This window comes from Papaver somniferum, chromosome 11, assembly GCF_003573695.1.
Source record: "Papaver somniferum cultivar HN1 chromosome 11, ASM357369v1, whole genome shotgun sequence".
In the NCBI taxonomy this organism is placed as follows: domain Eukaryota; kingdom Viridiplantae; phylum Streptophyta; class Magnoliopsida; order Ranunculales; family Papaveraceae; genus Papaver; species Papaver somniferum.
Genome location: NC_039368.1, coordinates 123,545,769 through 123,606,716, shown reverse-complemented (window position 1 = coordinate 123,606,716; position 60,948 = coordinate 123,545,769). Strand labels below are relative to the sequence as shown.

The 60,948-nt window shown below is 35.6% G+C and overlaps 3 protein-coding genes across 3 annotated transcripts; 1 reads left to right on the top strand and 2 right to left on the bottom strand.

Annotated features, from left to right (window-relative positions):
* The first annotated feature begins 7,833 nt into the window (after window positions 1–7,833).
* On the top strand, window positions 7,834–8,124 carry LOC113321715 (histone H4-like). Its single transcript, XM_026569618.1, has one exon. The coding sequence runs from the start codon at window positions 7,834–7,836 to the stop codon at window positions 8,122–8,124; it is 291 nt and encodes a 96-aa protein (XP_026425403.1).
* Window positions 8,125–8,475: 351 nt separating this feature from the next.
* LOC113325050 lies at window positions 8,476–9,929 on the bottom strand. The gene is made up of 2 exons (XM_026573290.1): window positions 9,763–9,929; window positions 8,476–9,661 (listed from the first exon to the last, which is right to left on the bottom strand). The coding sequence occupies exons 1-2, from the start codon at window positions 9,927–9,929 to the stop codon at window positions 8,476–8,478; spliced, it is 1,353 nt and encodes a 450-aa protein (XP_026429075.1).
* A 435-nt stretch (window positions 9,930–10,364) lies between these two features.
* On the bottom strand, window positions 10,365–11,090 carry LOC113325049 (zinc finger MYM-type protein 5-like). The gene has a single exon (XM_026573289.1). It carries the CDS (start codon window positions 11,088–11,090, stop codon window positions 10,365–10,367), a length of 726 nt encoding a protein of 241 aa, XP_026429074.1.
* Between the last annotated feature and the right edge of the window lie 49,858 nt (window positions 11,091–60,948).

Genomic DNA, 60,948 nt, shown 5'->3' with positions numbered 1-60,948 from the left:
TAGACTTCTCTGTGTGAGACAAATTTGTTTATTATCAAAGCCTGCGATTTTGGGTCGTAGCAACTCTTAGTTGTGAGTGAGATTAGCTAAGGGAATCAAGTACGCAGTATCCTGCTGGGATCAGAGGAGTAGGGAGTGCAACTGTACCTTGGATCGGTGGGAGACTGATTGGGGTTCAACTATAGTCCAGTCCGAAGTTAGTTTGTAGTAGGCTAGTGTCTGTAGCGGCTTAATACAATGTGTATTCAATCTGGACTAGGTCCCGGGGTTTTTCTGCATTTGCAGTTTCTCGTTAACAAAACTTCTGGTGTCTGTGTTATTTCTTTTCCGCATTATATTTTATATAATTGAAATTATACAGGTTGTGCGTCAAGATCATCAATTGGGAATCCAACCTTTGGTTGTTGATTAATATTGATTGATCCTTGGACATTGGTCTTTGGTACCGTCCAAGTTATTCCTTGTGTTTGATTAAAGACTCGCTATTGTTTTAGCTTGAGTAAATCAAAACAAGTGAGAGATATTAACTCCTTGAGATACTTTAATCTAGATTGAGTCTTATTGTCTAGTTGATTCTCTATCAAAGTATTTAGGAGTTGGTCCATAAAGATTTCTAATCGAATTATTGGGTGGTATTGTTAGACCCCCGCTTTTTCACATTCCTTTCTGATCAGGAACCTGAATCTCGATCAAGTTATTAGTCATAGACTTTTTTCCTTGATTTTCGAAAAGACTTACGAGACCAATTTCCATTGACCTTCTCTGAGATCTTATTCTCATTATCTTTACATACGATAACTGAGTTTTTCATAAGTTTAGCTTTGCTTTTCTTATTTTGACTCATATCTTATAGGTTGGATCGCACCAAACACAGATTGTTAGATCTTTTCGTGTTTGCCTGCTCTGATACCAATTGAAAAGACGAGGGTACCCAAATATACCTCAATCTAAAACTTTTCCACCTATAAGTCCTTTATTCGAAAGTGATTGTCTATGGACTGAGTCGAGGAAATACAACTAATCGGTTCACATTTCGTATGATCGTCTATGGATCGAGATCGAGACAATATGACAACAAGATAACTTGTGTGATTGACTATGGATACAAGATCGAGACAATATAACAATGATAGACACATTTTTGTGTCTAATTTGTCTCGATTCTATACATTGATAGTTCTCATTCTTGTATTTATTTTGGTATTTTATCTCTTTGTAGGTGTTTTTGGAGAAATAAGCTTTTGCGGCGAAATTGGCTCAAAACGTGGCATTTGAACCTCCGTAGCAGACGTACCAGTGACATCCCAGAAATACCCCGGAGGAACCCCGAGAAAAGTGTTGAAAACATCCCAGAAAAATTACTAAACGCACCAAAGGGACAAGTGTTATACGGACTCCAGAAGCGGATAAGGGGCGACCACTGGATAAGGGGTAACCTTTCCCCTTCAGTTCAAATTCTGAATTTGGGCGGGAAAATAGAAACTCTCCTGGAAGTTTTGGAAATCGTGATTTGGAGGAGTTTGAGGTCGATTAAACCTCTGATTTTCATAGGATAGACTCCTTATGGGTCTAGGAATCTAATACGGGTGTTGAAATCGATTATACTGGGCTAAATCAACGGATTTTTATCACAACAACAAAATATGAAAAGTCGCGTGTGTGACCTTTTTTGGGGAATTTTAGAGAGATTAAAGTGCTATAAACCTTCCCAAAGATTTGTATATATCTAAGGAAGAGTTTAGGATCAAAAGGAAAGCTCAGAAACGCGTATAAATTCTAAAACAAGAAATTGCCGCAACTTTGCCGTGAAGAGAAAGGAAGAGATTTTGGAAGATTTTGGAGAGATTTAATCGGCCTTTTTGATATAAATAGATTGGCTGGATCATATAGAAGGGGTGTCGAGAGTTTGGGAACCTGAGGAGAGCCAGAGAAGAAGAAATCAGAGTTCGATCAAACTCTGTTTCTGCTGCTGCTGCTGCTGAAGAACACGAAGAACGGACGTCCGAAGACAGTCGTTCTTCAACAGTGTTTACGACAAAGTTTTGGGGGTCGCAGCTGCAGTCTCAACAGCACTTCGTATATATCGTTCTTCTTGTAACAGTGAACAACGCCTTTGCAACAGTTATTTCTGTTACGATTTTTCTGTTCAATTGTTTTACTCCCTTTTAATCAACTTTTGAGCTTTATACATGTATTTTGAGATCATGATTAATATGAGGAGCTAAACCCCAACACTGGGATGACGGAGGAAACCCTATTTCACGCATCTGGTTTTTTTAATAATTCTTTATGACTTTTTGCACTTATTTTAATTGATTCATGATTTTCACTAATTAGTTGTGATTTCGTTTGATGGTGTATGCTTAGACGTAAGAGCTTTTGATACACCATGCTTGTGATTTACATCTAAAGTTTTAAAAATCTATTTTTGGCAAAGAATAAGTCCATATTTTTAATATTTGAGCTATAATTGATTGGAGTTATTAATTGAGTCACATGAATGGAATTTGGTGGAATCCTGAATCTCAGTACCTCTCGATACTGTGACAGCTTTCCTTGTACATATTATATTAAGTCTAAAATCGAATTTCAACAAGTCCGAGAAACGAACACTTTACTTACCACTACAAATTACATCAAACAACGAAGTATGATTACTTGATAATAGGTTTGAAATTAACCAAACACAATAGGATTGCTATCAAGTAATTATGAATTAACGTTTGTGTATTTTACTTCTAATTATAATTGCGGAAATAGAAAAGTAAAAGGCACAGCAAGATTTTGTTAACGTGGAAACAGAAAATGCAGAAAAACCCCGGGACCTTGTACATAATTGAATACTCTCCGGATTAAGCCGCTATACAAAATATAAATCAACTTTGTTGTTGATGGTGGTTTTTAGCTTAGGACGAAAACTGTAAAAGTATGTCTACCTGACCCGACATCAGAAGTAGTAGACCTTGATATATCTATATTTCACAAGGAATAATTTGGAAAATATATCAGAATCTGATGAGTGCCTATGTCTCTCTTCACATTATATTGAAACTCAAGCTCCTAGATGAATGGTTCACTAGTATAGAGCCTAATGAGTATTTAAGCTCCTAGTTGCATTACTCACTAATGCCGGAGCCTGCAGTATTTTCCTATGTTATGTTCTCAGTTGAACTCTCAATATTTACATGACATGACGAATAATGTTCACTCGCAACGGAGTAGCATAAATCTCCCTGAGTGTCAATATTGAGACCTGCATGAAAACACTCACATAGGCTACATCACCCTCTGACAAAGAGATCAGCGTGTTCACACACCTTTTAATTGAAAGTTAGCGCAATCGAACGCGTTTAGATTCCTTAAGGGAAATCTAGACTGTATATCAGTCTTAAAAAACGATCAAGGCCGCACGATTTGGCCGCACAATTCAATATGCCTAGTCTACTCCTAGCGGAACTAGGGGATCACCAGGATGACCACCTGCGGGCCCATTAATACCCCCAACTGGTCGGAATCTACCTAGCAAACTCTAACGTCATCGAACGCTAACCCCAAACATGGGTAATCGCGTTGTTGAAGAAGAAATCTCAAACGAGCTAAGACCGGCCAAAACGGTCTCAGAAACATCACGACCGTCCACTTAGCTATACTAGTTGGACGGCTTAGATCTTCTTTCGAATGATTAAAAAAGTGCTAACGTGTTCACCGTCGACCCAACTCCACACTTGGTTGATCGACTTTCTCATAGCAAGACCAGAGCGCATCAAATCGCCGGCCCAAAGTAGGGTGAACGTGCTGCTTGAAAACCCTAAAAATGCTTTGCGGAAACACACTACTGTCGTAAATCGATCATGACCACCCATCTTTGCCAGCCGAATCGAGTGGCTTAGATCTAATTTTAGATGGTTCAGGAGATGTCAGCGTGCTCACGAGTGGCCCGTCTTTGCACATGGACGAACGGCTTATTCAAATCAGCGCCCAGCACGTTGATTCGATTAGCCAAAACAGGGTTGGCCAAGAAACACTTTAATCAGTCAACTCCACCAAGAAACACCTAGGACATTTCCAAATGTGCTTTCTATCTTTTTCTGTAGAAGTGTAAAAATGCATAAAAGTCATGCAACCGGGCTTTGATCATCCACTAATTCTCTGTGGTCAATCTTTGAATTTGTAATATCCTTTTCAGTGTAGGTTTAAGTTTGAAGTTTCTGCACAATTTTGCAAACTTTTCTTCTTCTTCTTTAACCTTCATAGCATCATCTGGCATATGTGGTTCCTCGTGGACAGTTGGGATCTTGAAATTGCAAATACCTGAGATTTTCTGGTTGTGATTCAATGACCATTATGATGCATGAACAACCTTCTTATGGACATTTTGAATACATCCAAGGGCACTGCATCAGACTATGGTTATCCATGAAACATAATGGGCAAACCTATTTTACTTCAACACATAATATTTTCTTCCCTTTGCTTTTAGAAAACATGGTGGATGGTGTTGGTAGTGACATATATATATATATATATATAGGTTTGGTTGAGAATGAACGTGGTATCTATAAGAAGAAATAGAGCCGTTGGTGATTATGGGGGAGGTTTAGGATCAACCGCGTGGGTTTCGTTTGACCTCCTACTAATTATATCTAACAGTTCTAATTTCTTACCCTATAAATTCATCTCTTCGAGTCTCCAAATTCACACCTTCAACAACACTTTATACTTCAATCTTAATTTTTTTTCTTTAAAACTCTTAATCTTTCAATCTTTCTGCTAGAATTCGTGGTCCTAAATTTACTCAAGAAGAGGATTTAGTTGTTTGTAAAGCCTACATTAATTTTCATACCATAGAAAATGATATGCATGATCAAGCCATGACCCGCACGTCTATTTGGCATAACATTTTCACAATGTTTGTTTCAGAAAAAGGGAACTCCGAAAACCGAGATGCTCGTGGTTTATATACTCGTGTTCAATCAATTAATCTTGTAGTCACGCGATTCCTTACTCAGGTAAGGGAAATTGATCGAGAAAAATTTAACGGTGTAACTGAAGCTGAAGTGATCCAAACAGCTCTAGATGAATGACAGGAAATTCACGGCAAATCTTTTCTTTACAAAGCTTGTTTCAACATCCTTAAAGATGCTCCATCTCAATTACATATGGATTTGACGTTGTTTGATGTTATTGTTTCCATTATGAAATCAAATTACTGAATATGGAAGTCAAAATATCATAAGTATCATTTAATATAAAATGGAAGTCTAATTTAAGGTCTGAATATTTTCATTGATTAATATTACCGCCACTTCTTTTACAATATATAAAATTAGACAATAATAAGACCTTAAATAATGACTTGAATAAAAATCTAGTACAATCTTTGCCTCCTGGTTTTGTTCATTTGACGTATTTTCCATTTAACGCGCTCGTGAACTGTTTCTCCTTTGTTTTTGTAACTTCGGTTGTTCACTTTCAGAACTAGAGCTTTTCTTATCCTTTTAACATAACATTTTCTTGGATCAACTTGTAAAACTTGCACTTCCCTTTTAGTATATTCAATATTTTTTAAAACTACCATATATATCCTAGAAACATCAACTTTAAGTTTTGCATCACAAAAAACGTATAATAGCTTTTTGAGGCATTTCACATAAGAAATTTAAAATACTAGAATAAAAATTAGAAGAGATTAATAGAGAAAATTCAAGAGGAATGAATTTTGGTGTGAGTGGAATGTTTGAAATTAGTGGTAATTTATAGTAGTAAAAATATGACAGTTTTTTACTGTAAAAAAATAGTCATTGGTGGATTTAGTAAGACCGTTTGCGGCTTAAGATCACCCGCCAGCGATTTATCTTGATCAGCACGGACTTGCCAAAACCGCCGGTAGCTTTTAGCACGGACTTGCCAAAACCTCCTATAGGTTTTTCTAGTCCGCCCGCTACTTGTTAAGCCACCAAACGCTTTTTTCATAGTTGTTGGAAATTCTAGTTTGCCTGTCACCTGGCTGAATAAATTTTTTTATTTGGCAAGTTCCATGGGAACTTCCCTTACAATTTCGTTTGATGCTGAAATTTGATAGTCAACCCTTGTGAGGAAATTCCTTTCCGCTTCCGGCTCAAGACTCACCCAAACAATTTTTCTAGATCAAAATCCAATCCGCCTGGTTATGCGTCAACCAATCAGGATTTACTAATTTCTAATCCAACGAACAAGACCCAAAGAAAGCATAAGAGCATCTCCAATGGCACATTCTTGTCCTACATATACGTATGAGTAAAATAAACATTTTTTGCTGATTTGTATTCAAACTTTCCTTAGATATAGGAAGTTCAAGAAAATCATCTCCAACGACGGAAGTTTATGAGAAAGTGGTGTTACAGTTGTCCTATATTGACAGGATGGGAAGTTTTTTTTCTCCTGCCTAACAGTATTTCAGTAGCTTCCTTCATTTTTTGAGGAGAAGTACTGAAGTATTTTCCTTCATAGTGAAGCTTTGGTTTTAATAAGCCATTTAACCATATGAAGCATTTTATCAAACATTTAGGATGAAGTCTGACTGAATCTGTTCCTAAATTAATCACAATGGAAATTGTTTGAATATAAAAACCTAAAATGATAATCGAACAATATAGCAATCTTGGGATGCATAATAAGACCTCATCATATCCAGTCAGTAATGGCGATGAACGTTGTAGAATTAAGAGAATAGAATGGATTAGCAGCCATTGCATGGACAATACAGCAGAAAAGAATCCCAACCAAATTAAATGTTTCCCTTGTTCTATTGTTGATTTCAGAAGGAACCCACATAGTTGGGTACAAAATTGAAAACATTATTCCAAGAACAAAAAAAGAAAGATCAGAAGAAAAAAAAATGAAACGAACCTGGTGAAATAAATTTGAATTTATACTATTGATGACATGGATCCATTAAATCCTCTAAGAGATCCTCTAAAACTAGAGGATGGGTTAGAAGATTTAAACTCAACCGTCTGCCACATAATCTTCACATATGCGCTTCAAGTTCCCGTTGGAGATGATTTTAATGGAAAAATTGGACAAACCGTGAAAAAGGGAGATCTTAGAGCAAGTCTTATGGTGGAAGAGTTCCATCTTCCATCTTCCACGCCACCTCAGCATTTGGAACCGTGGATGGAAGTGCAAGTGTAGTGGTGGAATAGTGAAAACGCTATTCTTAATAGCGTTTTTTTCTCAGCCGTTATATTTCAACAACTCATCCTAAATCTACGGACAGAAAAAAACGCTATTCTTAATAGCGTTTTTTAGCGCTATTAAGAATAACGTTTAACACTATTCTTATTGGCGTTCAGATGGATTCCACGAACCCTTCCACGAAACGGTGGAACCTTACTTGGATTTTCTGTGGAAAACCCCAACTTGGAAGCCATTAGACTTGACATTTCATGGTTTTTCCACACTTGGAATAGGTTGGATTCCACCATAAGACTTGCTCTAACATCCTCCCGTTGGACATGCTCTAACACACGGATCTTACATTAATCCAACAGTCTCAAACCTCAATAAATTGGAAACTCTCCACTTCCCCGCTCAAGCCTCAACAAAAACAATTTTTCTGGATCAAAAGTTCCAATCCGCGTGGTTAATTACACACCAATCATAATTCACCAATTTATAATCAACGAACAACATCGGAAGGAAACAGAACACACGGATCACACTTCCATCATACGGTCTTAAATCTCCATAAATTCCAGAAACTCTCTATAAATCTACTTCATTCCTCAACCAATTCTCACAGTCAAAACAAACCAAAACCACCGGAGAAAACAAAATCAGAGCAGAGAAAAAATGTCAGGAAGAGGAAAAGGAGGAGCAAAGAGACACAAGAAGGTATTGAGAGACAACATTCAATGTATCACTAAGCATGTTATTCGTCGTCTTGCTAGAAGAGGTGGAGTTAAACGTATCAGTGGTTTGATTTATGAAGAAACAAGAGGTGTTCTTAAGATCTTCTTGGAGAATGTCATTCGTGATGCTGTGACCTACACCGAACATGCTAGAAGAAAAACTGTTATTGCCGTGGATGTTGTTTATGCTTTGAAGCGCCAGGGAAGGACTCTTTATGGATTTTGGGGTTAGGGTTTTATCTTTCTTAGTAGCGATTTCGGAATCTTATGTAAAAATTCAGTCTGGGTTCACGTTTTCTAAGGTTGAATTAGTTTTTGTTTATTGGTATGATGCTATCTAGATCTGTATCATCTGGAAAAAAATGAATGAAAAATCTTACCTTCTTCAATTGAATTTGTTATCGATTTTGAGAATATTGAAATTTATTTCTCTAATTGATCTCAGATCTGTAAAAGATGACTGATAGACAGGGCCGTACCAAACTATTTAGGGGCCTTAGGCAAAAACCGAAAACCGGGGCCTAAATTTTTTTTTTTCACCGAAAAAAATCATAACACTGTCAAATTTAAACATAAAAAAAAACTACATAAAAGTAGCTAGTCTACTAAAAAATGACCTTCTTCGCTTCCTCGATACAAACTCATCAATTATGGCATCGTAATCAATGTTCTTCACCATATCAACCTCGATAGATAACATTGCTAAGTCATTCAATCTTTCTTGTGACATTGTCGATCGCAGATAAGACTTGATCAGCTTCAACTTTGAAAAACTTCTTTCTGCAGAGGCAACTGTAACTGGAATTGTCAATAAAATCCTGTATGCGATTTCTGCATTCGGGTAGCAACCTTCCATATCTTTCAAAAAATTCAACACTTCAATTGCCCTTTCAGTCTCTTCCGGCAAATAACTTTTTAGAACTTTCAGTTCAGCATACAAGTCATGTCCATCAATATCGGAACTCATGCCATGCTTTAGGTAATTTTGAAGCTTGATACAACACGCCTTTAAAGTGCTATCATCAAGAGAGTGTAACTTCTTTACTTGAAATAAGAACCCAAAAACTTCATTGAACTCATGAAATTGTTCAAACCTACTAGCCAGTGAGAATCTAGCTTGGTCTACTATATAATTAAAATAGTTAACTTCAAAAGATCGCTTACCTGATAATGGTGCTTCTTCTTCGGTCATAATGTCGTCAAAATGTTTTCTCTTTCGAATGATTCGTGGCTCATAGAAAGTAGGTTCTATACCAATTGTTGCTGCCAACTTAGTAGCTTCTTCCAATAACTCTTCGAATCCAGTATCCCTGCACTTTACAAAAAAAGAAAGTAGATCATTTACTCGGTCAATGGCAATATCAAGATGCATATCCTCTTTTTGTAACAATTTGCTGACGGAGTTGACTGCAAGCAGAAAATGATGCCAAACAACCATGCCAAATATAAATTCAAAATTATCGATCTCGCGTGTCAATAACGAATCAGCTTCTCCCCTTGTTTTCGCACTAAATTCAATAGATTCCGACAACTCTAGCAAAGCATCCCATATTTTAGGAAGTTGGAATCGTATTGCTTTAACACTCTCTATATGACTTTCCCATCGAGTATCCGATAACGGCTTAACAGTGAAACCAGTCACATGTTTTTTAAATACTTGCCAACGTTTTGTAGATTTTGAAAACAACTTGTATATCCGCTGCATAACACTGAAAAATGATTCTGCTTTAGGACATGATTTAGCCATATCCAGAAGCATAAGATTAAGACTATGACATGCACACGACATATAAAATGCCCTTGGATTTTCCTTGAGTAGCCTGTTTTGCACCCCTTTGTTTTCCCCTTCATATTAGCTCCGTTATCGTACCCTTGTCCTCTGATATCATCAAAATCAATCTTAAGCTTCTCCAAAAGGTTTTTCAGCTCCTCAAAAAGTCCTAGTCCAGTGGTTTCTTCCACTTTTAAGAAACCTAGAAAGTGTTCTTCAACTTTTAGAGTTGTTAAATAATCCACAGATCTTACAATAAGTGACATTTGTTCTTCACGGATTATATCCGAAGTACAATCAAGCAACACAGAAAAATATTTTCCTTTGTGAACTTTTTCAATAATTTTCTCTCTCACATGGTGTGCCAATACAGAAATCAACTCATTTTGTATCTTGGGACTAAGGTAATGATGATGAATGTCCTATTCTTTGAAACGTCGAAGATGATCTTGCATTACCAAATCAAACTCTGCAATCATTTCAATAAAGCTCAAAAAATTTCTGTTATTTGATTGGCCAATCTTTTCGTTATCACCGCGGAAAGCTAAATTATTTTTAGCAAGAGTTTTGATAAGAGAAACTATTCTAACCAAGACTTGTTTCCAATACTCTTTTTCTCTCTTGATCTGTTCTTGCATAGCCTTATCGATAGTTTCATTCTTCTTCAATCTTCTTTCCAGTTCATTCCATTTAGACATGGATTATAGATGCCCATGGCAGGTATCATGTTGTCTAAGTTTTTTACCAAGATTATGCCAATCATTAGAGCCAATGGTATCCAAATGACAATCAACCCCATCTCCCTTAAACAATTTGCAACCAAAACAGAACACGCGATCCCTAACAATTGAATATACTAGCCATCTCCTATCAACCCTTTCCCCATTACTCATTTTTCGTTTATAATGACGATTAGAGAATCGTCTACGATGTTCATTGTAAGGATATTGGACATTTTTACTTACTCTGATGGGACCCTTTTCTACCAAAAAATCTCTGAAATGTTGGTCAATGAAGTTCCAATTTCCTGGATCATAAATGTTTACTGGTCCGTAATCTTCATTCTGCACTTCGTCGTTCCCGTGTTCACTCTCATTTATAGTTGGCTGTAACAATTCTTCACCTTGCACATTATGATTATATCCACTAAGACCACCACTACTACCACCACCATTGAGAAAACCATCTTCTTTCTCCATTTCATTAACCAAATTTGCATATTCTTCATCACTGTTAATGTAATTCATTGTTTCTGCTGCTGCAGGACCATCACTTTCACTTATTCTTTCCGAAAGTCCAACACTATCACTTGTTCGAGCCAAATATTTGTTCATCGATCCTCTTAAAGAACTTTCAAGCTGCTCTATTCTTTTTCTTTTCTTAGCTTTGAAAGCACCACTCTGGTATTTTGTTTTCCTACGAGTCATAGCACTTGGTAGTTAATCCGCTCTTGTATTCTGTTACTTCACAGCCTACACAGAAAAAAAAGAAAAATCAAAATTCAATTGGATAGCATATCATCTAAATTCAAAAATCCTGGTTTAAAAAAAGGTGATCTTTGACAGTAATTTGTAAACCCAATATCATCATTCACATCATAATTTGCACCGCACTATTAAACCATAACACCGTAATTCAAAGAAGAATTAAAATCGAAATTAAACAACCAAAATCAAAAGATTTAACAAAACAACACCAATTATATTGTTTAATTTCTTCTCCTACTTTAAGCATCATGAAACCCTAACTAGCAATTGAATAAAATTACTAATATCTATTAACAATCTTAAGAAATCAATACCCACATCAATAATATTGTTCGTTCCAGATCTTAAACATAAAATTAGAAGAAAAATAAGTAGATAATAGTACTGAATGATGACTGATCATTGATGAATATAACTTACCAGAGGGCAGAGACTGAGAATGACGAGAGAGGAAGAGACGAACAGTTTGGGTAAAGTGATTCCTAAATGGGATCTTTGCGTATTTTTTACTTTTTTACTTAATGAATCTTGGATAATAAATGTGGGCCAAAGTCCAAAGATAATGATAATTGTTTTTCTTTGTTGGGCTTATGTCCAAAACTGCAGTCTTTTTTTTTCTTACCCTGATCGGCGGTACACAACAACATATATACACGAGATTTTTTTTTTTGGGGCCCTAGGCTTTGGGGGCCCTAGGCGGCTGCCTATCCTGCCTAACATTAGGTACAGGCCTGGTTGTAGCTGTGGTGGTTGCTTAGTCTCACTGGCAGTCCGAGACTCGCACACATTAGCATTGATGCCTATAATTAGAGTCTGCTTATGTTATGTACCATTGTGATTTTTTTAAGTGACCATGTGCGATTGCTTTTTTAATGGTCCAACTCTGAAGTGTGGAATGCAAGCCTAGAAAAGAAAGGAAATTGCTTTTTATCCAGAAACCTTAATCACACCCTACACAATGTTACATACACAAGAATGATGTCAAGGGCCTCAAAGGGTTAATGGTAGAAAAACCACATTATCTTCCTGGTTCATGTCCATTTTCTCGAAGTACCTAGTAATTTAGATTGTTACAAGAATGGGAAGTCTGCTGATGCATATCTAAAATGGCAGCTGCACCTAAGAAATACAGATATGTTCCAAGATATGTACAATCTATCCAAAAGTGTAGTCATAGGTCTCATTCCATATGCACTTTGTGATATCCAGTGAAAGCAAACAAGCCGTTTCGTCCGGGTTTGTTTTTGCCGACTTTCTTTAGTCTTAATTGACATTGGGATAATCTCATAGTCCTTATTAATGTGGGACTAGTCGAACAGTAATTGTGAGAGTTTAAATAGTGTTGATTACTTGATTGTTTCTCCTTTTTGCAGCATTCTTAATGCAACTGATTTTCTTGAGAGGTTAAGATGAAAAAAGTGGCATTAGCAGGGGAATATCTGAACAGAAATATGTTTGAATCTTTAGCATGTTCTTTGGAATTGACATTTGATAGTTGATATCATTTGAATCTGTTTTCATGATTTAACTTGGGCCTGTGAGAACTTAATATGTCACTTGGTAGGAGTATTCCCATTCAAAGAGAATAAGGTCACCAATACTTTCTGTATTTGGAGTTTCAATCCTCATTTTCACAGTTATAATTTTCTCGGGATGAGAAGTTCGGCAGTTCTCGGACTTGGAAAAAAGCCATTCTTACGGTTTCTCTTGATCAACAAAGTTCGCAAACTTTGGTTCAAGGGATAGGACTTATGCACATATGTGTTTCCACAACAATACTTATATCCATCATTGGGTATGTAATCTAAACTATCATTCCAATCATTGAAACATTCTTAGAGGACATTATACAGTTGTTACACCATTTCTCGTCAAAGCAATTTTCAAGATGATTGAAACATACATATATCATACGACTTTTTATCTCAAGAAGTAGGAGATAGAGTATATAGACTTTTGAGTGATATATAAGTTCAAGTCTTCACATACCTATTTGTCGAGAAGTTCCACCGGTTCCTTGAGTAGTTCTTCTTCTTGTATGATGAATCGCCATGAAGTTCTTGAGCTCAACTACACTTTCTATCCTAGTCTGAGACTTAGCTTTTATAGACTAGAAATCAAGACTTATAGTTTTGATCACTAACATTGAAAAACATGCTTGAGATAGCAACGCATGCTAGTTCGACCGAGCAATGCTCTAACAATCTCCCCCTTTGTAAATTTTAGTGAAACTATCAATACATATGGAATACAAAAAAGATAAAGAAACTTTAGTAGCTCCTATTCCACATGTCTAATCTTCAACATTCCTCGAAATCTTCGTCACTTCCAAGTACTCCAATGATCCCAAAGGTTGTAAGTTTATCATCATCGTTGTTGAAGATCCGTAGCTATAACAATGAGAAAGCATCGGTCTCGATCATTGTTATACAGTGTCATAGTATTATTACACAGTGTCAAAGTCCAATTGCATCACAACTTCAACAATAATACTATGGTGATATGTATCACTCCTCCTTAGTCAATACTCCACCTCACATGGAAACCACTACCCCTTACACAATGATCCTAAAACCATATGTATTTGTAGTGTGAACTACATATTAATTCTCCCCATTTTTGTCAATAAAATTGGAAAAGGTACAAGCACGGGATCATAATGAAATTTCTGAAAGAGACATTTCATGACTAAAAGGAAAAACATACATACCAACTAATTTAGATACAATCATAAAGCCGAAGCTAAATGAATTCATCAAGGAGTTTAAAGATACAAGTTAACCCCTCTAAAATTCCACAGCCGCACACCCCTCAAGATATGACCATTAAGCACAAGTTCAAAAGAACTTTCCCCCGTTTGATGTCATTCCCGAAAGAACAACAAGAGAGACCTTAATTTCGAAAGAAAAGAAGGATTTTTATTGGACACCAAAAACCATAAAAATCATTTTCTATATCCAAAAAACTCAATCAAATTAATCACAAGTAAACCCATGATTAATTTAATCGGAATAAACAATCAAATTAAACACAAAAAAGGGATCAATTCAATTGATTGTGATCAACATAAGAGAACTTATGGAGACACGGAAATATTCAACTAGATTAATTACAAGAGAACCCATGATTAATCTAATTGGAATACACAACCAAACTAATTACAAAAGTAATCAATTTAATTGTCATTTGTTTTGCTCGACACATGTAAACTTACGTAGGAATAACTAAATAACCAAACAAGATGATTAATTTAGTTCAATATGCTCAACATAAAATACCTTACGGAACAACTAACAAATCCAAAAATAATCAACTTTGTTGTATTGTGCTCAACATAAGACACATTACGGATCCTCACAGTAATACATCAAATATGGATCAGGGATGATCGATACTGCGGAATACATAAGGATTCATTCTATCTTCAATCATTATTTGCATAACGACAATAATAGACGTAATCCTTGAAAACAAAAGATTTTAACCTATCTTTTATCAAAGAATTGACAATATAGGCTTAACTTTTGTATATGTCAAAAGTCCATTCATTCTTTTACCAGTACGTGAATACCGATCACAAACGACTTTACTTTCGACAAAGTATGGGACAACCATAGTTCACGGACGTAAACACCAATATCCCATAACAAATTGCAATATATCAAATCATGAAGATTAATACTGCAAAAACATCATCCTCCAAATATTTTTTTAGAATTTAAAACCAATAAACCTAAAAAAGAACAAGAATATGAAAAATAATATCTATGTGTAGTCACAATCATTGCTATTCCAAGCACTAGTTATTCTTTCAAATAAGCCAAAAAGAATACATATTATGCAACAAAATAATAAACATGATTTAAAACACCTTAAACTTTGTCAGAAACAAGAGATTGAACATGGACAAGCTCATCAGTTGCCTTCTTTAGTTTGTCTTTTAGAAAATCAAGATTCCTTGTTGCAATTCCGAGTTGTTCACGTACTACTTCAAAGTCCCGAAGAAGATTTCCTACAAGTTGTGATGACATCTGAACTGGTAGATTGTTTTCATGATCAACAACATGAAAGCATGTTATGGAAACATGATTCAACTCAAGAATATTGCACTTATCAACTTCATCAACCTTGTTGCTTCCATCCATTATATACACACAAAAAGAATCTAGTAGAATCTTTTGACCTTATGGAACACTTTATTTAAAGATGTTCCAAGAAACCCTAAGAACCATGACGTTCGTGTGGGTACGATATGTGTACTCGGTCAATCACACAAGTGAGACCCGGAAAAAAGAATCACAATTATGCAAAGACACTTGCCGAGAGACAAACACTTGGAGAAGGGATGAAGGAACACGAGGACTAGAGAAGAGAGTAAAACTTAACAAAGAATTTAATACAACCCTGACAATTTTCTCAAGATGATCATCTTGAGAATAAAGAGCATCCACATTTGGATTAAAAAAGGGATGCATCTTTAAGCAGTCATGCTGTATTAAGATGAGCATCTTGATCATCAATACTCACTTCTTATTTTCCCTTTGTAATGGTATTTGGAGAACCATTACTCGTCATAGCTGAAGAAGTTTGATCAAGAGAAGAGTTAGGAGTACCTGAGTCAACTTCTTTCCATGTTTTCTTGATGCTCCATTTGAGTCTGTTTACACTGATTTTTGGATCTGAGACTCGATTGTTGATATGTAAGAAGTCTGGAGCGGAAGTCTTGGATTTGCAGCTTCCTTCAGGGAGAGATGAGGAACTCAACTTTTCTTTCTTTCTCCTATGCCTTTTCTCTTTGCATGGTTGGTCATCTTTTCGCCACTCTTCCTCCTTTCATTGTAGGCATTTTTAGTTTTGAACACACAATTAAGAAAAGACTTATCATAGTACAATCCTTGAGTGTTGAAGGTGCCTTTTCCAACAATGTGTGAAACCGGTTTAATAACTTCCTTAGACATCCATGTAAGAATGTTATGAAGCTTTTCATTCCTCAACCGATAACGACATCTTCGCTCAGAATGTCCTTTATTCCCGCAGTAATAGCAGTTAAAGGAATTATTTTTAACTGTTCTCTTGTGAGCAGATTTCGAAGGAACATAATTATTGCTTTTGGGACCATTGCAAGCTGTCAAAGGTTTTTCACATGGAGAATTATCACTAGCTTTAACAAAGTTGATCTTACTAGTTTTTGGAGCATCTATTCCTTTATAGCCCAGACCACGTGTATCAAGGTGTTCTTTACATGCTCCAAGCATAGAAGATAATTTTGTAGAGCTAGAATTGAATCTACTCAGACTCTCTTCCAGTGATTTTACTTTATTAAGAGCAGCTGCAAGCTCAGTCTCCAAGGATTATTCTTTGGCTAGAAGACTGCGCTCTTTGTCGCTAAAACATTTTTGTTGAGAGTCATATCTTGCTTCGGTTTCTGCAAGTATTTCTTTTAAAACGAAGAGATTTCGAAAAAGATTATCACATTCAGATATTTTTGTGCGTACATCTTCTTCACGATATTTAACGATAGATTGTAAGAGTTTATATCCACCGTCATATCCTTTAAAGAGTTTTCTCAACTTTCTGTTTTCTGGACAAAGAGGACCCATGTATTTACTCAAGCAGGTTGTTGACTTCTTTTCTTTCAAGGCACGATCAAACATCTTGATATATTGAGAGAATTCCTCATCAATACTTTGTCATTCTTATGAATCACTATCATCTGAAAGATCATCCAATTGTTCCTCAATAGATTTTCTCCAGGCGAAAGCAGATTCAGTCAATGGACAAGTTTTTTAGTTCTTCTCAGAAGTTTCAACCCTTTGAACCTCACGTGAGCGGCTCTGAACTGGTGTTGCATTATCAGAAATGTATTTATCTTCCATAGAGTCAGATCACTACAAACACATACTTGTAAGGTCTTAAACGTGTTTGCCCGCTCTGATAGCAATTGAAAAAGCGTGGTTCTAACAACACCACCCAATATTTCGCTTAGAAATCTGTATGGAATAACTTCAATATTCTTTCCTAGAGAATCAACTAGACAGTCAGACTCAATCTAGATTAAAGTATATCGAGGAGTTAATATCTCTCTCTTGATTTGATCTTTACTCAATCTAATAACAATTAGCGAGTCTTTATCAAATACAAGAAATAACTTGGATGGTACCAAAGAACAGTATCCAAGGATCAATCAATATCAATCAACAACCAAAGGTCGGATTTCCAATTGATTGATTCAAACGCACAACCTGTATTATTTCAATTATAAAGTTAAAACAATATAATACGGAAAATTAAATAACACAGACACTAGAAATTTTGTTAACGAGGAAACCGCAAATGCAAAAAAAATAACCGTGACCTAGTCCAGATTTACACATACTGTATTAAGCCGCTACAGACACTAGCCTACTCCAAGCTAACTTCGGACTGAACTGTAGTTGAACCCCAATCAGTCTCCCACTGATCCAAGGTATAGTTGTACTCCCTACGCCTCTGATCCCAGCAGGATACTACGCACTTGATTCCGTTAGCTGATCTCACCCACAACTAAGAGTTGCTACGACCCAAAATCGCAGGCTTTAATAATAAACAAATCTGTCTCACACAGGCAACTCTATCAAAGGATCAGTCTGTCTCTCACAGATAAACCCTAAAGGTTTTGTTCCGTCTTTTGATAATAATCAAGGTGAACAAGAACCAATTGAAAATCTGGTCTTATATTTCCGAAGAACAGCCTAAAGTTATCAATCACCTTACAACAATCTTGATCGTATGGTAGCGAAACAAGATGTTGTGGAATCAAAAACAATGAGACGAAGATGTTTGTGATTACTTTTTATATCTTGCATATCGGAGATGTCAATCTCAAGCCAATCAATATGATTGTACTCGTATGATAGAAGATGCAAGATCAGATCACACAACTATGATAAAAGTAGTATCGGTCTGGCTTCACAATCCCAATGAAGTATTTAAGTCGTTAACCTGGTTTTAGAAGAACAAAACCAAAGGCTAAAGGAAAAATGACTCTATGAAGCAAACTAATATCACACGTAAGGTGTGGGGATTATTTTGCACAAGGCTAGATGTCTCCTTTATATAGTCTTTCAAAACAGGGTTTTGCCTTGGTTACAAAGCAGTCAATATCCACCATTAGATGAAAGCCTAATTTAGATTTCAAGCTAATATTTCTCAACCGTTAGATCGAAAACTTAGCTTGTTACACACACTTGATATGTACGCTTCTAGGTTTGTGTCACCGTACCCAAACGTGTACATTGTTGGTTCAACAATAGTTAACCAAAGGTTAGCCATATGAGCATTTCATATCCACCATGTTCTTCTTCACCATAACTAGTTAAAATGACTTCAAGATGAACTAGTTAGAGAGTTGTTTAATTTCAAGGAAATATTATGTAACTACACAAGACACAATTGAAGCAAAGATGATTTGATTTACTTAAATCGGTTCATGAAATTTATAGCCACGGCTTGCATACTGCATTACTTAGTCTTTATAAGTTTAAGTTCAGAAATCATCTTCAGATATATAACCTTCTTAAGTTCGCACACTAGGTTCGCGGACTTAAGCAACCTTGCAGAGTTACAAACTCCAGTAGAAAATCTCGGCAAAGACTTTCCGCCGGTTCGCGTACTGGGTTCCCGGTCTGGGTTTGTGGACTGGCATTCACGCAACTAGTTTGTCAACTCCAGCAGAATTTCTCGGGATGAGAAGTTCGGCAGTTAGCGGACTGAGTTCGTGGACTTGGGAACAAGCCATTCTTCCGGTTTCTCTTGATCAACAAAGTTTGCAAACTTTGGTTCAAGGGATAGCACTTATGCACATATGTGTTTCCACAACAATACTTATGTCCATCATTGGTTATGTAATCTAAACTCTCATTCCAATCATTGAAACATTCTTAGAGGACGTTATATAGTTGTTACACCATTTCTCGTCAAGGAAATTTGCAAGATGAGGTAAACATACTAGGTAAAGATAAACTTGATCGAAGCGAAAATCTTACCAACACATATTTCAAGATATAGATAGGCGAGGTATACTCGGCTCGAAATACCAAATGTGTATAATAAAGTCTATATATATAGCATACGAATTTTTTTCTCAAGAAGTAGGAGATATAGTAGATAGACTTTTGAGTGATAGATAAGTTCAAGTCTTTACATACCTTTTTGTCGAGAAATTCCACCGGTTCCTTGAGTAATTCTTCTTCTTGTATGATGAATCGCCGTGAATTCCTTGAGCTCAACTACACTTTCTATCCTAGTCCGAGACTTAGCTATAATAGACGATAAATCAAGACTTATAGTTTTGATCACTAACATTGACAAACATGCTTGAGATAGCAACGCATGCTAGTTCGACCGAGCGATGGTCTAACAATTTGGATCCACAAGTATATGCATGCAATTGCATATGGGTGTGAAGATCATAGTCATTTTGCTTAAATATTTACAGTTAGTTTTAAAAAATAAAGTGGATGGTTCCTGGAAATTCCCACACCGTATCATACATGATGATACAAGTACTTGATAATTGTTGCTTCAACAGAGTGCGCCACAACCAGCATCATATCCTGATAACCTACTAGTGATCTTCAAAAGAAACTCACTTCTATATCACTTACCTGCTACCTTTAAAAAAAAACTTACCATCTTTCGTTTGTTTTTTTCTTCGTCGTATGGTTTTTCTCCTCCTGTAACTTTATCAATTCCGTGTTCAGAAGGTGAGTTAATTATTTTCTCAATTAATATTGAGCGAAGTTCTTTGATTTAGAAAGTGTAACAGTGGATATAAACTTTCCATTGAAATCATCCATTTCATATTTCAACACCATGAATGGGAACACACAATCAAACTCTTTGTTCCTAATTGATTTTACCTGGAAATGTTCACAAACCAACTTTTTGTTTCACCTTTTTCAGCAAATCTATATTTTGATTTAAAAAATAGATAACAGACTATGTGATGATCATATTTATTACCTTTCTTCGATCTTCATTCTCAACTTACCTTCCATGTCCAACTTATTGTTTTCATCCTTGATTTTTGTTATTGATCCATTGGTTATTTGATGAAACCAATCAATCTGAAATAATTTATAAAATTATGAGACCATAATTTTAAGCAAAGAATGATTTTTGTGTTTTGGGCTTAATTTTGCAGGAATGGGTGATATGGAGCCGTTTATTATAGACATCGAGAAAACAGTTCAAAGATACGACTTTATGCAGTATCCGGGTAAATTAGGGGACAAGGACGTTGTGGGATGGTTAATTAACAACAAACGAATTCTCACTACCGTTATTCCAAATGTTTTTAAAGGAAAAGATTTGATTACGTCCTAAATTACCGGGATATAGGTTTTACAATTGACGAAAATACCATCTATTTAATGGATACGACGGTAACTTGTTGGATTGAGATTTAGCGATTGTTGAAGTGTTTGTGGAATCAGATGATGGTAACTACTTTGCATAGAGATTATCTGAAATGTTAGATCTCGCTTCAAAGTATTAATTTTTATTTTTTTTTATATTAATATATGAGTTTATATAGTTAATTGTAGTAAAATAATTTATCTTCAGATAATTACATTTTACTACCATTACAGTTAAATGTTAAAGGCTGTGAAAGAATTAATGGATAATGGTATGAGCCATGGCGACACCATCCCCCGCAATGTTGTTTTCACGTTTAATAGATCTGGCGCAGTGCGTTCCATTAAGCTAATGAGAGTTGTTTACACGGCAACCTTAAAAACATGGAGCAAGGTAATTATATAAACCTAATTCATTAGTAAATATTTTTAGTTATTGAAATGACGAGAGTAATGCATAAAGGGCAACTAAATTTGTAAAATTCTAGAATTGGAAAAAAAACATCACAAGATTTATAGATGATGGACAAAGTGTTGATTTGTTAAAGTTCGAAGATCATAAGGGTTTTTCTTTTTACTTTTAAGCAATGGGTAAGTCAGTTAGAGAAAATGTCAGAAAGAACATTGGGCGTTATGACTAAATCAATTTCAGTTATACTGTGAAGAGTTGTTTTTTCATTCTCTTTTTAAGCAATATTGTTACATGGTTAAGATATGATGTATATTTCTTTATGTATACTAATTTTTTTCGTTCTTTCACAGGAATCAAAATATGTTTCTCGCGTTTAAGTTTGATCCTACCAATGTTCGAAGGTATCCAATATTTTGAAACGCAGAAAGATGTGTATATTTTTTTTGTAAATTTGTGGATTGGGTGGATGTTTATATAAATAAATCACGGAAAAATGAGTATAACATGACTGAGGAAGATACACTGTACAATAGGGTGATGATTTATCATAAAACCTTCTGGAAAGTCTTGGTTATCGGGATTTTATGTCGTCACGAGGCTTCCTTAAATTTTGTAGAAATCACCATTTTCATAGCGCTTCTCAGTTGCATAATTCCAGGTATTATTTTCACTATTTTTATTTAATTTATGTGGTTTTTTTTATATTATCGGTGTTTAAATTAACAAATTTCTTTTACTTTTTCAGAGTCTTTTTTCCTGTCACCCTAGATGGATATTATGGGAGATTTCGAATCCAAAACCTGGAGTACCTGATTGAATGTTAAAAAGTTTTAGAAGATGAATTTGATGGAACTAGTGATGTTGTGTTAAAAAGACATTTCGACGATTACCTTGTTTTCCCCAGTTATTTGGTAAAAGCAGGACTAGATAACGAACTCCCATTCTTTTAGAAATTTCAATTGATAAGGCCTGTCACTAATTTTTTTTTTTATCGTCTTATTTGGCTATCAATAACTTAGTGCTACAACAACAGAACAATATTTGAGTACAAACATTGACGATCGTTTGCTAGAATAATAATATTCTTCTTTGTATCAAAATAAAATAATCATGGGATCAGTAAGTTCAAAAAAGGGAAAAAGTCAAATCTTTTTTTAACATATACAGATTATTATTAGCATATTTTTAGTTCTATCTTGATCAACATTAAATAAGTAATTTATGAACTAAAGAATGTATATTTTCTTTTCTGAAACATAAGCAAGGTGTTTTCTTTTTCGAAACATAAATAAAAAGATAGTTGGAGTGCTGGAGTATTTTTAGTACTACTTTTTGTCAAACGAAAAAAAAAGTAAATAAAGGGACACTCTATTGTTATACTAGTTTGATTTTACTAAAACTTCCAAAGGCCAAACTCTATTGGGTAGATATTCTTTTGTCCCACCAATAATATTAGTCTTTCAATCGGACTCTCTCTACACAACATTGGATCACAACAGAATCGCACATTAATAGATTATGTTTTAATGTAAAAGTTTGCTCTATTACCCATTCGTTTTCTTATTTCGAAAATATATTCATATTTTCTTGCTTGTAATAATTCATACTAGTACTATTGTACGATCATCATATACTCGGAAAAAACCAAAAAAATAAAAATAAATCAACTTAACTCCATCAACTACTAAAATGATGTAATTATGTATTTTTATTTTATTTTGTTCCTGTCGAAAACAAAGATTTTACTCACACATGAATGTTTCTCGGTACTCGTTAATGTGCTTTGAATTTACCAAACAAATATGCTTTTATTTTTCCTGACCCATATATTCACATTGTGCTTTTGAGTAAATTTTGGTCCTACACAAAGCTATCATGTCCTCGTGTATAGTAATCGCATCATTTGGATCCACAAGTAGATTCATGAAATTGTATATGGGTGTGAATATCATAGTCATTTTGCTTAAATATTTACAGTTCTTTAGAAAAAAGTAGATGGTTCCTGGAAATTCCCACACCGTACCATACATGATGATACAAGTACTTGATAATTGTTGCTTCAACAAAGTGAGCCACAACCAACATCATATCCTTGATAAACTACTAGTGAGCTTTAAAATAAGGAATTCAAAATAAACTCACTTCTATATCACTTACCTGCTACCTTTAAAAAAAAAAAAAACTTACCAGCTTTCGTTTGTTTTGTCTTCATCGTATGGTTTTTTCCCTCCCATCAACTTCGTGTTCTGAAGGTGAGTTAATTATTTTCTCGATTAATATTAAGCGAAGTTCTTTTATTTAGGAAGTGTAACAGTGGATATAAAATTTCCATTGAAATCATGAAATTTCACATTTCGACACCATGAATGGGAACACATAATCAAACTCCTTGTTCCTAATTGATTTTACTTGGAAATGTTCACAACCCCACTTTTTGTTTTACCCTTTTCAGCAAATCTATATTTTGACTTAAAAAACACCCGACAGACTTAGTGATGATCATATTTATTAACTTTCCTCGTTCTTCATTCTCAACTTTCATTCCCTGTCCAACTTATTCTTTTATGTTGTTTTTATCCGTGATTTTTGATATTGATCCATTGGTTATTTAATGAAACCAATCAATCTGATTTAGTTTATAAAATTATGAGACCATAATTTTAAGCAAAGAATGATTTTTGTGTTTTGGGTTTAATTTTGTAGGAATGGGTTATATGGAACTGTTTATTATAGACACTGAGAAAGGAGTTCAAAAAGTCGGCTTTATGTAGTATTCGGGTAAATTAGGGGACAAGGACGTTATGGGATAGTTAATTAACATGAAACAAATTCTCACTACCGTTATTCAAGATGTTCTTAAATGAAAATATTTTTATTACGTCCTAAATTACCGTGGATATAGGTTTTACAATCGACAAAAATACCATCTATTTAATGGATACGATGGTAACTTGTTGGATTTAGATTTAGAGAATGTTGAAGTATTTGTGGAATCAGATGATGGTAACTACTTTACATACAGATTATCTGAAATGTTAGATCTCACTTTCAAGTATTAATTTGTCCTTTTTTCTTATATTAATATATGAGTCTAGTCAAATAATTTATCTTCAGCTAATTAAATTTTACTACCATTACAGTTCGATGCTAAAGGTTGTGCAAGAATTAATGGATAATGGTATGAGCCATAGCGACATAAGCCCGAGAAATGTTGTTTTCACGTTTAATAGATCTGGCGCAGTGTGTTCCGTTAAGCTAATGGGAGTTGTTTACACGGGCAACCTTGAAAACATGGAGCAAGGTAATTATATAAACCTAATTAATTAACAAATGTTTTTAATTATCTTATATAATCAATAAAAAGTTATCTTTCATATTATTCTAGGTTCGGGGATGTCGAGAGATATTTGCTAGAGGATTATGATAGTTACCAGGAGGGCTTGGATTTCCTCGAAAGATTTGGGAACTACAGGCATGTTTCATTTTCTGCTTCCGTCTCTCAGTTTTTTCTCTCTCTACTGTAAGCAACTATTTTATCGCTTATTTCCCTAAAGAAGATATAAATTTTTTTTACCAGTATTAGTGAAACATCATAGCAGCACATGCATCATTAACTTTGTAGTTCATCTAATCAGATAATAAACCTCTAGATTCAAACAAGTATGACAAATTCATGAAACCATTTTTGTAAGATCACTTCTTAAATCTTTACCTAATGGTAATGATTGATGTTGTAATCACAATTTTTACCCACTAGCCAATTTGTTTTGGAAGTACAAATTGTATCATAACCCGTGATTTTGTGTAAATGATTTGGATCATTGGGTTTCAATGCTGAGTAATGCACAAATGGCAAGTAGATTTGCATAATTCTAGAATTGAGAAAAAAACATCACAAGATTTATAACTAATGAACATATTGTTGATTTCTTAAAGTTCGGAGATCATAAGGGTTTTTCTTTTTACTTTTAAGCAATGGGTAAATAAGTTAGATAAAATGTTAGAAAGAACATTGGGCATTATGACTAAATCAATTTTAGTTATACTGTGAAGAGTTATTTTTGCTTTTTATTTTTAAGCAATATTGTTATATGTAGGCCTGTCAATGGAAATCCGTTAACCGTTAGCCGAATCCGATTACCCGGTTGCCGTTACGTTTAGTTCCATTATATCCGTTATCCGTTATCCATTACCGATAATGTAGCGGTTAATTTTATCCGACGGTAACGGCAACGAAAGACCTATTTCCGTTAGCCTTAGTTCCGTTAACCGCTAACGTGTGCCTAGCACGTGTAAAATTCATCTATACCTAGGTTAGTATACTCGAATCAACATCAATTTCATCTTCTTCTGTTCTTCAACTGAATCAACTCACAAACGAGAGAAGAAAATTGAAATTAGGGTTTTCAATTCGTGAAATTAATCATGACCCAAAGCGAAAGAGGAGCATCCAATTGCGTTAGTTCATCAAAAAGAAGTCATCCCTCTCAATCACTTTCAGTTGCATCTGAATTACCTTCTGCATCTCAAGTTCAACAATCAGGAATTCAATCAACACCTGCTGCTGTTGCAACAGAAGAAGCAGTAGAAGAAATAGAAGTAGATGAAGATCCAATTATAGCTGAAGCAAAGAAGAAACTGCGTGCAGTAAGGTCTGATGTTTGGGATGATTTTGAAAGGTTAACTGAAAAGAAGATGGTAAAAGGTAAGGAGATTGGGATACTTGTAGCTAAATGCAAACATTGTAATAAGAGAATGACTGCACCCAGTAGCCAAGGAACCAGCAAATTGCACTACCATGCCAAAACTTGCCAAAACAAGCCTGCAAACAAGAAAGGACAAACAAAGATTACTACAGTCAGAACAGGTAATGCACAAACTAAGCTTTCTAATTGGAAGTATGATGCTGATGCACAAACTAAGCTTTCTAAGATTATTTTGATACTGCAATGCATTCAACTGCATTTGAGAGCTGTGCAGGTACAAGTACAACAACATCATATGGATTTGGTTATGATGATTTCATTATGGAAAACAATATGTTTGAGGTTGAGAAGTCAGAATTGGAGACATACTTAGCAGAACCAGTTCTTCCTAAAGGCACAGATGCTGAAGAAATGAGGTTTGATATCTTAAGTTGGTGGAAGAATCATTCTGCTAAGTACCCAATTCTCTCAAGGATTGCAAGAGATGTATTGGCTGTTCCAGTGACAAGTGTAGCATCAGAATCCATGTTTAGTATTGGTGGCAGAGTTCTCACATCTCACAGGAGTTCATTAGCTCCAGATCTTGTTGAAGCTTTGCTTTGTTTGGGTGATTGGCTGCCAGATCTCACTCTCAGTGAGAGCAATAGTTGTGTTACTGGTAAGTTTCCTTATATCTTAATATTTTACTAGCTTTTACTGATAGTTGTGACTGCACTGACATTGCCTCTTTTATTGGCTTATTGCACTGACATTGCTACTTTTATTGGCTTATTGCACTGACATTGCCACTTTGCCAACTTAAGTTGCTTCACTGACATCACTGTCTAACACTTTTCATTTTCCTTTCAAAATGCAGAAGTTGAGGACTAAGGAGGAATGCAGTTGGCATTGGCAGTGGAGAATTTGGAGATGGAGGAATGCATTTGCAGTTGCAGATGCAGTTGGCATCCCTTTGTCTTTTCTTTTGCAAAAACTTGGTTTTTTTCTTTTGATAGAACATGTGATGATCTGAACATGTAATTTGGTTTAGAACATGAACATCTGTATGTTTTTTTTTCTGTGTGTCATGGATTTAGAACTATTCTATGTAATTGGTTTGTGTTTTAAACCTGCTTTTGTGTTGTCCTGTGACATACCGGTTAATACCGGAAAATTAACCGTTAACCGATAAGTCCGACGTAACGGCAATGGTTTTGGATTTTACAATTCCGTCGGCATTTAACGGATAACGGTTAACCGCTAATTTAAACGGCAACGGTAGCGGCAGAGCCATTATTTGTTACGTTAAGTGCCGTTGACAGGCCTAGTTATATGGTTAAGAAATGTTGTATATTTCTTTATATATATTAATTTTTTTTCTTTCTTTCAAAGGAATCAAAATATATTTATCGCGTTTAGGTTTGATCCTACCAATGTTTGAAGGCATCCAATCTTATGGAACGCAGAAAGATGTTTCGTTTTTGTTTATGAAGTTGCGGATTGGGTGGACGCCTATAGAAAAAAATCACGGCGAAAGGAGTATAACATGACTGAGGAAGATCATATATTATATACAAGAATTTTTCACATAAATACCGTACAACGGGGTGATGGTTTATCTGAAAACCTTCTGGAAACTCTTGGCTGTCAGGATTTTAATTCGGCACGAGGCTTCCTTAAATTTTGTAGAAACCACCATCTTTAAGCAATGCATCAGTTGCAGAATTCCAGGTGTTATTTTCACTATTTTCATTTAATTTATGTGGGTTCTATTTATATTATCGGTGTTTAAATTAACAAATTTCTTTTACTTTTTCAGAGTTTTTTTCGTGTCACCCTAGATGAATATTGCAGGAGATTTCGAATCCAAAACCTGGAGTACCTGATTGAGTGTTCCAAAGCTGTAGAAGATGAATTTGATGGAACTAGTTATGTTGTGTTAAAAGGACATTCCGACGATTACCTTATCCTCCCAGTTATTTGGTCGATGCAGGACTAGATAACGAATAGTGATATATTTATATTGGATCATGTAATCATGGATTTCTAATTTATGTTGTGTGAGTCTAGTATTTTTTTATTTCTTATATTATTAAACTTGATCACTTTGGGTATCGTTAGATACTATATATGTATTAACGAATTTCTTCTTTAGGTTTTCTAATTTCAAATGTTAGGTTTAATACCTTGCTATTATAGAATTTAATAGCTTAAAAGCTTGTTTGTTAGTATCTTTAAGTATTATGCTCTACCTCAAAGTGAAGGTATGAGTTGAGCCATTAAGAATGTAGAAGATAAATGTTTTTATTTTTCTTGGTAAAAGATAATATGTGGCGCACGCTAAAGCTTTCAATACATATGCTCATCTAGTACTTAGTATTTAGTATATGAGAAACTTAACTAGTTTCCCGTAGTAGTTTTACATGACACAAATTCTTGACAATCTGTGTGTTTAAATTTTTCCATATTAACATCTGTCTGGAGTCTATCCGGTATTATAAAATGATAAAAATTTGAACGCAAGTGATTGTGTGATTGATTTGTATTTGGAACTTCATCAATAAGTCATTTTTAGGTTATGAGTTTTGCTTACATGTGTTTTTTTTTATCGAAACAAAAACATATATTAATCAAGAAATATAGTACAAAATATTTATGAGCTCATTTTTATCAAAAGCATTGGAAACAACAGTAGTTTTAAAACTCTTTGTTGAATGTGGGATAACATGTGCCGAAGATGCTTTATACGAGCTTCTTTTGCAATGTAATCCGCCGCGGAGTTATATTTCCTGTCCGAGTTTGCTTACATGTGTTAGCTATGACATTAAATTAACGAAACAGTGTATGCTGTTTTTTTTTTCTCACACCATGTTGAAGCGCTGTGATTTTTTCTTATCTTCTTACCACAGTTAAGGTAATTTTGTTATTTGTTCATGTCATATAGGAGTCTTTTCCATTTATTGCTACTTTCATCTTCCAAATTAATAAGGTTTCACCTATTTTCTATCCCTACTTTCCCTAAATCCCATCCCAACAATACAAATCAAATTTTATATAACTCTCAAAAAAATAGGTAAACAAAAACTCACCCTAGATCCCACCCCATCCACCACCATCTTCCTTCTTCCCACTCTATCCGGTCCTAAATCTATCTAACCCATGTTCCAACACAAAAAACTCTTTTCACATAATAGTTCAAACACATCATACCATAAACAAACGATTTCATTGGTGTCAATACTTTCTCTGCTTCCCTCGATAATATCAACTCTTCTTCTCCTTTATGATTGAATCACTTATTGGTTTATGCTATTGTCGTATGATTTTGATCTCTCGTACTCATATTTAACTTAGAAAATCTGCTTACAAGGTTAGAGTTGCATAAAGCTTATAAACTGCATGATTTTAGACTTCTCATGCTATGTGGAATAAATAATCTCAGCACCACGGCCTAAAATGTATTAAATAGGATACAATAAAAAGTGTGGACCATTATTTAACCAACAATTTGGATCTGTGTTAGATTATCACATCGTTTTTTTTCTTTCTGTATCACCATTTATATATTTATTTGAGGATGTTGGAGCTAGATATAATTTGTATCTTATTATTTGGCACATATCTAATTGGATTTAAAATTTTATTATAATTCTATTGCCAAATATTCTTTGAGTCGAATTCATATGTAGTGTACCGGAACCATACGAGTCATTTAAGTTAAAAAACTATCAGGTTGAAATTAAAAGAAAAAGATTTTAATTTCAATAAAACTTTATTAAATCCAATAAACATACAAATTTGTGATTTCCAGAGTCTTCTTTAAGAATTATTTTATTGGCAATTATTAAGTATGATGAACGTGTGCACTTGGTTGGTCAAGAATGAATTGAACATAATAGTGAAGCAGTTAAAGATAGTAATTCTAGAGTCACCGATTTTTCTCCTGAGAGGAAATCCGACGGTAGTCTATCAATTACTCTAGCAGTGGGATGGAGACATTAAATTCAAACGAGCTTTTAGAATCGAACTTGCTTCCTAAGGAATTAGGGGCAATCCACTTATTCGATGATGGAGATGAGAGGGCCAACTTAAGATTATGTGTTACTCCCTTCGTCCTTGTTTAGATGTCTAAACAGGATTTTGCACAAAAATTAAAATACACAAAGAGAATAACTTTTTTTCCGCAATATAGGTTAGTGTTTAAGGTTCCCAGTTTTTTAGATATCTTGGTTTTTGTTGTTTATTTGGGAAAATTCAAATTAAAGGAAGTATATACAGAAAAGTATTTGAGAGTGTGTCTAAGAAATTGAAATGCACGTTTCTCCATGTTATGCCATGATTCCAAGTTAGGGGGAAATCAGGATAAAATTTGGAAAAATATGAAGTATAACAAGTATTTTAGAACAAAAAAATCCCCTATTTAAACATCTAAACTAGGACGGAGGGAGTATTTTAGTGTAAGAAAGTGTTATGATATTTCGACAGCCGATATTTCTTCACGTCAGTTCAACAAACATCTTTGAAAATCTAGAATCTCTCCTAATTAAATTTTTTTCTTTGGTCCAATTTTCATAACTCTCTTCCTACTAGAGATATATTACGTCTTTTTTTTTCTTCATAAAATTAGAGTTTCATTGATAGAACCGATTTAACATCGGAAAGATTACAGAGATAACGGATCATAATACGGACATCAAACATCTTACTATGCCTTCAATTCTTGACCGAGTTTTCGACAGAATCAACCATTCCAACCATACTCAAAGACCCTGGTGACGACAACAATAGCAAATCAATGCTGAAAGGCCAAATATGTTTTAACCAAAACAATTTTGCACCACTACACATTTGCAGCAGTGGGATCTTTGAATGATCCATCCAGGGATTTTCAAAAAATCCAGGCTTTTTAATATCTCGTAAAGAGAAGTAACATTAACAAGGGTAACAACGGTCTTCTAAGTAACACCAGTAACAGGAGCAGCAATATCGGTCTTCTGAGTCTTGGTGAAACGGTCGGAGTCTTGGTAAATCAGTCTGAATCGGAAAGGGATTTTTGGTTAATCAGAGTGATCTTGTTGATGAATTCAATGATGGGGTTGTTGATGATGTTGCTGATAGAGTTGAAGATCTTGTTGCTGGATTTGTTTTTGTTGGTGTTGAAGTTGCTTCCGTCAGAAACGATTTTCTTCTTATGGTAAAGAACGGAAACCTATCCTTGATTGAAACCTCCATTACCACTAACAATAACTTACCGGTATAGATTACAAAATAGAAATCAACTAAAAAAACCCAAACTGAAACCCAAGGTCTAGAACAAGGAAAGACAGAAAAGCAAGAATTAGATATGTTGAGGTGGCTGAGCTGCTCAGATCCGCTCCGAATTAGACGGATCTGAGCAGATTGAATTACGCGGCGGTGGTAATTTTTGTTTTTCTTGATGTTTCTTAGAGGAGATACTATACATTGAGATATGTTAAGTCATAGAGGAGATACTATACATTGAGAAAAATGCTTGTTGTGTGGAAATGTAAGAGAGACGGCAGACCATCTTTTTGTACTATACTATATGCAGATCTAGCTTTCCGCATCTCATAGGTGGTACCGAACAGCACTTTTAGTGTCTTTAATTACTGGAATTGTAATGTGTAACAACCCAAATTTTGGGCCTGGATTTCAACCCAAATCCAAAACCCAAAATCCAAAATGCTACCTTAAATATCAGGCCCTGACTTCCATACTTGGCCCAAGTCCAAACGACTAATTCTTTGTTTAATCTTTATTTATGTTTAATTCAGAAATTCCGTTGCAGCGGATACATAAAAATTCTTTTCGGAACATCTAACCGTTAATTTGACGTGATTTTTAATTTACATGAACCCTAAAGAAATATAATTTATCAGAAAAATTAATTTCACCGTTAAAAGTTCCATATTAAATCCAAAATAATTACGTTTTTAAGAAAGATTCATAAAACAGAAACTGACGCCAGGTCACTCAAATAATTTTACTGAGTCCAATACGAATCCATAAATTATTATAATTATATATTCTGAATCCTAACTTATCTCCTTTCCAGTAATAAAATTTCTAGGATTTTTAGTTTATCTTAAATACCTTTTGACCATAGTCAAACGAGTAGTTGACCAGTACTGCAGAAACGCACAACAGTGACGATTCGTTTTAGAAAAATCATATCAATTCACTCACAACTTCAAATTTTCTTTGGTCGATCATTATGAAATGATAAAAGAACCATATTTGAGTTTTCAGTAGACTCTAAAGGCTAAAACATGACATAGAATATTTAAAAAAAATAGACAACTTCAGTAAAATTGAATCTGACAGAAAACGTCTGATCCTTGTACAGTGAAAACAATTGATTTAAAAATACTTATGGAACTCAGAAAATTATGAAATTTTTATATGTACATATTGAGAGATTTTTACATGTAACATAAAAAAATGAGACAAAAAAGTATTATATAATAATTATGATAGACAGTCAAACTGACATGATCCAGAAATTTTCATTATTCAATCAAATAGAGTAGTCTAAGCAAAGCATTGTTTTCTTTGGTTATACATTAACCCAATAATCTTTAAAGCTTTAATAACCAATAAATAACTAATTAAATCATCTAAAAGAGTTGATGATATTTTATTACAATCCCAATCATAAATCCTATGCAAACTACTAATAATAGCACCAAAACCGATCTCTACGCTTTTCCGCCATTAACTCCTTGTGGTGCCATAAAATCTGGAATTTTTTGTCATTAAACGACGTGAGTTGTGACACCCAGTAGGAAAAAAAGCAACAAAATATTTTATCAAATATTTTCAATTCCTTTTTAAAACAACTAGCATGGTTAATAGCATCACAAATACATGGAAACACCACATCCATAAGAACAATCAAATCAATCACATCAAATCCGCTCGCCCCAGGGAGCCCCACGTGGGTTTAGGGAACAAAACCGTTCCCAAGGATATCTCGTATCGCATCATAGTTGTTTTTAAGAATCACAATCTATGGACCGCAACCCAACATACATAATCATACTCACAACATCGATTATCATTCATATATGAATCAAAACTTACAAAGTAAAATTAATTAAAAGAAACTTAAATAAAAAAAAGGTTTTTGATTGTGTTGCGCCTACCTCAGATTGCAACCCAAACAACTCAAGAAAATAAAACTCCAAGCTTTTCCAAATCCGTTCCAAATACTAGGTTTCTGTTCTTTTTTTTTTCCTCTTGTGCGGCTAAGAAAGGACTAACCCTAAATACTAAAACCTAAAAAGATAAAGCAAGCATAATATATACGTATCAAGATTTTCAACCGGCCTAAATTAGGACGCTCAAATTATCAACCCGGTCCAAGTTCCCTAAATACCTAACTAATTAAGGCCAAGAACCAATCATAGTGTGACATGTAGCGAGAGCACAAATTGCAACTAACAAGAAAGAAAATTTTTGTTGTCAAAGACACGTTTCACTGGAGGAGAACTTCTCCCACTTTTGCTTGACATTATCTAACAGTAGTTAGACTTTTTCCTCTTTTAATTAACCTAGCACATGCTTAGCTATTTAAATCCTAACCTTTACTAACGAGCTAAGTGGCAACAGTGCCTATAAGCGCACTGTTTTTGATTTGTCACCTTCTGAATTTTGTTACCCAAAAAAAACAACATAAATTACCAAAATACCCTATAAAGCAAAAATGACTATTTTAGCCTCGAGAGTAAAATGACACAAGTACCCTAAAAAAATTGGGACGGGACTTACAACTCTATCCCTCTTAAATGAAATTTCGTCACAAAATTTAGAGGTTACCTTAGAAAAGTTCAGGATATTTGCTCCGCATTTCGGGCTCTAATTCCCATGTCGCTTCCTCAACCTGGCGGCGTTGCCACTGCACCTTAACCATAGGGATGGTCTTAGTGCGAAGCACATGCTCCTTAAAATCCAAAATTCGAACCGGTCTCTCCACGTACGTAGCATCCTCTTGAATCTCCAAATCTTCCCAGGTAATAATGTGTGAAGGGTCAATAACATAAGACATATCTCTCTCGTATTTCCGCAACATTGACACGTGGAAGGTGTCATGAACGTGCCCAATTCGCTGAGGTAACTCCAACTGATAAGCAACTGCACCCACACGTCGAATAATTTGAAAAGGCCCAATGTAACGTGGTGATAACTTTCCTTTCTTGCCAAAACACTTAATACCTCTCTTCGGGCTCACTTTGAGCAACACCAAGTCACCCTCTGTAAACTCTAGAGGTCGACGTCTCTTGTCTGCATAACTCTTCTGACGAATCTGAGCTCTCATTAGCCTCCGTCGGATTAACTGAACCTTCTCAGTCGTCTCTCGTATCAAATCCGGTCCAAAAATGTTACGTTCGCCGATCTCGGTCCAACACACTGGTGATCTACAAGGTCTTCCATATAATGCTTCAAAAGGTGCCATACCGATGCTAGCCTGATGGCTATTGTTATAGGAAAACTCTACTAATGGCAAGTTCTCACTCCAACTTCCCTTGAAATCCAAGGCACAAGCTCTTAACATATCCTCTACAATCTGAATTACCCGTTCAGACTGCCCGTCGGTCTGGGGATGAAATGCAGTACTAAGTGAAACACGTGTACCTAACGCCTTCTGTAAACTCTGCCAAAACTGAGAAGTAAAACGAGGATCTCTGTCAGATATAATTGACACCGGTGTACCGTGCAACCTTATTATCTCGTGGATATACCTCTGACTTAACGTGGCTAACGTATCAGTCTTCTTGATTGCTAAAAAGTGTGCCGACTTGGTAAGTCTATCAACAATAACCCATATAGTATCCTTACCATGTGCAGTTCTAGGTAATCCCATGATAAAATCCATAGTGATGTGTTCCCATTTCCATTCTGAGATGGGCAATGGTTGAAGTAACCCTCCTGGTTTCCGATGATCAATCTTCACTTGTTGGCAAGTGAGACATCTCGACACATACAAGGAAACATCTTTCTTCATACCTTTCCACCAATATTGCCTTTTCATGTCATGGTACATCTTTGATCCTCCCGGATGAACACTAAATTTAGAATTGTGAGCCTGTTCTAGTACCTCCATCCTAAATTTGATTGGCACAAAAAGTTTTCCCATAAAACGAAATACACCATCAGTTTGAGTCCAACCTTCTGGTGTTTCTCCTTTCTCCATTTGAGCACGAATCGAAACCATCTCCCTATCAGTCTGTTGAGATTATACAATCCGTTGTTGTAACTCTGGAACAACTATAATATTGTAAATCATCTCGTCAGGGCCCAAGTCACCTTCCTCCATAAGTCTGCACAAATCCCAAGTATGAAGAGTCATACTTGCTACATTGGCCCTCGATTTTCGGCTAAGAGCATCTGCTACCACATTTGCCTTTCCTGGGTGGTAATGGAAAGTATACGTGTAATCCTTAAGAAATTCCACCCAACGCCTCTGTCTCAGGTTCAAATCTCGTTGGGTAAAAATATACTGCAAGCTCTTATGGTCACAAAATATGTCTATCTTCTCACCATACAGATAATGTCTCCACAACCTCAGAGCGAACACAATAGCTGCTAACTCGAGGTCATGAGTTGTGTAATTCAATTCATGTGTCTTTAGTTGTTTTGAGGCATAAGCTACCACTCTTCCTTCTTGCATAAGAACACATCCTAAACCCTTCAACGATGCATCGGAAAATATCACATAACCAATTCCGCTTACCGGTGTTGTCAAAACTGGTGCAGTAGTTAATTTATCCTTGAGCCTTCTCACAATCATTATTCCACTCGAACTTGGAATCCTTTCGAGTCAACTTCGTCAGTGGTGAAGCAATACTTGAGAAGTCCTGAATGAATCGTCTATAGTAACCCGCTAAGCCTAGAAAGCTACGAATCTCAAACACGTTCTTTGGCCTTTCCCATTTGGTAACCGCTTCAACCTTAGCTGGGTCCACTTTGATTCCTTCTCTACATACCACGTGTCCCAAAAACTGAACTTCAGAAAGCCAGAAGTCGCATTTACTCAACCTAGCGTATAACTGATGAGATCTCAACAACTGCAATGTTAATCTCAAGTGTTCCTCGTGCTCTTCTCGTGACCGTGAATAGATAAGAATGTCATCTACAAATACCACTACAAATTTATCTAAGTACGGTCGAAAAATTCAATGCATAAGATCCATGAATGCCGCTGGAGCATTTGTAAGTCCAAATGGCATCACCACAAACTCGAAATGTCCGAATCGAGTTCGGAAAGCGGTTTTTGGAATATCTTCTTCCTTGATTCGGAGTTGATGATAAGCTGATCGCATATCAATTTTTGAGAAAAACTGAGAATCCTTCAACTGATCAAACAAATCCTCGATTCTAGGTAAGGGATACTTATTTTTCACTGTAACTTCGTTGAGTTTTCTATAATCGATGCACAATCTCAGCGAGTTATCCTTCTTCTTCACAAAAAGGACTGGTGCACCCCAAGGTGACGTACTACCTCGAATAAAACCCTTAGCTTCCAACTCGAGTAGTTGCTTATCTAGTTCTTTTAACTCCATAGGTGCCATTCGATAAGGAGCCATCGAAATTGGCGAAGTACCAGGTTGAACTTCAATAGTGAAGTCCATTTCTCTTCTTGGGGGTAAACCTGGTAATTCCTCAGGGAAAACATCTTCAAACTCCTCTACCACTGGAATACCCATAGTAGAGACAGAATCTTGTTGTTCATCTCCTATCATCACTAAGTGATAAAGAAAACCTCTAGAATGAGTCTGTCGGAAATGTCTTTCCGACAAGATAAGGGGAGACGCAAAACTACGAGTACCGGTAAAGTGGACAACTGACCCTTCGTCCGAGTGAAGAGTCACACGTTTTTGAAAACAATCAAAAACAGCATGATGAGCAGATAACCAATCCATACCCAGGATTACATCATAACCAGACATATTCATCACAAAAAGGTCAATCAAAAACTCATGCTTAGCTATACGTACTACACACATTCGTGCCACGCGGTCAATACGTGCACTACTGCCTATCGCACTAGCTACGCCTAAGTACCCATCAAGTAATTCAGTTTTCAAACCCAAAGACAAAACAAACGAAGAAGCAATAAACGAATGAGTAGCACCAGTATCAAATAATATCTTAGCCCAAGAATTGTAAACTAAGAATGTACCTTCAACAACTGAGTTATCCGGATCCTGAACAACATGAGCAATGTTGAACGCCTTAGGTTGTTGAGGGGGCTGTCGAGCTTGGTATTGTGGTGGATTGTTCTGAGGACGGTTCTGCTGATAACCTTGACGTTGGTTCTGAGGTATAAAGGGTTGTTGGTTCCTATGAGAAATAAGTGCAGGACAGTTCCTCTTAAAATGTCCAGGTTGCTTGCAATGATAACACGAAGGTGCAGGAAGCTCCATATTCGGTCCATTTCCTTTCTTCTGGTATGGGTGGTTGTTATTTTTATTCTTGTTCTTATCCCCATTGTGACGTTCTCTAATTCGATTTTCCTCCTCAATATCTCTCTCAGCAATCATCGCTCTTTCCACTATCTCATTATAAGAGGTAATCTTCAAAATAGACAACCTACCCTTAATTGAAGGTCTAAGTCCCTCCTGAAACTTAAAAGCCTTCAGCTCTTCATTCTCCACCAGATGAATAGCAAAACGAGAAAGTTCTTCAAACTTGGCTTGGTACTGTGCTACGGTCATATTTCTCTGAGTCAACTGCATAAACTCGATCATGCGTTGGTTTCGTGCAGTTTGTGGAAAGTACTTATTTAGGAAGGCGAGTCGAAATTCTACCCAGGTAAACAGACCATCATTCCTAGAACGACGAGTCAAGTCCCACCAGCGAGTGGCCTCACCCTCAAGCTTAAAAACAGCAAGATCCAGCTTATCCTCGTCATTCACGCCTAATAGGGTGAATATTTTCTCAATCTTATCTATCCAATCTTCAGCAACTAGTGGATCAGGACTACCTTTAAAGGAATCGGGCTTTTGTTCACTAAACCTTCTAACTAACAAATCTCGTTGATTAGGTGGTGGAGGGGGAGGAGGTGCATTCTGATTAAGATTCACTTGTTGTTGCATCACTTGAGCAACAGCATTCAAAGCACGAACAACCTCACCGAAACCCTCATCATGTGGGACGGCTAAACCATTCGTACGACGAGACATGTCCTGATTGAAGGACATTAAATTATAAGTAAAACCGAGAGAATTATCTATGCAAAAAAAGTGTAACCTATTACGCATTCAAACAACAACAATCAACAGATACACGGACAATTTCACATTCAAGCATATAGACGTACCGACTTATTCAGAAACTAGCCTGCCCAAAGGATCAGACTAGCTCTGATACCAAACTGTAACATCCCAAATTTCGGGCCTGGATTTCAACCCAAATCCAAAATGCTACCTTAAATATCAGGCTCTGACTTCCATACTTGGCCCAAGTCCAAACGACTAATTCTTTGTTTAATCTTTATTTATGTTTAATTCAGAAATTCTGTTGCAGCTGATACATAAAAATTCTTTTCGGAACATCTAACCGTTAATTTGACGTGATTTTTAATTTACATGAACCCTAAAGAAATATACTTTATCAAAAAAATTAATTTCACCGTTAAAAGTTCCAGATTAAATCCAAAATAATTACGTTTTTAAGAAAGATTCATAAAACAGAAACTGACGCCAGGTCACTCAAATAATTTTACTGAGTCCAATACGAATCCATAAATTATTATAATTATATATTCTGAATCCTAACTTATCTCCTTTCCAGTAATAAAATTTCTAGGATTTTTAGTTTATCTTAAATACCTTTTGACCATAGTCAAACGAGTAGTTGACCAGTACTGCAGAAACGCACAACAGTGACGATTCGTTTTAGAAAAATCATATCAATTCACTCACAACTTCAAATTTTCTTTGGTCGATCATTATGAAAAGATAAAAGAACCATATTTGAGTTTTCAGTAGACTCTAAAGGCTAAAACATGACATAGAATATTTAAAAAAAATAGACAACTTCAGTAAAATTGAATCTGACAGAAAACGTCTGATCCTTGTACAGTGAAAACAATTGATTTAAAAATACTTATGGAACTCAGAAAATTATGAAATTTTTATATGTACATATTGAGAGATTTTTACATGTAACATAAAAAAATGAGACAAAAAAGTATTATATAATAATTATGATAGACAGTCAAACTGACATGATCCAGAAATTTTCATTATTCAATCAAATAGAGTAGTCTAAGCAAAGCATTGTTTTCTTTGGTTATACATTAACCCAATAATCTTTAAAGCTTTAATAACCAATAAATAACTAATTAAATCATCTAAAAGAGTTGATGATATTTTATTACAATCCCAATCATAAATCCTATGCAAACTACTAATAATAGCACCAAAACCGATCTCTACGCTTTTCCGCCATTAACTCCTTGTGGTGCCATAAAATCTGGAATTTTTTGTCATTAAACGACGTGAGTTGTGACACCCAGTAGGAAAAGAAGCAACAAAACATTTTATCAAACATTTTCAATTCCTTTTTAAAACAACTAGCATGGTTAATAGCATCACAAATACATGGAAACACCACATCCATAAGAACAATCAAATCAATCACATCAAATCCGCTCGCCCCAGGGAGCCCCACGTGGGTTTAGGGAACAAAACCGTTCCCAAGGATATCTCGTATCCCATCATAATTGTTTTTAAGAATCACAATCTATGGACCGCAGCCCAACATACATAATCATACTCACAACATCGATTATCATTCATATATGAATCAAAACTTACAAAGTAAAATTAATTAAAAGAAACTTAAATAAAAAAAAGGTTTTTGATTGTGTTGCGCCTACCTCAGATTGCAACCCAAACAACTCAAGAAAATAAAACTCCAAGCTTTTCCAAATCCGTTCCAAATACTAGGTTTCTGTTCTTTTTTTTTTTTTCCTCTTGTGCGGCTAAGAAAGGACTAACCCTAAATACTAAAACCTAAAAAGATAAAGCAAGCATAATATATACGTATCAAGATTTTCAACCGGCCTAAATTAGGACGCTCAAATTATCAACCCGGTCCAAGTTCCCTAAATACCTAACTAATTAAGGCCAAGAACCAATCATAGTGTGACATGTAGCGAGAGCACAAATTGCAACTAACAAGAAAGAAAATTTTTGTTGTCAAAGACACGTTTCACTGGAGGAGAACTTCTCCCACTTTTGCTTGACATTATCTAACAGTTAGACTTTTTCCTCTTTTAATTAACCTAGCACATGCTTAGCTATTTAAATCCTAACCTTTACTAACGAGCTAAGTGGCAACAGTGCCTATAAGCGCACTGTTTTTGATTTGTCACCTTCTGAATTTTGTTACCCAAAAAAAACAAAACATAAATTACCAAGATACCCTATAAAGCAAAAATGACTATTTTAGCCTCGAGAGTAAAATGACACAAGTACCCTAAAAAAATTGGGACGGGCCTTACATAATGTGCTAAAGAGCAGAACTAAAGAGGTTCGGAAGCGAACTTGTTATACAATCTGTTGGCATCTTGGAGAGAAAGAAACAATAAAGTTTTTGGTTCCGGAATGAAAAGCATGCCTGAAAACGTTATTCTGTAAAATAAACCATTGTAGTTCTGTGCACTGACAAGGAAACCTTCAAAGGCATTGATGAAAATCAAGTGCGGGATAGTGTACTTGTACGCATGTAGAGTTTTCAACTCTACCTGGATTTTTTTTTTCTTTTATCCTAGGGTAACCTTGTTCCTCTCGAAAAATTGGTGCCCATTTTTTTTTATCTTACGGTTTGGTTTGGGTTTCTCACTCAGTAGACAAAGCATTTTCGGTTTTTACGGTTTGTTTTTCGAGATTTCTCCCTCGTTAGAAAATGCTTCTATTTTATGTGATTTACTGTTGACTTTCTTCCAAACTCCAAATAATCACGAGATGGCCGATCTCTGCCACGGTAAAGCAAAAAAGAAGAATGAATGCAAATATCCGACCGACGGAACGGAACCCATCGAATTATGGGGTTCGGATATTTGGCCGGAGTTACAAAATCTATGTAAAACAAAAGATACTCAATATTGGATTTATTAGGTTGGTAACTCTAGTGGGATTTGATTATCCTGGTATTAATCAGGGAATTTTTTTAACTCGTACTACTGGATCAAAAAATATCTAGCAGTATCTCAACTGTCCTTTCCGTGAGATAAGACTTCTAAAACTTAACGGTTGTTAAATATGAAAATTCATCTTTCCCAAATTGATAGTCATGTTTACTGGTTCCCGAGAAATAATTTTTATGACATAGATATTAATTATAAATGATCAACTTGCAAACGAGTAAAATTTTTGGGTGATGGACCTAAATTCGAAACTTGTCGACACCAGTTACTAATCCGCTGGCTTAGCATTTCTATGGGGAAAAAATCAAAAAATAATTATGCCATGATTTAAAAAATTCCTAATTAAATTAAAATAGAGCGTTTCTTACATCAATCGTCCATCCGGACCATATATGGTAGACGATGCCTCATACACACTGCAAATATTCGGGTAAATCAAATCAGATGCCCAAACTAAGAAAAACAACCATCGATTAGGAAAATTCATTAAACTATTGTTGTTTTTTGGCATCCCGTAAATGAGAATAGAGTTGATGATACAACGACAAAGACACTACTCCCTTCGTTCCAAAATAATAGGCCTATTATTTTAGAACTGAATTAGTATTATGTCACACTGTGGGATGTGCCTTATGTTGCGGCTGTAACAATAAAACACTAAAAAGAAGATGTGAAGATATTAGAATTAGATTTCTGGAAGGGAAATAGACACTCAAAAGATATCACACAGAGGACAGAGTCACGTGTTCTACACGTTGTCCTTAATACGATAGTTGACCGGTACGCCTCAAGAATGAGTGATGCCTATACCCTGTGGTCAAGTCGTATCCAGGATAAAACTGCCCGATACAAGCACTTTTAGCACTACAGTACTTGCCCACTTATGAACTCAACAACAATGGCACAAGAAGGAAAAACCACACAGAGGGAGAGAGACGAAAAGAAGAGGATAGTAGCTCTTCTGGACACGAATTGAAACGAAACATTCAAATGGTTTATATAGGGGAGAAGAGAGAGGTCGAATTAATGTGCATTAAAGAGAGAATAAAATCAGAATTAAAGACAAAAATAAATTCGAATTCATTCAAGATTTCTCAAAACTGAAGTAAAACGACCATGCACATAATGAAAAATAGGAAAGATAATATTCCCAACCCGGTCATACGCCCCCCACATTTAAGACATAATTAATTTTGATTGAAAAATATTTAAGGAAATAATTTAAAATCTTTTTGTCAAGGTAATGTGTCTTGGTTGATCCATGTCCACGGCACAGGCACGAGCCCGAACCCGAAGACTAAGTGAAAGCAAAAATATTTTTCCCTACCCGTTCCACCCACATTGTTTTACTAACTATCCATAAAGGATTAGCTATATAGTGGAACTCCTCTTTAGTTATACCCAATGTGGGACTAAAGGTTCTATTTTATTCACCCATAAGAAAACGAGTAAGTTCTCTTAGAGACCTAAAGGTTCTAAGTTCAATTCCCACCAAGACATTAAAACCAAAACAATAAACTCATTTTTTCCAACACCTTACTGATAGTGATTTCAATGAAAGCATCACAAATTCATGAAATATTGAAAGAAAGGAAAAAATAAATAAACTAGAACCCTAAATAAAAAATTATGAGAGGTATACCAGCGGAGGCACTGAGAGACGCTTCAGCCTCTTGTTTCGTCCAAAAACGGACAAAAGCTAAATCCGACGTATAGTTGGTGGCATATGAACATGCGCAACATTAAATGTCTTAAAGAAGTACTTATATAGAGCTCAGAGAATCGAAATAAAGTAACAACCAAATAATAAAACTGGGGTCAATTTCGCGACACCGTCCGGTCGTTACCGGGGATGCAATGGACTTCGGTTTGCAAGGATACTGAGTAACACGTAGATAATAAAGTAACGAATACTGCAACTCGGTTCTTTTTGGCGGCTGGATTTGGAATCCGGAAATTTGTCAGTGCGTACGAGGCAGTTGTGGTCCGTGTCGAAGATTGCGTGGGACCCACAGTTCATTTTTGTTTGGGAACTAATTTCCCACGCCAAGGCATCGACAGGAATTTCTCCTTCCAGAATTTCGTGAGATCTTTCTCCTTTCTTTGTTTCGTTTGCACTAAACCGTTTATCACAAATAAAATTACTGGCGAGAAGGGGTATATCCAGATTAACTGGAGTATACCTGATAAGGTAGAGACGGTACTGGGGATGTGGATGTGGATGATGAATATGGTGGTGATCGCGAACCTCTAACTTGATTTTTCTTCTCAAAATTGATGCATGCCATTTTAGACATTTCGATGTATTTTTAATGATGTGGAATATAATATGAATGATAAAATGTGGTGTAAAGAGATGAAAAAGATTGAAAGATCTCTTCTTAAGGATTTTCTTATATAGAGCTCTCAAAGTTAGGTTTTAAAATCCTTCCGAAACCCTTTCCCCTTGAGATAAAAGTCAATTTTGCGTCCAAACATGCTCCATAACAGTGTCAGGTTCGGCTGATACCTTGCCAACCTTTCCCGAGCGAACCTGATAAATGAAATTTACCCCAGATGGTTGTCAGGTTCAACTGACTCGATTAGATTACTTTTAAGCCAAACTTATCTCTGTAAACACTTCGAAAATCTTGAATTGTAGGCTCCAGGTTCGGCTAACTCGTGATGATGAGTTATCAGCCGAACTTATCTCTGTACACTCAAGTTTTTAGATTTTATTTTGGCCATAACTTCTTCGTCCGATATCGGAATGGCCTCATTCTTTTTACGTTGTTTTCGTCTTTTCATTCTCTTAAAGATGACGATAATATCTAGTTGATTTGAATGAGTTTAATTTGTACATTGATGTTCTCCGTTAGTAGACTTCACTATCGTTTGGAGTTAGGTTCGGCTCATTCGCAATACTATTTGAAAGCCGATCTTTGAAGTTCGGTTCATTAGCACATCCTCTTTAAGCCGAACCATGGAATTTATTTGGTGCGAAAATAATTCTATGACAGTTCGGCCTATAAAGAATTCAATCGTACAAACCGAACTGTTCTTATTTTTCAAGGTTCGACATACAAATTATCTGCCGAACCTAAGTCTGTTGCGCCGAATTACATACAAAAATCAAAGCTTTTGGTGAATTCAAGCTACAAAACGGGCATTAAACAACGTCTATAACCATACCTATGTATTATTAGCATTGGGTTCCTCATCCATGTACTCATCTTCAGGATTTGGTTCCAAAAAGTCATCATCCTGAGCTTGAGAAAAAAGTTGAGTTTGAGATTGAGTTTGGGTAAAATCATTTTAATAATCCAACAAATAAGCCATCTCCGGATCTCCAGCGTAATTGATATGTATTTTCTTAGGTTTACGTGATGAAGATTCACCTTCTTCACTCGAATTTGGATCACACATCTATCAACAATCACAAAAATCTCAAAGAAATTTTTTTTTTTTTTCAACTTCCTCCTCCTCGTTTTCTTCTTCTTTTTTATACTCACTCAATCTATTTGAAAAGAAAAATATTATCCTAAATTAAACTCTAATCCTGACTACAATCATTAACAACTAATCAAATAAATTAACACTAATTAAACACTAATCATTCAGGGGTATTTTAGCATTTATGAAAATATGTTGGATAAGGGATACCCTAGAAATACTATTTGCAACCCTGTTTTTGTCTTATTCAATATGTCCCAAAATTTTATTGTATGTCCCGCATTATGGTTCCAGCTTATTGGTAAGAAAAAAAGTGAAAAAGCCCAGGTCAAAATTATAGTTAGCCCATAATAAAATGCATAAGTCCATGCACCACACGGCACGTACCCCACAGCCCACTAATAACTTTTTATCTATACAAAACTAGTCTTCTGTTGACTCCCTCCAACCTTTTTTTCTTCTCATCTTGCGTTTCTTTTTAGTTTTTAGGTAGGCTGGAGCCCTAAAATATGAAAAATCTTATTTAGGGTAGCCTAATTGTTAAATAATTATAGATTAGCCCGAGATAAAATTTCCAATTAGCCCATTAGTATGACTTCTTCCCATTTTCATTGTTATGTTGTGTTTTTTTCTTTTAAACTTTTGTGTCATCTTCTGTTTCCGTTAGTGCTTAGAAATTAAATTCAACGGTGAAATTTACTCCTATTCCATCACAATCTGATCTATCTAACCCATGTTGTTTCCAAATATTTACTAAAGCTTGGTTCATGGGTACGTGATTAAAAATTAGCCCAAATATCAAAATCTATTACATGCAATTTCCTCCTTTTTCTTTTTTTTTTTCACAAACAATGACAAAAATTTGACATTTAAGTGTTATGATGTATGGGTTTTTAATTTCATGATCTGATTTGAAAACCATACAAAGATATAAAAATAACATTTTAAAAATTCAAAAATTCGGGCGGCCTTTGGCCGCATTTCAGATAATAATATTTATTTTTATTATATATGTTGTATTCGCAATTTAAAATATTGTCACTGAGCTGAATCTTAGCACACAGAAAATGATAAGCAGCATGCGGCGCTTTTATCACTATATTTAAATTTGAGGCATTTAGATTGTTATAATCTGGGTGTACGAAAAGAAGAAAAAAAAATTAGCCCATCCGGGCACAAATTCCTGATTCCGTAGCTGTAATAAGTCAAAACCTGGGTCATTATGAAGTAAAACATAACGCCACTTAGCCAGTTATTTTCAAAATACCTACTCCAACCTTACTTAATAATGTGTTTAGGTTAACTAATTTAGTTAGTCAATTGGTTGAATTAAAATTCTCAAATTAGGCATTGTTTGGATTAAATTCATGGATTATATGTCATGATATTTGAGGATTTTTTTTTTGAGATTTTTTTTGTAACGGAAATGAAACCACACTAGTCAAATACTTTTACAAAGGAGATTGCAGAGCTGCTGAGTGATTTCATACTCAAAATTACAAAAGGAAGGCAATTCTGAAAGTCTGAAAAGTCGGCAAGGTCGACAAAAAAATACCCTGCCGACTATAGGATTTTTGACATACAAACAAAGATGTCACAAATGCATGATTAGTCGGCAAGGTTTTAATTCCATAACCTTCGACTAAACTATAGTCGTCAAGGTATATGGATGAATACCGGGACGACCCTGTAAATGCTAATTTCAGAGACAAAGAGTCGTCAAGTAATTCAACCCAGGAAGATAACGACTAATACTAGTCGGCAAGGTCGACAAAAAAAATATCTTGCCGACTAATACAATTCGGCAAAGTCGACAAAAATATACCCGAACGACTTTTTTTTCCATCATGTATAGTTAGAGTTTTGAAGAAAGATTTTGAAGATTGTTTAAGTAGGTTTTAGTCGGCATGGTTGTTTTTTGGGCAATTTGGTCTTTTAACACTCCTTGGCACACTAGCTTGGATGGGTTTAAATTTGGTATACCCCAATCAATCTGGGTAAACCCCAATTTGTCCAGGATAAATTTGGCCTTTGGATTCTTTTTAGTAAAAACTATTACATAGTCTCAGAAAAAATTTAATTGAGTTATTTTGGTCCTGTTTACCTAGTCAACTATTTAGTTGGTCTTTCTTTTTAAATATATTTTATTGTTTTATCATAAGATGGACAATACCAGACAACAAAACGTCATCAATAATGTCATAATCCTTTAATAGCGGCAGAAATAAATGAGCAAAAACTTAATAAAAACTTATTTTGGTCATTTTTTCTCTATCTCAATAAAAATAAATGAATAAAAACTTTAAACTAAAATGTCTTTTGAACCGTATGTCCAAAAATGATAAATTTTATATATTCCGAAAATGCTCGACGAAAGATTTCCAACGAGTATCATTGTTGTTATATTTTGGAACTTTTAATTTTACCTTATCCTTTAAATAATGACTAAAAAATCAACTATTATACGAGTTCATTCTACAAAATGAACTACTTTAATGAACTATCATATTATATCTAGTTCATTCTAAAAAGTGAACTGTTTGAACAAAATATCATGGGAATGAACTCTTAGGATTAACTAACATACAAGTTCATTCTACAAAATGAACTACCATACGACTTCATTTTACCAAATGAATTGGTATAATGGACTACTATACGAGTTCATTCTACCATATAAAATACCATTAGGAGTTCATTCTACAGTATGAACATCTATCACGAATTTAATCTATAATTTGAACTAACATTTACGGTGTCATTTTATAATATGGACTATCATATGCACTTATTACGAGTTCATTCTACAATATGAACTACCGTACTTAATTATCATTATGGGTTCATTCTACAACATGAGTTATCAATCTTGTAATACGAACAACCATTATGATCATCCGATAATAACAACATCTATCACTAGTTCATTGTATATATGAATTATAATAATAAACTATCATGAACTTTATTCTTCATGAACTTGTGCATTCTACAAAATAAAAATATTCTGCTTTAAAATTAGGTTTTGATTTTAATTAGTTTTATTAGGCGAAGGGAAAATCCGATTTTGTACTCACATGAGGTTCTCCTATCGCTATCCAAATCCTTACCGAGTCGCAACCTCAATAGTAGGATTCTTCTAACACAGAAGAAATCTATAATTAAAGAGGCGTAGGGCATCTTTTCGTACCAACAATCTTTAATTTTGTTTCATCTTTCACAATCAATATTCAAAATTTATCACCCATACTCTCCTCAATTGTGTCCATCGTGAATCATATGTTCAAATTCATGGCTAGACCCATGTCATCCCTACCCTAGTGAAGTAGAGAACTAGTGTAAATAAACAGTAGGCACCCCTTTTGTGCTTGCTACATTGATTATTTTGTCTCCAAGGACGACGATTATGCTGATGGTTACGAAACTTCCGTCCTTCGTTTAGCCGTTTGCTTGCATGTGAAGGCAAAACCTTAGGCTACTGATAAAAAAAAAAGGATTAAACCCGACGACTCCATCCATGAGGCCACTGTACTACCGAATACTTGATTCTTTAGCGTGTTCTAAACGACCGGTTGTTTTTCATCAACTCTTTTTTACTCAATCAACTTGGTTTTATTTACTCAACTCTTAAAATCCAACTCCTTTTTTTACTCTTTGAAACTCGAACATGAATCATGATATCCAACACGGATACCTGTAAATGAAGGACAATAATTGCTGCGCTGCTCGGTCGCTAATATCACTATGATGTGGCATTGTGGCCTACGCACAAGAAAAAAGCTAGATCTAGGGAAATCACGCAAGCAATTTTTTTGTTTGTACACGAACCAGAAGCATTTTGGATCCCCTATTTAAGACTCATTTTCCTTCGTCCTCAGTTCACACCTTTCTTTCAGTTTCTTACACAGAAACCTCCTCTTTCCCTCACCAATCAACTATGGCACGTCCGTGCTGGTTTGGAGATCCCGACTTGTTCATGGAACACTTTAACAATGAGATCTGCATATGGAAGCTTCACAACAGAACGGGTACTACCCCTCTTTATCCATATGATTTCAGTCTCTATGCTAGGTACCGTAATATCACTGCTCTTGATCATCGATCTCTCGTGGGTCAGTCTTTTCCATGGCAGAGGAGCGATTTTGAAGCTTTCATAGCTTTCTTAAACAGCAAAGATATATTTGTCAACTGTCAAGGTTTGGTGATTACCACCACTTTCCCTCGGCAAATAGCTACTAATCACCAGCCTAACATGGACCCAGGCTTAATCGTAAGATTCTGGTCGCATGAGGTACTGAATTTGGGTCAATATGGTCTACCTGTTTTGCGGGTTCCCTACCGAGAGGTTCGATATATGCAAGTAGGAGGGCCTGCTCTTGTTGAACAGAGTCCTAGAGAAATTGAATTGTCTGTAACTTTGGCTTCTCTAGCGTTAGAAGTTTCTCGTCTACAAGCCAAGATTTCCGATCTCGAATCCAAAAACTGAGTCAGTTGATCAAGTCTTAACGGGTTTATCCGATCCACCAAGGTTACATTCGTATGATCAAGTCTTTGTTGTTTGCTTTTATTTCGTTTCTTTAGAACATTGTTGTTGTTTTCGTTGTTTCAAAGTTGGTAATGGGTTTACTCCGGCGAGAAGTCTCCTTGAATAAGTACACCAGCAAGATTTGGGTCTCTTTGAAGAATTCCGGCGAGCTTTGGGTTTCTAGGAAGATCAAGATCTAGATTTGTAGGAGATGTCCTCTCTATCTATTAGTTGGTGCTCTTTGAATGTATTTTACTTCTCAATGATAATAGTCCACCTTTATCATGAATGAGAGCTGGGATAATATTTATGTGTATATGGTTCAACCCATTGATTTGTGTTGAAAATGAAAATGTATCCTCGTCTCTTTTGTCAGGGCAATGTTATCGTCCTCATCCGGCCATGATGGCCGTGTTTTGCAAGCTGCAAGCTAATAGCCGGCCATGATGACCGTGTTTTGCAATCTGCGAGCTGGCCGGGTCCAATTACCGGCCATTATGGCCGTGTTTTGCAAGCTGCAAACTGGGTAGATTTTGCAATAAGTCTACCTTTGGGCTAATCACAATGTAATGTCATGGCATATTAGTGTTGGAAAAACGATTAATAAAAATACTTTTTAAAGATTTTAATTTAGTGTTTATTCTGTGAATGAAAAACTGATTAGTCCCACAGTGGAGTTTCCATTTTTTAGTTGTTTTCAAGAGACTATATAAGATTTTTAGGCCCACATAGGGAAGTAACTCTTCTTAAGTTGTATTTATTAATTATATAAACAATTTCACTACTTTTGTAAAAGGTATGGTAAAGGGGTTGCTTTATATTTTAGAGGGACCCTAAGAAAAAACATGGGGAAAGGGGTTTCTCTATATTTTAGAGAGACCCCCAAGGGGATTCTCTATATTTTGGAGAGACCCCCAAAGGAAAATATTTTGTATTGCTTTAGCATTCACAATTTTCCTTAATGTTTTTTCGGAGTTACCAAGCTCAAGTTGAGCATCTACTACATATGCTAGTAGTAGGTGTATTAGGGTGTTTTATCCTGGAGATATCTGTCCTGTGAGGTCACTCTTGAGTGTAGCCGGGCGCTAATGTCTTAAGGACGACGTGTTGAACACGCGACTCACTCTGTTTTCCAAAGTTTTGCCATGTTGCTGTTGCGGAGATATGGGGAGCTTGTTCGTTTCGTCAAAGCAATCACTTCCATTATAAAGCAATCACTTTTGCTTATTTGATTTTTCTTTATTTTCGATTATTGCACCCAACAATCTTAAGACATTAGTATTTGTAATAATCGAAAACGATTGATTGGTTTGTGAATCATGGATGTTAATTGTGGAGTGAAAAACAAAAAACGTTTTTTGGTCAGCTGTAGAGTTTCCAGTATATCTCTTAACCTAGAAGGAATGTCGGAGAGACCTTTTGACCAAATGTATTATACATCCTGATAGTTACGCACGTAAAATTTCAGAATTTTTGGAGTTGTAAAAGTATTTTTTTTATATTTTACAAAACAGAGAAGCGTTTCTGAAAAATTCTGACGAGCAGAAATTTGTTATTGACAAAATTATTATTTATGGGGTAACCATGAGTTTTTTGAAATGGTGATTCAAATGAAGTTTGTAAATTTATATGTTATCTTCAAAACTCATATTTTGCTTTCCGGTTCGGAATTGTGGTTTGTGAATAAAGGTGTCATCTGCAAGGGACATGGCTAATAGGCGCATGTGGCTGAACACAAGTCTTCCAAAATTGACAAAGGAGACAACATCAAACAATTCTAAGCGTAGTCTTCAGAAGAAAGGTATGTTTCGTAAAACTGAATCCGACATTACTTTAATTAAAGGTGATTGTTATGTTTGTAAAATTCCTGGCCACGCGGCAGTAAATTATAGACAACATAAAAACCTTAATCAGTATAAAGTTAATGCTTTAGTTGAAACAAACTAGAACGAGTTTAGTGGCATAATTTCGGAAGTTATTCTAATAACCAATGTGAGAGACCAGTAGGTGGACTCTGGAGCCACCAAGAATGTTTGTTGAAACAGAGACATGTTCACCTCTTATCATAGGATAGGGGATGTCGAGAAACTCTTATTGAGTAACTCATTTGCAATAGAGGTTGCATAGAAGGAAAAGGTCGAGCAGAAGCTCATATCTGTAATATTCTCACATTGAATGAAGCTTTCATGTTCCGAGCATATGCGAAAAACTTGTATCTTGTTCTGTTGTAGATGGAAAAAGATTTAAGATCTTAATTGAATATGGAAAACTTGTTGTAACTAGGCAGTGATTTTTTAGGAAAGAGTTATAGGAATTTGGGTCTATATAAGCTTAACGGAAAAACTGATGATGTGAACAAAGTTGATTCTTGTGCTTTCTTTGTGTGATTGATTGTTTTACGTGGTAGACTTGGAACCGTAAACTTATAAGTCAATGCTTAACTGGATAGCATAGGCTGCGTACCCAAATTTAGTTTGGATTTTGAACACAAAAGTGAAATCTGTGAAGAATCAAAATATGCTATAAAACCTTTTAGCACAAATGTTCAGAGTAATTCTAAGCCTTTAGAATTAATTCAGTTAGGCCTAGTTGACATGAGTTCAAACCAAAACCACTGTGGTAAAAGATGGTTATAACTTCCGTAGATGATTGTACGAGGTACTATCTTGTATACTTGCTTAGGGATAAGGATGACGCCTTAGAAGCCTTAAGATGTATAAACTTGAAGTTGGAAACCAATTAGAAGCCTTGAACATAAGAACCGTATCCTTAAGGAGATGATAATTTCCATGTTGATTAGTTCAGGATTACCTGCAGCCTTGTGGGGGGAGGCAGTCCTCTTAACTAGTATATCCTGAATAAAGTACCCTTTTAAGGATCGATGAAACTCCGTATGGTTTATGGAAAGGTAGATGACCTTCTTATGAATGCGTCAAAGTGTGGGGGTGTTTGACTAAGATTATAATTCCTATTCCTAAAAGAACTAGATTGAAACCAAAAATGTTGATTGTGTTTTCGTATAGGGTATGCTGAATATACTTCTACAAATAGATTTTTGGTTGTGTGTTCTGATTTTTTCTGACTTTGGTATGAATTTTATTACGGAATCTAGGGATGCTGAGTTCTTTGAACATGTTTATTCTAAACCTGTACCTCATTAGAGATGTATTGTTGATCCCCTAGATTTATTTTCAAATAGTCAGAACTTATTTTAAAGGAAGATGAAGTTGATGTTGAGCCTAAGATAAGTAAAATAATTAGACTTGAGACTTCTTATGAAACCGACTTCATAATATGCATAGCTTAGTCTGAGCCCCAGACTTGTAAAGAAGCCTTTATATCTACTGAAACCCCATTCTGGTAAGAAACTCCATTTAGTAAATGGAGCCAGTCCGTTAGAACCAGAATTGGGAGCTTGCTAGTTTACCTCCAGGGAGTAAGACCATGGGATGTAAATGAGTCTTTAAGAGGAAACGTAAGGTAGATGGAACTGTGGAAAAATATGAGGCTAGGTTGATATCTAAAGGATATAAACTAAAAGAAGGTGTACATTTCCTTGATTCTAATTCGCCTGTGACAAGAATTACTTCCGTTGAGATGCTAATTGTTATTACTGCCATAAACAACTTAGAGATACATCAGATGGATGTAAATACAAATTTTATAAAACCGTGAATTAGATAAAGAAATTTACATAGACCAACCTGAGGACTTTGTAGTGAAAGGTTGTGAAAACAAAGTTTGTAAGTTGAAAAAATCTTTGTATTGTTTTCAAATAAGCACGTAAACAGTGACATGATAATTTGATCATGTGATAATGAGTAGTGGATTTAAGGTAATGAATCTGACAAGTATATTTGCAAGTAACTTGTTAAGGATGCCTATGTGATTGTATGCTTGTATGTTTATAATATGCTTATACTTGATATAAACTTAGATATAATTAATTCCACTAAAACATACGCTTAATGAGAACGTTGACTTGAAAGACTTGGGCTTTATTGATGTAATCATAAGGATGAGGATTAGAAGATAATCTAACATTTATAGTCTTAGTCATTCTCATTGTGTTGAATTTTTGCTTATGAGATACAATCAGTCTGATTGTAAGCATGCCTGTACTCCGTACGATTCTTCTTGTAGACTCGAGAAAAATAAGGGTAATGGAATATCTTAACTTGAATACTCAAGAGTTATAGGATGTCTGATGAATTTAATGAACTGTAAGAGTCCAGACATTGCCTATATTGTGAGTAAGTTAAGTATATATACTTGTAGTCCAGAACAGGAGCATTGGGATGCTCTTAGTAGAGTATTATGGTACCTAAAATACTCTATTACCTTTTGTTTTATTTATGAAAGGTATCTTGTTGTCCTTGAGGGACTTTGTGATGCAAACTGGATAGTTGACTCAGAGGAGTCTAAGTCTACGAGTGGATATGTTTTCACTCTAGCAAGAGGGTTTGTTTTTGGAAGATTTTAAGACAAAAATATATTTCTCAATTCATTATGGAATCTGAGAGTATTGCGTTAGATAAAGCACGAGAGGGGGCCGAGTGCCTAAGATGCTTTTTAGAAGACATTCCTCTCTGGCATAGGCCTGTGCCAGCTATATCTATACATTGTGTTAGCCAAGCTGTAATAGTTAAAGCTAAGAAATAACTAATCTCAATCGGTGTTATTTCCATTGATTGGTTAAAGTCCAAGGAGAATTTCGCGCAACCTTTGACGAAAGGTTTGTACAAAGAGATAGTTAAAAATGCATCAAGGGGGTTGGGGCTTAAGCTCATATATTAAACTTACCATGAAGGATACTCAACCTTGCTGACTGGAGATCCCATGATCAAGGTTTCAAATGAGAAACTAATTTGTGGTGGGTAAAGGTAAACACTATCAGAGATTTTCATTCTCTGTCCCTTCCCTATGGTGTAGACATGATAGTGTGACTGCATGTGGAGGATGACTTTTTAATAAGTCTTAATGAGTTCTATAGTTTCAATTTAAGATTGAAGTGGGGTGTAGCAATAAACACTCTTTATGGAATTTACCTATCTGAATGAGGAAGTGGGTCGCTTCCTATGAGAATATGAGCTGATTCTCTAGAGCATTCTGAGAAACAGGATACGTCCAGGGCCAAAACGGACACAACGGCACGAGCTTGGCAGCAACCTTGGAAATATCATGCGTGGTTATTATCGCGGATTACACCAAACGCTAGCAGTTCAAGACATCGCGTTCACTGTCTAGCAAGTAGTTCCGGTAATCTCTCACTAAGCAAAAGTTCAAGACCTCATGGACACCTCTGCCTATAATGGTATTTCCTGTTTTTCGTTTTTATCTATTTTTATTTCATTTTGGGAAAATGAGTTTTATGTTGTTTTTATGGTCTTGGTATTACTAGTTCTTAGGAGCTAAGGGCCACTAAGGGTTCACTAGTTCATGACTTTTCACTTTGGTGAAAGAAACCTTTAGTCTCACCTGTGAGAAACTAAAGATGAAAGCTCTTTTATACTATTATGATTGTTTGCAATCCATAGTATGACCCTGGAGTCAACACACTGTTGTGTGAGGGAGAAAACGTTGAAATGGCTAGTACGATTTCAACATGCACGATCTGTCTGTCTGTTCTGTCAGTTCGGCTCGTGAGATTGGGTTGTTGATTTACCAAGATCTATCTGTGTTTTTCACGTTTTATTGAGTTTTCATTCATGTGGGGGATTGTTGGAAAAACGATTAATAAAAATACTTTTTAAAGATTTTAATTTAGTGTTTATTTTGTGAATGAAAAACTGATTAGTCCCACATAGTGGAGTTTCCACTTTTTAGTTGTTTTTAAGAGACTATATAAGATTTTTAGTCCCACATAGGGGAGTAGCTCTTCTTAAGTTGTATTTGTCAATTATATAAACTATTTCACTACTTTTGTAAAAGGTATGGTAAAGGGGTTGCTTTATATTTTAGAGGGACCCCTAAGGAAAAACATGGGGAAAGGGGTTTCTCTATATTTTAGAGAGACCCCCAAGGGGATTCTCTATATTTTGGAGAGACCCCCAAGGAAAATATTTTGTATTGCTTTAGCATTCACAATTTTCCTTAATGTTTTTTCTGAGTTGCCAAGCTCAAGTTGAGCATCTACTACATATGCTAGTAGTAGGTGTATTAGGGTGTTTTATCCTGGAGATATCCGTCCTTTGAGGGCTATAACATCACTCTTGAGTGTAGCCGGGCGCTAATATCTTAAGGATAGCGTGTTGAACACGCGACTCACTCTGTTTTCCAAAGTTTTGCCCTGTTGTTGTTGCGGAGATATAGGAAGTTTGTTCATTTCGTCAAAGCAATCACTTCCATTATAAAGGAGCTAAGTATCAATAACTTTTGCTTATTTGATTTTTCTTTATTTTTGATTATTGTACCTAACAATTAGTTCATGTTGGTAAAATCCATGCCTACTAATGTTTAGTGATTACTGGGAGAGGAAGGGTATAGAGTTACTCGGGGGTATCAAAATCTATGCAAGAGAAAACAGTCTTCAACACTGGACGGATGACCCCCGAGCAATTGTGGTATCCCTGTAGCAGCCATGCATAATCAATCACACTAAAAGCCATCAGCCAAAAAGAAAAAAGACCGAAAATGAAAGCTTAATTTCTTTTGCCATTTTTAGAAAAAGAAGAAAAGATTCTCAACTCTTTCTAGTTTTGTAGTTTGTACACAAATGGATGTGGCTCAGCTGTCTTCCACTCCCACCCACTTAACTTGGCTAAATAAGTGAGTGACATTACATGCATGAACCTCATGGCTGCTAGCTAGTCAGGCACAAACATAGTATATACAGATAACCCCAACTTAAGATGGTGAGTGATATCAACTACTCACCTACCTAATTAATCTTCTCTCTTTTTTTTTTCATTACAATTCTGTTTATAATGAGCTGTAACTTTTCACCTAAAACCAATTTTTATCACTTTCTCCATCATCGGTGTCTGAGCTATAAGTGCCGGTGCTAGATTATAAATTCCAGAACAAACTACCCAGCTCCTTAATAAACGGCCATCCGAGGTCAATGAAAAAATATAATAGAACAACTTGTGCAGGATAAAAGTAGTGAAAAGAAGTGAATTGATGTATCAGCAGCAAGTTTTGATGCAACAGGTCTTGGAGTACCGACAGGCCAAGTCACACAGAATGATATCATAAATCCTGAAGCCGCCTGAAAACCTAATTCAAAAATAAACTCAAGAATTTCAAAGATAATTCCAGAGTTAGGGTTAACGTTTTCACCATCCCTGACAACACTAAAAGGAGAGTAAAGAAAATTCTAGTGCCTGACCATAGTTACTAACTACATGGGATAACTCTGAGCACTGTGAGCAACCCATGCCAAGAGCTCCAGTAATCTCTTTTCCAGCCATGACATAAATTGACTGAGACAAAACACAATGGAGTTGGTACCAGTGGGTTGCGGGCTGTCGAAAGCCATTGTTTTACAGTACTGCATATTGACTTTAGTTGTTAGCATAAACCTCATCATAGAACCTTCCCAAGAAGAATATGCAACATGCACGACATAGTGAATATGAAACAAGAATGCAGAAATCCACGTCCTTAATAAGAAAAGAAAGCTATACCTTTCCTCAAACCAACAAGCCAAACCATGAAGTCTAGTGGAACCAGAGGTCAAAAAAAGCTTAGCGGAATTTCGATTTCATAACGCTAGTGATTGATAAGATAGAGGCTTCAGAAGAAATTACAATCCACCAAAACAATGAGTTAAATACAGCCTCGTTATACATTCACAAATGACAGAAAAAAAGCAAATTGAGTTCAAAACAAAAGAAAGATTGGACCATAATAAATTTGTCGAATGTGTTGGTATGAACTTATAAAACTAATATTACCTTGAGAGAGAGAAAATCCAGTGGGTGGCATATAGATGGAGCGACCAAAGATCTTGGTTCAAAACATCAACAAGCGGCTGCACAAACAGCAAGTGAGAATTCAACACATCAGCATATCCTTTCCGTTCAAGTAACTGGACAAATATTAGAACAGGGCAGTACTGCATTTCAAAAATAAAATATTATGTACTCAATATGGAACTACCAGTCTTGGCAGTATCCTTTCCGTTCAAGTGGTTTCTAGTCCATCATCTAAACAGACCATATTAAGAAACCATTCCCATATAGAAAATCTATCTTCTAATCTAATTTGAAAGCATACATAATTTGGTTTTTGATACGAGGAAATTTTAAAGGTAAGAAGGAAAACCTGAGAAGATTCAGCCAAAAGTAACCCAAGTGGAAAAGAAAAAAAAACGTAGGATATGCTCTTAGGCGGAAGTTACACTGTTCCCGAATTGATGGTATGAACTGCCAAACAGTAACCAACTCTTTTCCGACAGATATGAACAAACTCGCACAGTTGTGCTGGACCGCAAAGCGGCTATTTACGTATCCTTCTCTGTAGCTCGAGGGGATCAAGCACCACATAGTTCATCATCTCCGAATAGATGGTATGAACGACAAGGCAGTAAACAACTCTTTTCCAAGGATATGAAAAAAAATCATTGTCATCTACCACTATCTGAGCAACAAATAGTGAAAGAAGACCACTACCAGCACCAACGTCTACCACCACCCACCCAGTAAATCTACACGATTCTCAAGAGGACTTATTGCATGCCTACAAGGACTTACTGCATGCCTCCAATCTTTAATGGAAGGTTTAAGGTTACAATCATCCACGAATGGACGGTATGAACTGCCATGCAGTAACCAAATCTTTTCCGACGATATTAACAACCTCTTAATATTGCCAAGGTTACAATCATCTCCTAATAGATGGTATGAACTGCCAAGCAATAACCAACTTTTTCTACCCATGTATGAGGAAGGAAGCACTTTCCTTTATCCAAAATTCTTTGTCATGCAAAAATAAATTTTTCAGATTTCAAAGAAGTACTTTTCTTTAACTGTTTGTCGTCATCCTATAACATTTTGCACTAAATATCCAAAGATAAAGAATAAAATGAATGTATCTATGCTTAATTGGCATTGGGACAAAAAAGAAAGTTATTATCTATTAACTTACTTGCACTGGTTTCGCCCACCGTTCGGGCATCTTGTAGACCTTGATGCAACTCATATCTTATCTCTTCCTGATGATTAGCTAACCATCTAAGTCTAGACGAATAAATCTTCACCCAATTATCCACAACATATTGTTGTAGTAGTCTTCCACCTCGAAGAAGAAGCGACGCGTCATTACTTCGAATCTGTCAAACAATAGCGGTGACAAATATATAAATTATTTGTATTATCTGTGTCAACATAATATGTGTAAGTTCAGCTGTAAAGTGTATCTGTTAAATATTTATATCATATATACATGTAGCATGTAGGAGTAGTACTCAAGGAATGTAAACTGTCTGCCGTTCTCACCCATACTATTCTGATCCCATCCATAAATCCCATACAAAAATAAAATTGGATATTCGAGAGGATCATAATAACCCGATGTTTATTGGATAAATAAAAACTTTCCTTCAATTGTTCGTACTTCAATGTCTCGCTCTCCAGTTTTAGCATACCCATCTCCTTCAACTACAATTGCGGCGACTTGTGAGGAAGTTGGAAGCGTGTACTGCTTCTCGGTCGCAGGTTGTTCCTTAATGACCAATCTACATTTTTGAATATCTTCTCGTTGCGCAAGCGACCTGATTACATGCATGAACCTATTATGTGTATCCAAAATTATCCTCAACTTCTCCATCACCTCCCTGCTTAGATCGGCACCACCTTCTTCCATCCTCCAATCAATCTCGTTATTTGTATCATAAATATACATCTGTATATATCTTGGACGAACTGTTCTTGGAGGGTTAGTTTCATTTTCAACCACGAGAGGTAGAAGACTTCCTATTTTATGGTAGATATCACCTTGAACACGAAATGTGTATACACTTTAGATATTATCAGCTAATTCTCTGTCATAATTCACCCCAATCGACGTTAATGAAAAAAACTGACTGTAGCGTCATATGTACCTCCGAAAGTGTTCCCCAATTTCAGTTTGATCTTCATACATCTCCAAAAGTTCAATAGGGGGTGTAACAAACGGTAAAAGAACTTTCCCATCTGAACAACAAAATCCTTTTGGTTCACGATAAAAGATCATCGCTTGGCACTTTGGACTTCTTCTTGGTGGTGGCAGATGAAACTTCAACAATAATACTATGGTTATATGTATCACTCCCCCTTATTCAATACTCCATCTCACATGGAAACCACTCCCCCTTACACAATTATCCGAAAACCATATGTATTTGTAGTGTGAACTACATATTAATTCTCCCCCTTTTTGTCAATAAAATTGGAAAATGGAACTTATTGAATCCAACTTGTTAGAGCATTGCTTGGTTGAACCCACCAAGCGTTGGTATGTCAAGTTTGGTTGTCATATTTTAGTGAACCAAAACTCATGTTAAGAGCCGCTTGATTATGTACTAGAGTCAACTTCGTATAGGTTAGCTCGAAAGTATTAGAATATGAGACATTACAAGTATTGTGAAGTCTTGAAGATGTGAAGAATCAAGGATCTACAACGACAACAATCATCCTTCCACTTGAGGTTAGTGATATTTGACTTGAACTGTTTCATTCCCTTACGTATCTTTCAAGTCGTGCATATTGAAAACATAACTGCGAAGCCTATGTGAATTCTAGATAGACATAGTATTAAGGAATAAAACACGAGGTTTATTACTTAACCATTAAACTTTGAGGATAAGACATAGCCACAATCATTTGAATGCTATTGTGATTATTTATGGGTATGAGGTGAGGATTTCATCATAGGGAACAATGTTTACATGTGTTCTAAGGAAGTAAGTTCATAAACTTGTTTGTGGACCGAAAAGAAAATTCCATGGTGTTATTGGTTTTGTTATTCATTGAATATCTTATGAACAACCAATATGTGTGATAGAGTATAACTGCTCAAAACTTGTTGTGTTCTTGGTAGAACTATTCACAAAGGCCTGACTTATGTATTGGTATAAATTTTATTAGTAAAACCGATCTTAAGTAATCACGTGTGGTATGATGGGAATTTGTATGTATGACCAATTAAAAGGAAAGGGGAACCGATCCTTGTAAGGGGTGCAGTACATCAAAGGGAACCGATCCTTGTATGGGGTGCAACAAGGTTTATAGCAGAAAGGGGAAACGATCCTATGGACATGTGCAACACGTTTTTAGGAAAAGAGGAACCGATCCTATGTACATGTGAAATACATATAATTTAGATACCATATATATGTGGGGAACCGATCCTAGTACCTAGTCAACTGAATTTTTGGAAAAATAGTGTGACTATGCACAGTATTCACATGGAGGTAGAACCGAAACTTGTTTTGGTAGAACCGTAAACCATGATTGTGACTGAATGTTGGTTTGATCAATCACATAGTTCTTGAAAGTCATATGAACCAATTCTAAACTTGTTTCGAAGTGTGGCAAATCGATTTCAAGGTTGTAAGTGTGAAAGAGAACTTACAAAGTAAATAAGTCGACAAACTTTAATCACGTGTTGTGGATGTTTATTTCTGTAATTGTTCAAAGATATACCTTAACGGCTAAGGGAAGAGAATCCCAGGATCGAAACATAAGTAAGTTAAGAATATTTTAATTAAGGTTATTAATTTCATTTTGTAGGGAAATTACATAATTAGTAATGTGCATTTACTAATTAGATTTTCCAAGAGATTTCGATCGTTAATTTTGGACAGAGCATTTCCAGGAATTATGAAAACCGAATCTGTGCTTTTATGAATATCTTGAGAATATTTTCGGTTTTGGAAATTCCTTGGTGTCCAAACTTCCTTGTATATAAATACTCGAAGTTTGCCTTTCTAGAAAACTAATCCTTCGTAACAACATATTTACTCTTTTGCTGTTGTTACTGGTGTAGCCGCCTATTCGGAGAGGAGAGTAACCTAATTAGGCGAAATCTATTACGGCCGCTCAGTTTAAAGTATTCTTTGGGATTGAGAAGCTCTAGCGCGACCCATTGGTGGGAAACTAGATAATTGCGGTTTATCTTTTGTTTTCGATTGATTTGGTTGACTAATGGTGGTTGAAATCTGATTTCACCTAGTTTGTTTATTCT

Bases quoted from the DNA above. Each gene is read 5' to 3' on its own strand.
- LOC113325049 (XM_026573289.1), bottom strand. From the start codon at position 11,090: ATGACTCGTAGGAAAACAAAATACCAGAGTGGTGCTTTCAAAGCTAAG.
- LOC113321715 (XM_026569618.1), top strand. From the start codon at position 7,834: ATGTCAGGAAGAGGAAAAGGAGGAGCAAAGAGACACAAGAAGGTATTG.
- LOC113325050 (XM_026573290.1), bottom strand. From the start codon at position 9,929: ATGTCACTTATTGTAAGATCTGTGGATTATTTAACAACTCTAAAAGTT. The intron at 9,662-9,762 runs GTACGATAACGG...TGCATGTCATAG, and splicing joins GATGATATCAGAGGACAAGG to TCTTAATCTTATGCTTCTGG.